General features: G+C 37.8%; 3 protein-coding genes and 2 non-coding genes across 5 annotated transcripts; 3 read left to right on the top strand and 2 right to left on the bottom strand.

Moving 5' to 3' along the window:
* Positions 1-3,507: 3,507 nt before the first annotated feature.
* On the bottom strand, positions 3,508-6,404 carry MLS (malate synthase). Its single transcript, XM_079051692.1, has 4 exons — positions 5,869-6,404; positions 4,816-5,141; positions 4,414-4,744; positions 3,508-4,349 (listed from the first exon to the last, which is right to left on the bottom strand). The coding sequence occupies exons 1-4, from the start codon at positions 6,271-6,273 to the stop codon at positions 3,693-3,695; spliced, it is 1,719 nt and encodes a 572-aa protein (XP_078907818.1). The 5' UTR covers positions 6,274-6,404; the 3' UTR covers positions 3,508-3,692.
* A 33,901-nt stretch (positions 6,405-40,305) lies between these two features.
* LOC145117322 (Transducin/WD40 repeat-like superfamily protein) lies at positions 40,306-43,882 on the top strand. Its single transcript, XM_079053622.1, has 13 exons — positions 40,306-40,407; positions 40,502-40,609; positions 40,725-40,840; positions 40,981-41,010; positions 41,099-41,235; positions 41,340-41,519; positions 41,606-41,669; positions 41,770-41,877; positions 41,987-42,140; positions 42,329-42,418; positions 42,633-42,688; positions 43,056-43,113; positions 43,279-43,882. The coding sequence occupies exons 2-13, from the start codon at positions 40,528-40,530 to the stop codon at positions 43,656-43,658; spliced, it is 1,455 nt and encodes a 484-aa protein (XP_078909748.1). The 5' UTR covers positions 40,306-40,407; positions 40,502-40,527; the 3' UTR covers positions 43,659-43,882.
* Positions 43,883-46,407: 2,525 nt separating this feature from the next.
* Positions 46,408-46,523, top strand: LOC145118240 (U5 spliceosomal RNA). The gene has a single exon (XR_013713200.1). It is a non-coding gene; the product is annotated as a U5 spliceosomal RNA (small nuclear RNA).
* Positions 46,524-50,584: 4,061 nt separating this feature from the next.
* Positions 50,585-50,702, top strand: LOC145118242 (U5 spliceosomal RNA). Its single transcript, XR_013713202.1, has one exon. It is a non-coding gene; the product is annotated as a U5 spliceosomal RNA (small nuclear RNA).
* A 189-nt stretch (positions 50,703-50,891) lies between these two features.
* On the bottom strand, positions 50,892-53,032 carry LOC145117732 (adenylate kinase 4-like). Its single transcript, XM_079054037.1, has 6 exons — positions 52,793-53,032; positions 51,914-52,059; positions 51,722-51,841; positions 51,486-51,653; positions 51,290-51,379; positions 50,892-51,202 (listed from the first exon to the last, which is right to left on the bottom strand). Exons 1-6 carry the CDS (start codon positions 52,905-52,907, stop codon positions 51,101-51,103), a joined length of 741 nt encoding a protein of 246 aa, XP_078910163.1. The 5' UTR covers positions 52,908-53,032; the 3' UTR covers positions 50,892-51,100.
* Between the last annotated feature and the right edge of the window lie 19,057 nt (positions 53,033-72,089).

The following is a 72,089-nucleotide window of genomic DNA, read 5'->3' as shown; positions in this document are numbered from 1 at the left end:
CAATCATAGTCTAAGGCTCGTGATTCATTTGCAAACTTGCAATTCATAACAGGTGATTAGTATCAAATAGATGTTTGAAAAGTAACTTATCAAATAAAAATCAATAACTGTAAAACTTGTCATGATTTATAATTGCAAACTTGCGATTCACAATGGGTAATCAGTGCGAGATATATGTTTGTAATTTGATGAAAATAAATAATCACAAAAAACTATTTTGACAAAGAAGAAGCAAGGGCCAAGGATGGGTAGGTTGGGTAATTTATCCTCATATAGATGAAAGGAATGAGAAAAACAAGGGTACCGCCAAGAATCCAAAACAAGAGTTTTTGAAGGAATCGCATTTCATGTCTCTACTCGATTAGGAAAGAAATAAATGATTGAAACCAAAAGATTGTAACATCCCGAAATTTTCAACAATTTTAAACTTTTCAAAATGATCCTTTTATTAATAAAATGTTTACAAAATAGTGTTCTCAAAACATTATTTGATAATCAGTGCCTCCCAAGATCAATGACATAAATTCAGGTCACGCCTTCGCCTTGCCACGAATCTCTGAAACACATGAAACCATAAACCAAAAACTGTAAGCACAAAGCTTAGTGAGTTTCTCCCAAAGTACCAACACACAACAGATAACATATACAACAAACATCATGCATACAGGACCTTTAGCATAACTGGAACGCCCCACCGGCCTACAGTCCATATGGTACGCCCACAAAGCCTTCAGTCTAATTGGAACACCCCACCGGTCTACAGTCTATCTGGTACGCTCACAGAACCTTCAGCATGACTGGTACGCCTCACCGGGCCTTCAGCCTATCTGGAACGTTCTTCGGGCCTTCAGCCTGACTGGTACACCCTACTGGCCTTCAGTCTATTCGGGACGCCTTGGGTCTGTTGGCCTTCAGCACTAAGCAGGACCGCCTCAACCCAACCATACACACAAGCCATGTCGACATATACATAACAGATAAGCATATAACATACTGATATAAATATTATCGGGTTTGTTGACTGGAAGCACAAAGCAGTACAGTCTCAACCCAAGCACACTACATCTAACAGATCACTAAGCATAGCATCATCCTATCTACCAGGATACAGATCTAACAGATCACCACAATACTCAATCATACGATAAACCAGGATAACAATCCAAAGGGTCGGCATTGGTGCCTTCGACCCGAGAGTATAGTGAGGACAACTCACCTCGCACTGCCGAATCCTACTGACGATCCTTGGTTGTTGGCTGACAGCTCCCCCGAACCGTCAACATCAAGACAACACCCCATCAACAGTTGATTCCACGAATAATCTCTGACTGCAGATCCGCTATAATCCACGCGCTATCAAATACCAAAATGACAACCCATCAACATCTAGCCATTGACTCACACTATGAGTCCAAATTAGGGTAAAAGACCTTTTTACTCTTCCTCGAGCTTGGCCCAAAGCCAAGGCCCAACTAGATGACCAAATGCCCAAAATCCAAGAATAACATCTAAGGCCCAAATATGGCCCAATTTTTAAAATTGGGCCTAATTCCTTTCATGGACCTTTGCCCAAGAAGGCCCAACAAAATACAACAGCCCAACAATAAAAATCCAAGTGGCCCAACAAGGCCCAACACAGCCCAGCCCAAACTGAAGCCCAAAATGCATCAAGGCCCAAGTTTGTTGAGTACACGGGGCATACTCAGCCTGTACGCTTAGCGTACTACGTAGGAGGCTTGTACACGCAGCGTACTCACCAGGCCAAAGCCAACTTTCCAATTAAGCACTTAATCCAATAAGACTTGGATTCAAACTCAAATTTGACTTCTCCAATGTGGTTAATCACATAAAGTTGCCAACTTTATGTGCATGCATGGCTAAATGGGACTCTAGAGCTTAATACTTGACTTAATGCATGCATGGAGCCAAAACCACCATAAAGATCACATTTTTATGCCTTTGGGACACCTAAAACGTCCAGATCTAGTGTCCAACTCTTGGGGCAAGCTCAAACTCATAAATACAAACCAAAGGGATCAAAATGTGCCATAAACCACCCCAAACAAGATCTAACCAAAGAAATGCCAATATGAGGGCTTTTTACCTTCAATAGGTTGCAAAAGATGAGAAACTTATGGATCCATAAGCCCCACTCCAAAAGATGATTCTTCAACAAGCTCCAATCTTTTCAAGATGCTCAAAACACTCCAAGATTCCTCAAAAAGGCTTAAGAACTCCAAGATGGTGGCAAAGGGTCGAATATTAGGATTTAAGAGGCTTGGAGGCTGATAAGGGTCAGGGCTCAAGAAGAAAATTTGCTTAAATAGGGGTAAAACCCTAAAAATGAGGGTTTGAGGCTGAAGGGAGTACGCCCCGCGTACCCCTTAGTACGCTCGGCGTACTCAAGGGCCACCTGCGACCCACTTAATCAGTACGCCCCGCGTACTCGTCGAACCCTTTAAAACCCAAAACTTCATTTGGCCCTAACTCCTTCGATCTAAGTCCGTTTCCGACGAACTTTATATCCACGGAAATGTGACGAGAAGCCCTACACTTCTAATGACTCACCTTAGCCTTACGACTTCCCGAACAAAACCCAAAATTCATAAAGGTCCGAACTAACAAATTACGATTATGCCATTGGGCTCCGAAACACCATCGAACACTCGGATCACTTTAGACTTTAACACCCTCATCCAAAAATGGTCAAATCCTTTCTTCCCCGAGGCCCTAAGCTTTATGATAACTGATGATCGGACCGCAGCCCCGAAAAACGAAACGACTCGAAACCGGGTGTTACAAAGATAATATAATTTTCCTATTTAGTATTTTACCGATCTATGCCTCTTCTTGATTTATGATGAAATTTGAAGCTAGTGTTAAGTTGAAAATACCTATTCATCCTTTAACCCTACAATGGTCCGTGAACCTAAAGAAAATTCTTGTTACGAAGAATCCAACAGGGATGTTGACCAAGATGGTGCTTCAAATGAGTTAAAGTCGTGTATGGCTTCAACCGGTCCCACATACTTAAGAAGAAGGCACGTACTAGAGAGAGATGGAGATTATAAAGTTTCAATATGGACAACAACATAATCAACCTCCAAACGAGAAATTGTTAAAATTATGGAGACTAGTTCACAGTTTAATGGTATAGCCATTAGGCAAAGTTCACTTATTAGTATTTACATCCTTTGAGTTCGTGTAACGTGTATCACTGAAACCATTTAACAGAAATAATAAAACATCTTTCATATTCGTCGGTGAGTATAGCCGATTATATAAACCACATATTTCTCTCTCTCTGTTTCATTCTTTTCTTCCCTATAATGTTTTTGTTCTTCCTACCCTTTAGCTTCTTGCTATCTGGTACTCTGGGTGAGTTATAAGCAGTTTCCAAAAAGATATAAACCACATAAATTGTTTCTGTTATAATTTTAATTTTACAATATTACTCTCTATATGAAATTGTTTTATCGTTTGTTTGAAATGATTGAACCCAAAAGCTATATAAATTGTACTTTTGAAAAAGAAGGGCAAACAATACAAGAAAGTAGGAGATACGACATTACATTCATAAAGCATTATTAAACATCAAAACAACATATCTCATTATTTAGCTAGAATAGTCTGTTGCCATCGCAACTAAAACCCCTTGAAATTGATAATAACCAAGGAATTCCTGTTCTGGTTTAAAGCTTGGATGATCCTCTGGGATGATGAACGACTATATGATTATAGGCATTCAGGGTGAGAAAATCATCAAGTACAGGAGCAGTACATTGGCGTGTGAATAACTTGCAAGCCTCCTTATACATGCCCTTCTTAAACCTCTCCATCCCTACTTCACGTTCAATCCTCGCCATTTCTTCTTCAACCACCTTCCCAAAAAGCTCATGGGTCACCTTAACACCAACCCCATCGCCATCCAATTCCACTCCATATTTCAACCACTGCCAATTCTGAACACGACTAATTTCAGCAGTTGCAGCATCTTCCATCAGATTATAAAGCGGGACAGACCCTGTCCCTGTGAGCCAGGCCGCTACATACTGGATCCCAACCCGTGTGTTGAGCCTAAGACCTTCAATGGTTCGAACCCCTCTTGGAATCTGCAACAAATCTTCTTCCGTCAAACTTGCAGCATCTTCACGCTTCATGGTTTGGATTAGGTTTGGAGAGTTGTTCATGTTGTTGGTGAAGACCTCCATGATGGCTGGAATCAGGCCCGGATGGGCTGCCCATGTTCCATCGTGCCCTGCGCGTACCTCTCTTAGCTTATCTTTCTTCACTAGCTCAAGTGCTGCTGCATTCGCTTCTGGATCATCCCTAATCGGAATCTGTGCAGCCTGTTTATAAAGCATAAAGTCAAAATAAAATCAATTTGGGAATTTTATTGAAAAAACAACATACCATTCCTCCCATGGCGTGGACGCCACGCCTGTGGCATGTACGGATGAGAAGATCAGAGTAGCTTCTCATGAAATGTTGGCCCATACCGACTAGGACCCGGTCGGGTAACAAGCGGTCTGGGTGAGCCTGGAATGTTTTGACATAGCTGAATATGTAGTCCCATCTTCCACAGTTCAAACCAACCGAATGATCCCTTAACTCGTATAAAATCTCATCCATTTGGAAAACCGCCGGCAGCGTCTCGATTAGGACGGTTGCTCGGATGCTACCTTTCTCAATTCCCCCCATTTTCTCAGCACGTTCAAACACATTGTTCCATATCCTCGCTTCCCTGCCCACACAACTCCATTAGGAAACATCGCAAAACTAATGTTTCCGGTGACCAATCGGTGGTAAAGTTACCTGGAATTTTCCATTTTAGGGAGATAGAAGAAAGGCCCGTATCCTTCACCTTGTGTTTTACGGAATGCTGCGTGGTTGTGGTGGAAATAGAGGCCGAAATCAACGAGGCAACCGATTGCTGGTTCACCATCGATGAAGATGTGGGACTCAGGTAGGTGCCAGCCTCTGGGACGAACAAAGAGCTTGGCGATTTGATCATTGAGTTTGTATACCCTGTTTCTAGCTTTGTCCTGAAAGCTGATTGTGCCATTAACAGCATCCTTTAAGTTCACTTGTCCTTTCATTAGGTTCTCCCATGTTGGCGATAGTGCATCTTCAAAATCAGCCTGTTTTGTTTTCATTCATAAGGCTTGTTTAGTCATTAGTGTACGTTAGTTTATTAATTTCAGGGTTTGTTATTCTTAAGAATATGATAACATTTACTAATTCAAACAAGCTAGACTATACGTCTTCTACAAAACCCAACTTACAAACCCTACGTATTGATTTATATGTTAATTATTGAACGGATTATTTGTTATAACTCTCATGTTTAACTGAATCGGACAAGTTTAGTTTGTTTTTTTTTTTACGTATTGATTTATATGTTAATTATTGAACGGATTATTTGTTATAACTCACATGTTTAACTGAATCGGACAAGTTTAGTTTTTTTTTTTTTTTTCAAACGACAACTAACTAATCTACTCCTAAATAACCACCTATGTCTCCACCGAACCTATGTCTCCACCGAGACTTGAACCTCTGACTTCTACATAATGGCCCTTTTCGGACAAGTTTAGTTGGAAAATAAAATATTTATAATCTTTTGAGCCTCTTAAAAACCCACTGGTCCAATACTACTAACCCAATAGCCCAATACTAGTATTTAACTATAAACTATTAATTTAGACAAACTTTGTCATTTGTTTTTATTTAATCAAAGCAAAATTGCAAAATACTAGCAATAACAACTAATAACTATTTCGTTATGATCCCTGTTGGATGATCATGCAAAGTTGCAAACAAGCAAACTATCAAAAAAACAAAATGCATGAAATAGAAATCACTCACCATAACAACCTTAGCTCCAGAATTAAGTGCATTAATGATCATCTTCCTCTCCACCGGACCCGTTATCTCTACTCTCCGATCAGCCACCGCCGGCGGCACCTCCGCGCACATCCAATCCCCATCTCTTACGCTCTTCGTTGCTGGATCAAAACCTGGCAACCCACCGGAATTATACCGCATCTTAGCCTCTTTCCTACACTCCATTGCATACTTAACATGGTTCCTGAACTCTCTCTGTAAAGCAGCCACAAATATCAAAGCATCTTTCGTAAGAATCTTGGCAAACTCTTCGTCATATCTCCCTCTGATGTCTACTCCCTCCGGAACATCGTATCTGCCACCTACGCCGCCACCGGGGGTCTTTTTCATGGCGGTATCACCGTAATACCCCATACTCATTGCCATTTTTGGTGATACACAATTGGACTGTGTGTCGATAAAGTGTGTTTTTATATATAGTTGTTATGGGCTAGCGAAGTTTATAAAGAAAGTGTAGGTGTGAAGGGGATAAAGATGGAAATGGGTTGGGGGTGGATTTACGTGCGTAAGATAATAGAATGTGACGATAGTTGTTGTATTGTTGATAAGATTGGGGAATGGGAATGGGGATGATCGATCTTCTTGGGCTTTGGGCTCGATAAAATATTGCTTATAAGTTACAATTGCTAAAAAAAACTAGAGATCTCAAAACGGATCAGGTAATTTGGATGGAATAATTGTTTAATATGTTTTCTTAGAATGATAGAGGTATTAATGACTGTTAATAGATAATTTAGATTGAATAATTGTTTAATATGTTTTCTTAGAATGATAGATGTATTAATAACTGTTAATATATATTTTGGTCTAATATATAAATTTTGATTCAATGTCTTTGTATTAGTGTATTAGAGGGTAGACATCTTGTCCAATCTATATCAACTATAATAAATAAAGATAATTTTACCACATGTCAATCTCTAATGCTTGTCATTTTGTGATAATTTTTAAATAAATAATATTCACATGTCAATTTATGGTTTTTTCTAACTTTTAAAATTAAAAAGTCACATAATACTTAGAGTTATATATGTAAAGTATCAAATGTAATAAATATTATACTAAATTACAATTAATAAGTTTCTTTATTCCTTATTTTAAAATTTTATTATAAAAAATATTTATTATTTACATATTAATATATTATTTTTTTAATCAACTCGTGCAATAAACGAGTTTTACACCTAGTTAATTTTATAAATATTATAAAGATTATATGATTAAAACAATAATACTATTATCTTTTAATATGGTAATTTAAAAGGTATATATATTAAAAATATGTTTTGGAATCATTTTGGATAGTTTAATTTAGTTTTAATAAATAATTTTGTTTTATTAAATAGTTAGAAATATAGCGTAATTCAGTTTAATTCATACAAAAATAATATGAATATTAGACTGTGTGTAAAAGTCAAAAAAACCGATGACCACACTCGACTATTGTTTCCAATTTGCCTAGGGAAATGAACCTTGGATAAGCTAATAATTTACATTTGTCATTGGAACAAAGGGGAGCGGTGTCATGTCATCAATGTCGTCTCTATATTTTTATTTTTAAATTTTTTTTGTGGGTCGTTGCCATTCAATACTATCTTACATGGTCTTTTAGGAATACCAAAATCTGATAATACTCGAAAGAATTTGGATAAGAAACCTATCTATTCTGTCGTCTAGGAATTTCACCTTTTTTTTTGTAAACATGATATAGATTATTTATTGATTCGACATTAACATTATTACTAAAAGACTCTTTGCGTAAGTTCTTATAAATTATTATCTTTCATGAAACGGATACTTGTGTTTTTTATGTAATAAATAACATCATTTAACAAAGTCTATAATAAATAACATCATTTAACAAAGTCTATAATAAAAAATCATAAATATTGTAATTTTAAGATTATCTCTTTCGATGCACTACTCGACTCATCTACTTTGATACATCTAAAGGACTCATATACTTTTTATAGATAAAAAAAAAGTTAATAAAATGTGAATCGGAAGGTCATAGACTTCAATTCAAATGACCAACTATTGATAAATCGCTACAATTCGCTAAACAACTTTCATAACAATGTAATAGTGTAGTTTACAAAAATTATCAATTATAGCAATGTTTTAGATTTTTAATCATAGTTACAATTTAGTTTTAAAATGAAAGCTTAGTATAACAATATACAATTATGCACTATGTTATGTTCACAATAGCAACCTATAGTACAATAGATAATAATAACCATGTAAGAAATAATATTCCGGTAATGTACGAAAACAAACAAGAAAATAGAAAAACTGAGGCATGTGTTTAACACATTGTCCTTAAAACAAATTCGTCCGCTACCAGGTGTTTGTTTCCCAGGATACAACAGTTTGAAGTGGTTCTTCTAGACCACCCGAACCCTCATTAGGCATGGTTTATATCCTTAATATATCTAGAAAAAGAAGAAGATGAAGTGGGGAAGAAGAGAGTTTTCTTGCATTCTTTTGGTGTACTCAAATGGTTGTAGAGCAGTAGTATTTATACTACACATTCTATAACCTCTCATTTAAACACCTCTATTAATCACAAAGATTAATGTGTGTTAATGTGTAATTAAATTGTAATATTAATTACAATTTCAGTTACGAAAGAAAAAAATATTTGCAAGAAAGGTCCCTGGACTTTTCTTTTCTTTCTCCCACCCATTAAACTCTTTTATTTATGTCTTCCAACACTCTTACTTTAAGGATTAATTTATCATTCATATGAAATCTATTTTGGACGTGTTAAAAATGGGGAAAACCCATTTTTATAAATTAGTTAGCACCAATTTTCCAACAATCCCCCACATGAATGAAAATTGATCAAGCATTTTCAATCTACTTAGATAAAATCCAACAGTTGAATCATGCATAGGATAGGTAGGTGTTACCCTTTGAACTGTAACAACCTGTTTCAGATTGTCTGTGATTAGGGTTCGTGGGCTGCAAACCGGGCATGAGGAGGTCTCGGGGTTGCGACGAGTTGCTAGAAGCTTAGGGCATCTCGTCACCTTTCTGTGGGTTTGAGGTTCATGGGAATCGGGGTTATATCAAGGAAGCGATGGAAGTTTGACGTTATGGCAGGATAAGTCCCTTATTGGAGAAAGGTGGCAGCTGAGTACGCTGGGCGTACATATGAGTACGCTTAGTGTACTCATGTGCGTGATTTTCAAGCGGAGCCACCTAATACGCTGGGCGTACTAGGCCCAGAGTAAAAACCCTAATTTAGGGTGAGTCCCCTATATAAAGGATATGATGGCCTCATTTCTGGCCACCATTCTCGGACATCAAACCCTAAGTGTGCCCTAACCCTTGTTTTAGAGCTTGTGAGTGCATTTATGAGCCTTTGAGAGTGTTTGTATGTTCTTGAAGAGAAGAGAAATCTTTGGAGAAGAAGGAGTGGGAGCCCAAGCTCTTGGATCTAAGCAAATCTGAGTTGGGAGCTTCATATAGAGGTATAAAGCTTCAAACTTTACCACTCTTTTGTTATGTGCATCATAGATGAGACTTTTAGGGTTTTGTCCCAAAAAGGTGGAGACTTTATGAGATCTTGAGGTACAGAGGCGAGGACCAACCCCTTTTGAGTATATTAGTTGTTTAATGTCATAAAAATCCAATCTTGGTCGTTGGAATCAAGCCATGCATGTGTTATGAGCTTTTTGAGATAAGGGAGTGAGTGTTTTGGGTGTTTGTGACCTTTCCAGCCATGCAAAGGCTTAAAGTCACTGACTTTATGGAGTAAGAGCCATTAGGGAGTCCAGATCTGGGATTTGAGTTAATGTCTTAACTGATTAAGAGCAAAGGAGTAGAAAGTGTGAATCTGGGGAGTACGCTGAGCGTAATTCCTGTACGCCCCGCGTACTGCCCCAGTGTCCCCGTTGGCCAAATCTGGATTGTGAGTACGCTGAGCGTACCAAGGGAGGTACGCCCCGCATAACCTCACTGTGGACTTTTGGGCTAAGTCGCATTTTGGGCCTTGAGTGTTGGGCCTGGATTTTAGGCTTGTTGCAATAGAGTATTGGACCAGAGGAATATTTATATGTGTGCTTGGGCCCTTGAGTTGGGCTTGCCATTTATTTTTTAGAGTGGGCCTCGGGTGAGCCCATTTATTATTGGGCCTTGGTGGCCCCACTGGGTTTTAGGCTATTGATGGGCGGGTTAGTGGACTACCCTTAGACCTAATGAGTGAGAGTTTGGACTTAGTTCCTTATTGGGATAATTGTGGGTTTGGTACAGAGTTAGTGGCCGGTGCATAGCAGCAGCGTTTATAGGGGTTGTTCATCATCCGAGGTGAGTCTTCTCACAATACTTTACCTAGAGTGGTAATTTATGTGTGACCAGAGGGTCTTATGCGCTTGCTTGAGTTATGCATTTTCTGTGTGATATATGTGTTGTATGTTATATTATGTGATACATAGACTGGACCGGAGGGTCCAACGTACTATGAGACCGGAGGGTTCTCAACCAGACCGGACCAGAGGGTCCAACGAGCCATGGGACTGGAGGGTCCCAACCAGACCGGACCGGAGGGTCCAACGAGTCGTGGGACTGGAGGGTTCCACTGAGACACATTGACCGGAGGGTCTTACAGAGTTATAGCCTCGAGTGGCTAATATGTTGTATGTGGTATTTTGGGGAACTCACTAAGCTTCGTGCTTATAGTGTTATGTGATATGTGTTTCAGGTTCTTTTCAGGATCGCGGGAAGGCGCCGGCTTGATTGTACACACCAGAGAAAGAGTTATGTTTTGAGGATCCTGGATTCTTAATTAAATAATTATGGAGTTGTGTTTGTAAATTAACTAAATGAGATTTTGTGAACTGGGCTATGAGAATATTATGATTTTAAATAGAAAAATTTGTTTGAAAATTTACGGTGTTACATGAACCTTCCCTTAAGATACATATTTATTTTACTAGCAGACCAGTAGACTCGATGTCCTTGAACTGTTCTGCCGTTTGTGTAAATAATCAATATGTGTCTCACATGATTCTCCTTGACCTAGTTAGGTTCTCATTGATGTGTCCGTTATGGTCATGGACACTTGCCTGGTTCTGTAAGAGCTCTTAGGAATGTGCCCATACAATTCCATTTGAAGCGACCCCACTTCTCTCTCACATAGGTGATTCTATAATAATCATTAAAAGCTAATTCGTGATGATTTCCAATTTATCATCCATGACTATAAGCTTAACATGCATCACTGTTTGTTTTAGGAATGGGTTGGAGTTAACCCCCACAGTGATTCACAAATGTTATATGCAAGTATGTTGTCCCATTGAACCTAGATCTTGGGATCTCCAATCAACTAGGTTGGGTTTTCCTTTGCAATAACTTATTAATCTATGGGTTTTAGTCCCATTCCTCATAACAACCTCTCATTCTAAACATTTCGTTAGCGGATTCGCAATGTAGTCATTAAAGACAATTCATCTTGAGAGTCGTTGTTGAATGGTGTTATGTGTTTGAAAAATATGTCTAGACTCACCATTATTTACATCATCATGTACACATATAGGAGTTATTGGCTCGTCATGGGACGTCTCCCAAGAACTTACAAAGCCCTTTAGTTCATTGTCTAACCTTGGATAAACTTGCAAATTTTTTCTCCTATATTTTCTAACAAATGTTTACCATTATCAATATGGTTATTACTACACCATAGTTACCACTATTGAATATGCATAATTGTGTCAACATAATACGATAAGTATATGCACTACATGTATTTGTGAATTCAAAATAACATTGGCTATATGTAATTATAAATATACCATACATGATTCTCCTTGAAAATATCGTATTTTTCAACGCAATTTCTTGCTTTAACCATCTACATGTAAAATTCTTAAGGCATCCTTGTTGGATAAGGTGTCTAAGTCCATAACTATTTATGGTATGTACTTGATCCGACCCGACATGGTCCATTTGGGTTGCATGGCATCATGCATTTGGATAGACTAAAAGAGAGAAATAACACTTGTGGTTTATTAATATATTATAAGTTCTAATATATTAATAGTATTATTTGATTAGTATTGATCAAGAATTAATTAAGTGATCAAAATATGACTAATTAAATATATGGGTTGATTATGTAAATCATCCATAACTTGTATAGTGGGCTAAAAGGCTCCATGGATTATCAATTTGGGTTAAACCCATTGGATGCTCCATGGAGGCTCCATGGGAGTTACAAACCCATGGGTCATGGAAATGAAGAGTCATGTCACATTAGGGTTTACATGGTGTAACCCTAGATGTGACACAATATATAAGGAACATGATACTCACCAAAATCGGCTACACTAAGAACAAGTGAGGGCAAGTCCATTTTTACAAGTGTTATACATTCTCTAAAGTTATTCCAAAGCATTTGGTGTTGTGTGAAACATTTGAGGCATCACACTTGGGGTGCTAGGCTCTCAAGGTTTTCAAGGAATCATAACAACTACAAGGTATGTAATTCTAGCCATCTTTTATGATTAAAGTTCCCCATGTATGCTAGATAGGATTATGAACCTTGGAAAAAGTATTTTGCATGTATTTTAGACAAACATAGATCCAAGGTTTTCTAGGGTTGCATGTACACTTAGGAGTGTTAGAATGCTCAAAACCTATCAGTGGTATCAGAGTCTAGGCTTGTTTGTTTGATACTTGATGCAAAATAGTGAAAAAAAGTCGATTTTCTTGCTGTCTGCATGATGAACTCGCCGAGTCCATGGGGGGACTCGCCGAGTCCATGACTAAACTCATCCTACTCGTCGAGTAGGTTCGTGCACTCGACGAGTAGGAGCCTCAGAATGCAGATTTTCGACTTTTGCTGCTAGAAATGGACTAGAAACATTACCCTAAACTGTTTTGGTGTTATTAAACTTGTTTTAGATGGTGTAATGATTGTTCTAATCCATTTACAATGGCTAATATCAAAATTACATGATTATATGTGTTCATATGTTCTTGAAATTTTGATATGATTATTCATGTTCTTATGAGTTCTTGAGAGATCATAGGAATTACTTGATTATTGCTGAATTCATGATCTTTATGTGTTTTAATGGAGTCCATAACTTGTCCTCAAGTTATGGATAACCAAAAGCCTCTTTGTATTAAAGCCATTAAAAGAACACATAAGTTACAAAAATGAAGAGTCTTCATTTTAATAACTCATAAGTTATGAATTGAAAGGTTTTGTAAAGTTACAAAACTTGCCCTCAAGTTTTGGAACATGTAAAGCCATCTAATAAACTTTAGTTCCAACCCCTAGAATTTTAAAAGTTAAAATTCAACCCTTATACTTTATAATATTATAAGTTTAATAATATATATATGTATAAGATCAAGTTGTTTTACCGTTAGTAGGCCTCATTCACGAAGTCGGTCTATAAGGGGGGTATAAGGTTGTTGCCTATAAAATGGCAGCTTAATGGGTGTCCACTCTCACCCACCGCTTCCTTGACTGGTGGAGGGTCGTTAGCCGAACGGGTAGGACAATGACTTAAAATTCTCATTAAAAAGTATAATGATTATTATAAAGTAACTAAATGTTTTATAAATTCCCAATCTTAGTTACTTTAGGAAAATGTGAATAAGGTGCTAACCCATGAAATTACACTTTGCACTTTGATTAAGTCGTTAGTGGAGCGTGTGTGGTTAACCGGCACACTAACTTGGACTTAACAAAGTAGGCAAAGGGTGACTTAAGGTTTTTCATAGGTCGGTGGAGCGCATGTGGTTTACCGGCACATCGATTAAGTGAAAAACATTAATGGTACCAAGTAATTTGCATGGTTACTTTACACCTTGTTTTGTGATCCTCGGTATCCCAGTCACTAAACATGAAGGGCACACTCGAGATTGAAACATGCCATTGAAAAAAGTTCAATGAATCTCAAAAGAATCTAGGAGTTTCTAAAACCAAATAAAACCTAATAATTTATATATTTCGTTTTCATGGTGGAAATTAGTGAATCGTCATTCACCTACCTTTCAAATATGTTTTAGCTTAGATTACGGCATCCCTCTTCTAAGTTATAATATATTGTGATTGGATCCTAGCCTTAATATTACATTTGGGTGTTTTATTAAGGACTATCTTTACATCTAAACTAAACTTGTCTTTTCTTCTTTTCAGATGTCTTCCAACAATGCTGCTCCTGGCTCAAACCCTACTGGCTCCTTCTCTCTCATGAACCTTTGTGGAAGAGTCATCTTTGATGGATCCAACTTTACTGATTGGATCAGAAACATCAGGATGGTCACTCGATACGAGAACAAAGAATATGTTCTCGACAAGGAGCTTAAGGTACCCGAGCCGACTGCTACTCCTGAGGAGTTTGCTGAATATGAGGCACATGAAAGAGATGCTACCAAAGTGGCATGCATCATGATGGCCACTATGACAGCCGAGCTCCAAAAGTCCTATGAGGACTACTATCCTTTTGAGATGCACCAGGATTTGATGGACCGCTACCATCAGAGTGCTCGTCAAGAGCGATATGAAATCATCTCCTCCATGATAACAACCCGAATGAAAGATGGTGAACCCATCACGAGCCACATGCAGAAAATGCAGAGGTATGTGGACCGTTTGATGAAGCTGAATGTGAACTTCCCAGAGGAGTTAGCAATAGACATCATTTTGCACTCCTTACCATCGTGTTATGATCAATTCCGCATGGCATACCACATTAACAAGGAAGAAGTCATACTCAGCAAACTTCAAGGACTCCTAAAGACCGCAGAATCAGGTCTTAAAGGTAAGTCGGTTGTTACCACTCCTACTCCTACTCCAAACTCTGCACCTGTCCTGGCAATCGGGAAAGGTAGAGGGAAGAAGAGGAAGAACCCTTCGAAGGGTACCAAGGGTAAGACCCTTGATGGCTCCTCTTCAAGCGGAACCAAGAAAGGTTTCGTCACTCCTTCTTCTGACCCAAAAGAGGCTGAATGCTTCTATTGCCATGAAAAGGCACACTGGAAGCGGAACTGCCCAAAGTACCAGCAACATTTGAAGGATGGGAAAGTGAAACCCAACCATGCAGGTATTTACACTATATTATCTAATAACTCACCTTATTCTAACTCTTGGGTCCTTGATACCGGTTGTGGTATTCATATTTGTTCTGATTTTCAGGGACTAAGAAGAAGTGAGAATGTGGAGCATGGAAAGATAAACTTGATCATGGGGAATAGGAAAGTTTCACCTGTCACCAAGATTGGAGTTTATACTTTGTTGCTAAGTAGTGGGTTTACTTTAGATTTGAATAAATGTTGTTATTTGCCTGAAATGGCAAGAAATGTTATTTCCTTTCATGCTTTGTACAAATAAGGTTTTACCTTTTCTTTTGATAATGAAGTTGGTGGAATAAATGCTTTCTTTAATAATGTGTTTTATTTTAAAGCATTAGCTTGTGATGGTGTGTATGAAGCTGTGTCTGTTGTAGATAATTTAGGAAATAATGTGTTGTGTATTGATTCTACTAATGATAATAACTTGGATAAAGCATAATTATGGCATTATCGTCTTGGACATGTAAGCAATAAACGCATAGGCTAACTCCAAAAGGATGGAGTCTTGGAGTCATTTGACCTAAAGTCAGATGATAGTTGTGAATCATGTTTACTTGGAAAAATGACAAAGTGACCCTTCACAGGTTCGTGTGCTAGGGGTGAAGGTTTGTTGGATCTAGTGCACACGGATGTGTGTGGACCCTTCAAAACTGCCAAAAGGGATGCTAATAGTTATTATGTGACTTTTACAGATGATTATAGTAGATATGGATATGTCTACTTAATCAAGCATAAGTCAGAGACTTTCGAAAGGTTTAAAGAGTTTAAACAGGAAGTCGAGAATCAATTGGGCAGGAACATTAAGTCGAGAATCAATTGAGTATCTTAGTACAGAGTTCCTCGACTATCTTAGGGAATGTGGGGTTGTCTCACAATTGACACCTCCCAGGACACCACAGTTGAATGGTGTAGCTGAGAGGCGTAATCGAACCTTGTTGGACATGGTTCATTCCATGATGAGTCGAGCTTCGCTACAAATCTCATTCTGGGGGTATGCCTTAGAGACTATCGCCCATATCCTTAATCTGGTCCCTACAAAGAAGGTTGCCAAAACACCTCACGAGATGTGGACTGGAAAAGTTCCTAGTCTAGCCCACATCAAGATTTGGGGTTGCGAAGCTTTCGTGAGACGCGAGACTCACGACAAGCTCGAACCTCGAAGTGAGAGGTGTATTTTCATCGGCTACCCACAGAAATCCTTTGGTTACCTCTTCTACAGACCTAGTGAGAATGTGGTCTTTGTAGAAAGGAGGGGTGTCTTTCGAGAGAGAGAGAGTTCATAAGCCAAGGAAACAGTGGGAGGCAAATTGACCTTGAAGAAATTCAAGAGTCAAGTGGTGAAGGAACCTCAAACCCTAGCAGTCAACTTGAGGAGGAAACTCCTGTTGATCCAATTGACAAGTCTGTACCTTTGAGGCATTCCACAAGGGTTAGGAATGCACCTGAGCACTACTATGGTTTCCATATTACTGCGGAAGGTGAGACACTTATCAGTGATGAGACACTGGTAAGTCTGGATGAACCTAACAGTTATGCGAAAGCCATGGCAGGCCCCGAGTCTGCCAAATGGAAAGAGGCAATGGACAGCGAGATACAGTCCATGTATGACAATCAAGTCTGGAACTTGGTTGACAATGTACCAGGTCGTAAGACAGTAGGGTGCAAATGGATCTTCAAGAAGAAGACCGACATGGATGGTAATGTACACACTTATAAGGCACGACTGGTGGCAAAGGGCTTTTCTCAAACTCCAGGAGTTGATTATGATGAGACCTTTTCACCAGTAGCCAAGATTAAGTCTATTAGGGTATTGTTAGCCATTGTTGCATTTCATGACTATAAAATATGGCAAATGGATGTCAAAACCGCTTTCCTCAATGGAAAGTTGGCTGAGGATGTTCACATGAATCAGCCAGAGGGTTTTGTCAGCACAGAGTACCCTAATAAAGTGTGTAAGCTTGAGAAATCCATTTATGGATTAAAGCAAGCACCTCGGAGATGGAATCTTTGCTTTGATGAGAAAGTCAAAGAGTTTGGCTTTTCAAGGAGTGAAGATGAATTTTGTGTATATGTCAGGGCTAGTGGGAGTATAGTTAGCTTTTTGGTATTGTATGTGGATGACATACTACTCATAGGAAATGACATCCCAACCTTGCAGGAAGTGAAGTCCTGGCTTGGGAAGTGTTTCGCTATGAAGGACCTAGGAGAAGCTGCCTATATTCTAGGGATAAGGATTCTGAGAGACCGGAGTAAAAGACTAATTGGACTTAGTCAAAGTACATACTTGGATAAAGTGTTGAAGAGATTCAGCATGCAAGATTCCAAGAAAGGAGAGTTAGCCATCCAGAGTAATGCTAGATTGAGTAAGACTCAGAGCCCGAGTACCGAGGTTGAGATAGCAGAAATGAGTCGAGTACCTTATGCTTCTGCAGTAGGCTCGATCATGTATGCTATGACCTGCACTCGTCCTGATGTAGCTTTTTCTTTGAGCATGGTTAGCAGGTATCAGGGGAACCCTGGTAAGGCTCACTGGACTACGGTAAAGAACATTCTCAAGTACCTGCGGAGGACTAAGGATTGGGTCCTTACCCTTGGTGGGAGTGATGACTTGATAGTTGTAGGGTATAGTGATGCTAGTTTCCAGACTGATAGGGATAATTTCTTGGAAAAGTTCCAAGCAGGAGACAGTGGCTGATTCAACTTGCGAATCAAAGTATATAGCGGCAAGCGAGGCAGCAAAGGAGGCGATATGGCTAAAGAACTTCATTGGAGACCTTGGAGTTGTACCAGCTATAAAGGAACCCGTAGAAATTTTCTGTGATAGTGAAAGTGTTGTTGCCTTAGCAAAGGAACCAAGGGATCACGGGAGATCCAGACACATTGACAGAAAATATCATTTCATCAGACATCGAATAGAAGAAGGACTCCTCGTGGCAAAGAGGGTATCATCGGATGAGAACCCGACAGATCCCCTCACGAAGGGACTGGGTAAGGTTAAGCATCTCCAGCATGCAAGGAGCATAGGGCTGAAGGATGATATTAGTTTTAGTAGTTAGATAGTTTTGAAATTTGTAAAGTGTAATTGACATTTGATGATGAATAAAAGTTGTGTTTATTTATGAGTAAAGTGTTGTTATCTTTTGTCAATCGTTTACTATTTCTTTTGCATGTTTTGACTTCCAGAATATTTATGTTGTGCTTTACATATTATTCAAATTATCCACAGTCGGTCATATGTTGGAACTAGATATGAATTAAGACTGTCATGAGTTGGTTGTAGAGGTCTAAGATGTTGGACATGGCCTCAACACTCATGAGTGCTCATAAGTTCTGAGTATTGGATTCAACCCACACTCGCTGGTATCACCTCATGGAATTTATCTCGAGTGATCGTGAGACGGTAATATCATATAAGTCTTCAAACCTAGAGATATGTCTTGTTGTCTATGAGTTGGTTATACATTGATCATGCGAAAACGCATTGGTAACTCGATGTTATAAAACGTGTGTTTGTGTATGATTTAACAAGTAGTAGAACAAGCATATAAGTCGAAGTTTATCTGTTCCTTCTTGGATTAGAAGCGATATCTGGGCCCCTTGATGATTTTGTTTTGACCTATGTACCGGGCCCGGTCAGAACTAAGTTGATGTGTTCAATTAAGTTCTATGTCAAACAAATCGGAAATCGGGAAACAAACAGCTAGAAAAAAGTAAGACATTGTTCCATGTATTTGTCCGGTTGATATCAAGAACAGAGGATTATATGATCACTTATCTTAAATGGCATATCATCATCTTCTCAGTTCCGAGAAACCTTGAAAAGAGCTACGATTGCTGATCTGTTCCTGAAGTCATACTTGCAGTTATAGTTATTAGACTTATCCAAGTGGGAGACTGTTGGATAATGTGTCTAAGTCCATAACTATACTGGTATGTACTTGACCCGACCCGACATGGTCCATTTGGGTTGCATGGCATCATGCATTTGGATAGACTAAAAGAGAGAAATAACACTTGTGGTTTATTAATATATTATAAGTTCTAATATATTAATAGTATTATTTGATTAGTATTGATCAAGAATTAATTAAGTGATCAAAATATGACTAATTAAATATATGGGTTGATTATGTAAATCATTCATAACTTGTATAGTTGGCTAAAAGGCTCCATGGATTATCAAGTTGGGTTAAACCCATTGGATGCTCCATGGAGGCTCCATGGGAGTTACAAACCCATGGGTCATGGAAATGAAGAGTCATGTCACATTAGGGTTTACATGGTGTAACCCTAGATGTGACACAATATATAAGGAACATGATACTCACCAAAATCGGCTACACTAAGAACAAGTGAGGGCAAGTCGATTTTTACAAGTGTTATACATTCTCTAAAGTTATTCCAAAGCATTTGGTGTTGTGTGAAACATTTGAGGCATCACACTTGGGGTGCTAGGCTCTCAAGGTTTTCAAGGAATCATAACAACTACAAGGTATGTAATTCTAGCCATCTTTTATGATTAAAGTTCCCCATGTATGCTAGATAGGATTATGAACCTTGGAAAAAGTATTTTGCATGTATTTTAGACAAACATAGATCCAAGGTTTTCTAGGGTTGCATGTACACTTAGGAGTGTTAGAATGCTCAAAACCTATCAGTGGTATCAGAATGATATACTTCCCTCGGGTAAGATAACTGCTTGGAAGTTCCATGTAGATTTATACTTCTAAAACTATGTTTAGAAGTTTTAGTTTCATATCAGAATGATATACTTCCAAATTTCGAGAAGTTACAACCACATATAATTATAAGAGCATACAAATGAAATTAATCAGAACATTCTTATGTTTGTAATCCAAACATATATGTCATGAGCTCTTATTTCCCATTTGGAAACCCACTAAACCAAAGCGATTCCTCAAACTCAATAGTTCAAACGGTAGAACCATTATTAGTTTTTACAACTTAATCCAATATGATCTTCTAAGAAACGATCATATGATTCCAAATTCAGAATACTCGTATTTCCATTCATAGTCCTTTCAACTTCATGTTGAATATCTTAATATCCATCAAAACCTTTATCTTGTTTTGATGAATTCCAACCAATATTAGTCGATTTAATGGAAATATTTTCTTGGAGTATAGAAATATCACGTGATTCTAAATTTTCAAACAAGAAATCAGTGCTTATTTTTATCGAAATCATAGACCATTATGTTCTAACTGATTCTCATATTCTTTGGATCTATCTGCTTTCATTTTCCTCTTGAAAGTCCATTTATAGCCTAGTGGTTTACATAGTAGAGGTATATTCACTAGCTCTCATGTGTGATTTGGCAAGATAAAATCCATTCCACTTTTAATTGCCTCTTTTGATTGAGGTCTTTCAGAGGAAGTGAATTCCTTCTTGAAAGTTTGAGGCTCTCTTTCAACCATATACATGCATAAATCATCTCCAAATGATTTCTCACTTGTACCCTTCTACTTCATCATGATCTATTTATTCTTCATGAGAGGATTCTTTGTGCCCAAGTGTTTTGGAGCACTTTTCTTTTATCTATCAAGACATGGAAACACATTTTCAAAGTATGATGCATTTGTTGATTCCATTAGTGTATAAGAAAAAATAAACACTATTGTTTTATGCATAACCAATAAAGATGCAACCAACAATCTACTGTCCAATCCTTACAACCATTGGGTGAGGTATAACACCCTTTGCGAGACACCCCCACATTCGAATGTATTTGTAAGATGATTTTATACCTGACCATAACTTAGATGGTATTTTTTTCTCGTTTTCTTTTGGGGTACCTTATTTAAAAGGTAATTAGTTGAAAAAAACAACTTCCCCCCACATTGAGTGTGGCAACCCAAAACATAAGCAAAAACATGGCATTCATCATTTCATTTAAGATATGATGTTTCCTTTCGGTGATGCCATTTGTTATGGTGAATAAGGTGCATTGTAACGACCCAGTTTTTTTTTTTCAAAGAAATTTTTCATTTTTAATTAACCAAACACATTCCCATAAATCAAGAAATTCCAATACAATTGTTTCAAATCCATATTCATTACAACTTTATTTTTCAAATATCAGAGTGTCCCATAAGGTCGCCTGAGAGAGAGTGCACGCCGCGCCATCAAGCTTTGCCCTTGACCTTGGACTCAGATGAACCTGAAACAAATCCACAAACTGTAAGCGAATGCTTAGTGAGTCCCCCAGAGCATACCACACACATACACATATCCTGTTAACTAATCAAAGCTACACATGTAACACATAAGCCATTCCTACATAAAACCTGTAAGAATGCCATGCGCTACCCCACATGGTCTTTACCTAGGACTGTCATGGCTACCCCACATGGTCTTACATCCAATGTCATGGGCTCCCCCACATGGTCTTTACCTAGGAATGCCATGGGCTACCCCACATGGTCTTATATCCAATGCCACGGGCTCCCCCCGGGGTCTTCCATGCAAAACACACAATCACATATCATATCAAATCACATAATGGGTCGGCCTTGGTGCCTTAAACCCATGGGTATGGTGAGAAGACTCACCTCACAAAGCTGAATCGGTAACTGAATTCAGGTATGTCCTATGCTGCTCTTCCCAAACTGTTTATAATCAATGAGTAAATAACTCAACATAATCCCATAAATACCCCCAGGGTCAACCCTGGTCAAAGTCAAAGTCAATAGTCAAGGTCGGCAGTCCATATTGACCTTGACTCGTCGAGTACAATCGTTCACTCGTCGGGTTCCCTGCTTAACTCATCGACTCGCCGAGTCACTCGAGGGACTCGTCGAGTTCCTTGGTGTTTACGGCCGTAAACCTCCAACCGTACACCCCTGACCGTACACCCCTGACCATACACCCCTGCCGTGAACCCTTGGCCGTGAACCATTTCGACTCGCCGAGTCTTTTGCACGACTCGTCGAGTCCCTATTAGTCCATTATGTTTACGGCCTCTTCCAGTGGGACTCAAGGTCCCAAACTTCAGATCTATACTCTACTAGTGTGGAATACACATAAAGTTGCAAACTTTACGTGCATGCAAGGCCTCACATGGCCATAATCACCAAAACTAACCTTCAACAAGGTTTCCATGCATGGGAAGGGAATGAGCTCACTAAAAGGTGCAACTTTATGATAATTGGGACCTATAAAGGTCCAGATCTGGAACTATATCCTTGTGATAGGTCCATATCTAGGCTTGCTTCCATTTCCTCAAAGTTGGTCACAACTCTCAAATATAATTTATTCTTAAGGTAATAGATTCATACCTCAAATCAATGCCCAAGACGAACTAGATGCTAGATCTAGTGTTTTCCCCTTGATACTTCTTCTTCAAGCTTGGAATCCTCCCCAAACTCTCAAGGATAAGCTCCCAATTGATCTTACTTCACTCACAAGAGGGTGTGCGGCCGTAAACGTTCTTCTAAGGTGTTAAGGGAGGCTACTGGGCGGATAATGATGTTTATATAGGAAGCAAACCCCAAAATTAGGGTTTTCTTTAAACAGCTTGGACTCGCCGAATCGAGCCTTCCGACTTGCCGAGTCACCTCCATCCCGCGTTCCAGATACCCGACTCTACTCGACGAGTTGGTCCTCCAACTCGCCGAGTCCATGCATGAACCTCTCCAAATTGTCAACTTCCAGCCAATACCTGAATCGGGTGTTACAAGTCTCCCGCACTTGAGCTAGACTTCATCCTCGAAGTCTACTGACCCAAATAAATCGGGGTAATGCTCACGCATCTCCTCTTCCGGTTCCCAAGTCCACTCAGAACCCTTCCGATGCAGCCATTGCACTTTCACCAGTCTTACTTCCTTATTTCGAAGAAGCTTCGTCTTCCTATCCAATATGGCAACGGGCTTCTCGATGTAGTTCAAGCTCTCATCCACCTGGATATCACCCAACGAGACAACCGCAGCCTCGGCGGTGACACACTTCCAAAGTTGCGACACATGGAACGTGTTGTGAATCTGGCTAAGCTCCTATGGCAGATCCAAGCGATATGCCACTTTGCCCACTCGGGCCGTGATCCTGAACGGGCCTATACACCGAGGCCCCAGCTTGCCTCTCTTTCGAAACCTGATGATCCATTTCCAGGGCGACACTTTCAGCAACACGAAATCTCCCTCCTGAAACTCAAGATCTGATCGTCGTCGGTCGGCGCAGCTTTTCTGACGGCTCTGCGCGACCCGCAACCGGTCGCGCACCTGCTGAATCAACCCAGTAGTCTTGAGCACTACTTCAGTACTTCCCATGACCCGGTGCCCAACCTCATCCCAACAAACCGGGGTCCGACACTTCCGACCATATAACATCTCGAATGGAGCCTGGTCGATACTGGCATGGTAACTGTTATTGTACGAAAACTCTGCCAGTGGGAGATACGTATCCCAACTCCCTCCAAAATCCAACACGCATGCCCGTAGCATATCCTCCGGTGTCTGGATCGTTCTCTCACTCTGACCGTCGGTCTGGGGGTGGTACGCCGTGCTAAAATGTAGTTGAGTGCCCAACTCCTCGTGGAATTTCTTCCAGAACCTGGATGTGAACCGAACATCACGATCAAAGACTACCGACGCCGGAACCCCATGTCTAGCCACTACCTCACGCACGTAAATATCCGTCAACTTCTCTGTGGATATACTTTCTGATATCGGAATGAAATGGGCACTCTTCGTCAGTCTATCCACCATCACCCATATGGCATCCACACACCCTCGCCGTCCTTGGCAACTTCGTAATAAAGTCCATCGTGATCTCATCCCACTTCCACATGGGAATGGGTAGCGGCTGGACCTTACCATGAGGCCACTGATGCTCGGCTTTGACCTTCCTGCAGGTCAAGCACCGCTCTACAAACCAAGCAATTTCCCGCTTCATGCATGGCCACCAATAAATCAGCCTCAAGTCCCTATACATTTTTGTAGCTCCTGGATGTATAGAGAACCTGGACTTATGCGCTTCCTCTAATATCCTTTATCTCACTCCCCCAGTCGTCGGTACCCACACCCGACCACACTGCGTCAATAGGCCTCAACTATCCTTAACAAATAAAGGATACTGCCCTCGGATCCTTTCTTCCTTCCAATTCTCTTTCTTTACTCCCTCAACCTGAGCCTCTTTGATCATCTCCATCAATGGAGAGATTACCGTCATCCTCAAACATACATTCCTAATCGGGGAACCTGGCGTCTTACGGCTCAAAGCGTCGGCCACTACGTTGGCCTTCCTTTGGTGGTATAGAATCTCGCAATCATAGTCCTTTAGCACGTCCAACAACCTTCTATGTCGCATGTTGAGGTTTTGTTGGTCCATCAAATACTTCAGACTCTTGTGGTCGGTGTAAATGGTGCACCGCACTCCATACAAGTAATGCCTCCAAATCTTGAGGGCAAACACCACTGCCCCCAGTTCCAGATCGTGAGTAGGGTAATTTGCCTCATGAGGCTTCAATTGTCACGAGGAATATGCTATCACATGCCCTCTTTGCATCAGTACCGCACCAAACCCTGAAATCGATGCGTCACAATACACCACCAGATCATCTAATCCCTCTGGTAAAACAAGGATCGGAGCCTCGCACAGTCTTCGCCTCAAGGTCTCGAAGGCTAACTGCTGATCCGTACCCCACCGGAACGTCACATTCTTCTTGGTTAGCCGGGTCAATGGCACAACAATCTTGGAGAAGTCCTAAATAAATCTCCGATAATAACCCGCTAAACCCAAGAAGCTACGAATCTCTGATGCATTCTTCGGTACTTCCCACCGCATCATAGCTTCACCCTTGGCTGGATCAACCGAAATACCCTCCTGTTTGATGATATGCCCCAAGAATTGTACCTCTCGCAGCCAGATATCACACTTGGAGAACTTGTCATACAACTTCTCCGCCCTTAGGGTCTCCAGCACCTCCCTTAAGTGTTGTTCATGCTGCTCCCTGGTCTTAGAATAGACCAAGATATCATCAATGAAAATAATCACCGACCGATCTAGCATCGGTCTACACACCCTATTCATAAGGTCCATGAACGTTGCTGGGGCATTGGTGAGCCCAAACGGCATCACTACAAACTCATAATGCCCATACCGAGTCCTGAAAGCCGTCTTCGGTATATCCTCATCCCGAATCCTCATCTGATGGTATCTCGACCGAAGATCAATCTTGGAAAACCAAGACGCACCCTGCAGCTGATCGAACAAATCATCGATCCTTGGCAACGGATAACGGTTCTTCACCGTTAGCTTGTTTAGCTCTCTATAATCGATACACATCCTGTGGGATCCATCCTTCTTTTTCACGAAAAGGATTGGTGCTCCCCACGGAGAACTACTCGGACGAATGAACCCTCGGTCTAACAGCTCCTGAAGCTGTGTAGATAACTCTTACATCTCAGGTGGTGCCAACCGATATGGTGCTTATGCTATCGGAGCGGCACCCGACACCAAATCTATGTGAAATTCCACTTGCCTCTCCGGAGGCACCCTTGGTAACTCTTCGGGGAAAACATCCTGAAAATCCTGAACTGTTGGATTAGTGTCTAAGCCCATAACTATTTTGGTATGTACTTGACCCCATTGCGATCATGGTCCTTTTGGGTTACCTTCACCTAAGCAACTTGATAGGATGATTTGTGGAGAAAGAGATTAATTATGATTTATTAATATATTATATGAATAATATATTAAGAGAGAAATCATATTATTTAATTAATAATAGTCAAGAATTAATCATAATTAATTTTGTGGCTAAAAGACATTAATTAAATAAAGGGGACTAGAACTGTCAATTGTGTGATAGTTGGATATTGGGCTAATGGACTCCATAGAGGATGGAGTGGACGAAATCTATGGGGAAACCCATTAGAATTCTTCCAAGGCCTCTAAAGGAGGAGTCAATGGGTTGCTTAGGGCCTAAGCAGTCAAATTAGGGTTTCCTTGTTAGATAACCCTAATAGACTCACTATTTAAGGACCCCTTGGGCACCAAAAACATGGCTAACTGATTCCTTAGGGTTTCTAGACGTTTTTGGGTGCCTCTCCTCTTCTCCTTCTTCATCCTCTTGCTCTTGGTGTTTGTGAGCCATTAGAGGAGTGACACTTGTGACTCTAAGCTTTCAAAAGTCAATTACAATAAGGAATTGAGATTGTTATTGCTACATAACAATCAAGGTAAGATCTAAACCCTAATTCATATGTTATTTGATTATCACATACTAGATCTAGGGTTTATGGCTTTGGATGATTATTGCATATTCATTAGACAAACTAGATCCAAAGCTTTAGGGTTTGCATGTACACCATAGGAATGTTGTAGTGCTCATAACTCATCAGTGGTATCAGAGCCTTAGGTTGTTTGTTGATGAATTGATGCTTAATTGATCATTGCTTGCTTGAAAATCGAAAATTTTTGGGTTCTGACTGGCAGACTCGCCGAGTCCATGAATGGACTCGGCGAGTAGGTCCTACTCGATGAGTCCAGGGCTTTGGTGCCGGGAATTTCAAATTTTCTGCCAGATTTTGTTGAGGATAATTGCCAAAACTCGTTTTTCTTGCCAAAATCCGAATTTTTAAGTTTGGAATGATTATCCTCATCAAAATTGATGGATTTGGTTAAATATGGATAATATAGGATTATTATTAGTCAAATATTTGACCTAGTAAGTTTGAAAAGTTTCAATTTACACCCTTTAGGTTTTATAGTTTAAATTTGAACTTTAAAAGTTTTAGTTTTGAAATTTATATAGTTAAACCCTAATATTTTGAAAGGTTTCAAAATTTGTCCTCAAGTTTTGGAATTTAAATTTTTGATTAAAAGGTTAATTTGGAAATATTTAAATTCTAAACCCTAATGTTTTGAAATGTTTCAAAACTTGCCCTCAAGTTTTGGAATATAAATTTTTGATTGGAATATAAATTTTTGATTAAAAGTTTAATTTTTGAAATTTTAAATTCTAAAACCCTAGTTTTGAAAAGTTCAAATTATACCCTTATGGTTTTATTAATTTAATTAAAAGTATAATTAAAAGAGAGTTAATAAATCCATAATGACATGGTTTATGTTTAATTAAATTAAAAGGTATAATTTATTAAATTAACCCACATAGTATTTTAAAAGTATAAAATACACCCTTATACTATATATAACATTAAAAGTCTAATATTATATATGTATAACTTAAATTGCTAGTCTTACCGTTAGTAGGCCTCATTCACGAAGCCGATCTATAAGGGGGGTATAAGGTTATGGCCTATAAAATGGTCGTTTAATGGGTGTCCACTCTCACCCACCGCTTCCTTGATTGGTGGAGCGTCGTTAGCCGAACGGGTAGGATTGGGCAAACCTTCTCCTCATTAAAAGTATAATGAATAAATTAACTAAATGGTTTTTACAAAATTCCCAATCTTAGTTACTTTAGGAAAAAGTGAAATCGATGCAATTCCATGGAATTACACTTTGTACCCTTGTCGAGACAATTAGTGGAGCGTGTGTGGTTAACTGGCACACTAAGTTGGGTTTGGCATTGGTAGCGAAGGATGACTCGATGTTTGTCATAGATCGATGGAGCGTGTGTGGTTAACCGGCACGTCGATTAGGTGACTGTAACATTGAGGGCACCATGTACATTCGCATGGTTATTCACACCTTATTTGTGATCCTCGGCATCCCAGTCACAAATGAAGGGCATAATCGAGATTAAACATGACATTGAAAAGTTCAATGAATCTCAAAAGATCTAGGAGTTTCAATTCATTTAAAACTTAACCTTCTTTACGTTTTTCATGGTGGAAATTGGTAAATCGTCATTTACCTACCTTCAAATGTTCTGCGAGTTGGATTACGACATCCCTCTTCCAATTTGTAGGACATTGTGTTGGGTCCTAGCCTTAATATCTCATTTGGGTGTTTTATTAAGGTCTCAATCAACTGAACTTGAATTTTCTCTCGTTTCATAGATGTCAAAGTCTGACAACTATGGTCTTCCTAAATCCGTTGGGAAAAATTTTCCACGTGAAGATGATGTTCCACGATTGTATTGTGGAAATGGAAATCATGCTTCATTTCCTCCACCTCCTCCAATAATTCTCCCTGACCCACGTGTTCGAAGACTTGAAAAGTTCAAGGTCACTCAAGCCCTATTGGCAAAAGACATGAAAATGGAAAGTCTATATGTGCTCATGTCTTGGATAAAAGGTTACATATTGATAGATTGGGATTGTTATGTGTCGATGTTTAAAGGAAGTTGGTTGTTGACTTGGTTCTTCAGTCACTTCCCGAATCATATGGTAAGTTCGTTAGAGAGTACTATATGATGGACCACGACATGAACCTTATTGATTTGACTTATTTGCTTATTGCTGCTAAATCATAAATGATTTGGCGCACTGGTCAGCAAATTTGTCTGGTAAATCAATATCCCAACCCTCTATGGGCAATGGTAACATTGGATGTCCAGAAAAGTTTTCTCTACGCAAGAGAAAGGCTGAGTCTGAGATAGTCCCGTGTACCATTCCATAAGAATCCATGTGTTTCTACTGCCAAAAGAAGGGGCATTGGTTACGAAGTTGCCCTGACTACCTGAGAGATCTAAGAGATGGGAGAGTCAAGATGTATGACTCTGCTTCAGGTAAAATCCACTATCTAACTCCATTAAGTTCCTATTTGGAGATTCTTAATACATGATGTGATAAGATTACATTTCGATGTTTTGAAGGATCAAAGAAAGGAAATGAAGCTTAAAGGAAGGAGCAAGCTGAGTCTGATCGCGAAGAAATGGATTTCGATCGCATGATATAAGGATCAGATATTTAAGCTACTACTTTAGAGTTAGGATGGATTGCTAAGTAATATTTACATAGTTTTCATTTGTAATCACATTGTAAGGACAATATTTTTCCGCAATAAAATAAATTTTGATTTATCTTATTTATGATTCCTTGCGATGGATTTTATGAAAATTGGTGTTTGGATGGTTCTATTGTTAGCAATATTATGAATGGATTTGATTCTTAGTTATGTTATTTGTGGTAATGTCAGAAATTTACCAAATGAGGAAAGATTCTCATCGCCTAAGTTCCAATTGGACAGAAACTTGGAATCATGCAACTGGTATTGTGTGATGAATGAGAACCTTCGTATTTGGAAAATTGAGACTAATTCCTTGTTCACATAAGTATGTGAGTCAAGTGAAGGATAATGAGATCTGGTACATAATGTTGTGCACTAGTCAAGTCCACCACAAAGAACGATAAAATGTTCGTCATGATTTGCTAAAAGATTAGTAAATATGATTATACTTAATAGATTAAGTATGATTCTGAATCATTGAAAGGTTTCAATGAATGGCAGAACGAATAAGAAGAATCAATCAGGCAAGAAAGATAAAAGTTTCTCCAATCTAAGAAGAAGGGAGAGTACTTTTGTATCATGTTTTATGATCCTCTTAAAGATTATAAGAACCATATTACAATTCATCCTCTAAGGACATCTTAGTGCACTAGTATGGCTAAGAAGAGGAGTCGAGAATTGTCAAAATGGTTAAGTCAATAAGATGAATCGTACTTCGTACCAAAATCAATTCTTAGAGTCATACTCCAAGATTGTGAATTGAGTGACATAAACTTAAGTAGGAATGTTCTTACACTAGCACATTTTGGTAAGTTGTGATAAGACAAAGACCAACTAGTACCAAATTGTGTGTAGGTTTGTCTTGATAAAGACACACACTGACTCTTGAATATTTGTTTTGTCAATAAATGTTTTTGATAAAAGAATCTTATATGTCGAGAGGTCAGTGGGAGTCTAAAGATCTTGAAAAGTTTCAAGAACAAATCAAGAAGTAAACTTATTAAACACTAGCACACGACTTCAGGATTGTAATCTATCGTGTTGACAAAATTTTATTTCTGTGCCAATCCAGTTGAGTGATTATGCATATGAGTTCTACGAGTTCTCAATTGAATGCATAAGGGCAAACACCTTGATCAATGAAAGTACATTGACTGGCATAGGTGAGCTGCTAAATAACTTGGAAGCAATGGTGGGACCCTTGATGGAAAGAAATTAAGAATGAACAAGTTCTGTCCATAAGAGTTTGAATTTGTCACAAACATTATCTTACGATTATGCTTATGACAAATTTGCATGGATAGGAACACATGCACCATAAAATCTAAGTGTCATAAGGTTTCTCTCCTTCATGAAAATGATTGTGACGAAACGCTTTCACTAAGAGAGATTTTAAGGAGATAGCGATTATGTAAATTGCATTCTCAAATTCGATTATGATTACGGCATCCCTCTTCATAGTTCGAATTGTGAGATTTGGCAATTAGTCTGAACATTTAGGACTTAGTAATATAAATTCTGAATTAGTTTAGACACACATGTGAGCTATCTAAGGAAAGGTGTGTGAATTTGAGAAGCTTAGATAAAGGCTTATCGAAGCACATCGTATTGGAAATATGAACTTTGGAAAGTCAATAAGTATTGACTTTTAGAAGTCCAACTGTTTTCTTAATACGTGTCAAAGCTAGTGGGAGCATAAATGTTATGCTGGTATGGATATAATCATCATGTTAGTGGGAGCATGATTATTGTTGCAAGTTAACAATATTAATTATAGAAAACAAAAGTTTCACTTTGCAAAGTTGCATAGGTTGAAAAGTTGTTTTGCTATAATTAAGGGAGATAATATTATACTTCGTTTCAAATCTAAAGGTTTAGATCGAGAAATTTTAATAAAATTTAGTCAAAAAGATATATGAATGTTATGTTGAAAGGATTCAACGTAAGAGAATTCTATATATGGAAATATTTGTTGCGTTCTCACACTCGAATATGATTACGGCATCCCTCTTCATAGTTCGAATTGTGAGAACATGGCAAATAGAAATAAAAAATATTATAGCAAAAGACTGGTAAGTATCATGTCGTTGTAATATTCAGACGTTCTAAATTTTCCAAATGCCTAGGGCATTAAGAGGGAAAAAGGACTAGAACCGGATTTGACTGAATTAGTTAAACAACTGTCAAGAACAATCTAAGGTTCGCGAAGGATTGGTCGCTTGTGCGCGGTTGGAAGTAAAGTATTGAATAGAACATATTGACATTATTATGAATAGATATGATTCTATTTAGAATGATTTGTCACATGGAAAATATGGAAGTGTTTCCATATTGGGAGTTGGACGTTAAGAATTTATGTCTAGATTAGAAACTTTTATGCAAGAAGGATGTTCAAAGGAATGTACTTTGAATGTGAGACTTCACATCTATGGAATTGTCTTGTAACAATCTCAAATAGAGCATTTTCTAATTTCATTGGCCGAGTCTTGGTGACTTTTGTGGCGTGACATTACGAAAGGACCGTTGCATAAAGTGTTAGAATCTAACATATTCTATAAGTGGCAAGAATTTGGTATTCTTACACTTGTGGTAAGGATTGGGAATTTTGAAATGAGTGTGATTGAAAATGTTATTAAATTATAATATTTCACAAAGTAAAGACCATAGGAAACATAGTGTGCATGCTAAGAGCATGGGACAATTGTTGTTATAATTCAAGCAATAAGTTGATTACTCGAAACATTATACAATGAATAATGTGTAATCAATATGGTGATTGAATAAAAGGAGTTTTATTTATACTCTAAAGGTTGGGACCATATTGGATTCGATTATTATTGTGTTTCACTTTGCATGTTTTGACTTCCTGAATAATAAGATTATTCGAACGTTCCACAGTCGCTCATACTTTGGGAGTAGGTATGAAAGAAGATTGTCATGAATTGGTTGTAGATTGTCTAAAGTGTATTAGACATAGCAAAGGTTTGTTGCAACGTTCATGAGTGCTTACGAATATGATTTGAGCATTGGATTAAACCCACACTCACTTGGATCGCTTCATGGATTTTATCACGAGTGATTGGTGAGATGATAATATCTTATGTTCTTGAAACCGAGATGTGTGAGTTGTATCTTGCGAGTCGGTTATACATTGATAATATGTAAACGCACCAGTAACTTGGTGTTATAAAACGTATTGTTGTGTGTGATTCGGTGAGTGAGTACAAGCGAGCATTGAGTCGAAGTTTATCCATTCCTTTTGCCCAAAGTGGGATAAAAGCGATATTTGTGGGCCCCTCGATGATTTAGTGATGACAAATGAAAGTGATCGGCAGGGCCAGGACTGATTTGATTTGTTCAATTAGTCAATCGTCGTAAATCGGAAATCGGGAAACAACACATAGACTGAGAGAATGATTTCAATCCATGTCTCACGTCTATACGATATCTAGAATGGAGGAATATATGATCCCTTATCTAAAGGACGCGTATCTGATAAGATCAGAGTTGACAGCGGCTTTTGAAAGCTACGATTGCTGATCAGGATCTGAAGTCATACGCGGAATAGTTATTAGACTTATCCAAGTGGGAGACTGTTGAATTAGTGTCTAAGCCCATAACTATTTTGGTATGTACTTGACCCGATTGCGATCATGGTCCTTTTGGGTTACCTTCACCTAAGCAACTTGATAGGATGATTTGTGGAGAAAGAGATTAATTATGATTTATTAATATATTATATGAATAATATATTAAGAGATAAATCATATTATTTAATTAATAATAGTCAAGAATTAATCATAATTAATTTTGTGGCTAAAAGACATTAATTAAATAAAGGGGACTAGAACTGTCAATTGTGTGATAGTTGGATATTGGGCTAATGGACTCCATAGAGGATGGAGTGGAAGAAATCTATGGGGAAACCCATTAGAATTCGTCCAAGGCCTCTAAAGGAGGAGTTCATGGGTTGCTTAGGGCCTAAGCAGTCAAATTAGGGTTTCCTTGTTAGATAACCCTAATAGACTCACTATTTAAGGACCCCTTGGGCACCAAAAACGTGGCTAACTGATTCCTTAGGGTTTCTAGACGTTTTTGGGTGCCTCTCCTCTTCTCCTTCTTCATCCTCTTGCTCTTGGTGTTTGTGAGCCATTAGAGGAGTGACACTTGTGACTCTAAGCTTTCAGAAGTCAATTACAAGAAGGAATTGAGATTGTTATTGCTACATAACAATCAAGGTAAGATCTAAACCCTAATTCATATGTTATTTGATTATCACATGCTAGATCTAGGGTTTATGGCTTTGGATGATTATTGCATATTCATTAGACAAACTAGATCCAAAGCTTTAGGGTTTGCATGTACACCATAGGAATGTTGTAGTGCTCATAACCCATCATGAACAACGGGCACACTACCTACATCCTTCGCGGTCTCTACCTTTGTATCCGAGATATAAGCCAGAAATCCCGTACAACCCTGCTGCAGGAACCTCCTAGCCCTTGCAGCCGAACAAAGGGTCGGTCCCTGTGATGCCCTATCACCATGTATCACTAGTTCTCCCCCACTTGGGGTTCGAACCCTCACCAACTGATGCTCGCAGTCAATCATGGCCGCTTTGGGCCCCAACCAATCCATTCCGATAATCACCTTCAGCCCTCGCAACGGTATCGGGACTAGGTCAACTCGAAATCTCTCACCAAGTACATTCAGGACGCAGTCCCGATACACCCTCGTAGCACTAACGGTGCGGTCATCCGCAATCTCCACCTCGAGCGGGGAATCCAAAGTTCCCGGCGCTTCCCGGAACTTCTTGCTAAGTGCAAGAGATATGAACGATCGGGTTGCACCCGAATCAAACAAGACATGAGCAGACATACCATTGACCAAAAAGGTCCCTATGCAAGCATATAGTACACATAAGCGAGACAACTACATAAAGTAGGGAAGAATGAATACGTACCAGCCACTACGTCTGGCGCTTCCCGTGCCTCCTCGGTAGTCAGCTGAAATGCACGGCTCCTCACTGCTGGAGCTTCCGCCTTAGCAGGGCGACCGTCGGTAATCCTCATTGTGGCGGGCGCGGGCGCCGCCACTGCTCCCCTCCCCCTCCCTGCAATCTCGGACAATCGGCCTTTTTATGGCCAGTCTGATTGCAGTGGAAACATATCAAGCCATTCTTAGGGCAATCCCTGCTCACGTGGCCCTGCTGACGACAAGAGTAACATCCCGATATCCCAGCTGTCCGACACTCCCCAATATGAAACCTCTCGCACTTGGCACATCGGCCCCGGCCCTGCTGGCCTCTACCCGAAGAATCAGAGGTCTTATGCTTCTTAGCCTGAGCCCCTGCTGCCTGCACCTGCTCAGTCTTCCGCTTAGTGCGAGAATCCAACTCCATCTCCCTCTCACGGGCCTTCTTCACCATCTCGTTCAGGGTTTTGCACCCCGTAAAACTCACGAATTCCCGGATATCATCCCTCAGCATGGAATGATATCGGGTCTGTATCATCTCCTCATCGGTAGCATACTGTGGGATCAACAAAGCTCGTTCCTGAAACTTGGCGGTGATCTCCACCACAGTCTCGGTGGTCTGCTGCAAAGCATGAAACTCTCGCACTAGTCGTTGCACCTCAATTGGTGGTGCAAACTCCAAATCAAACCGCCAGACAAACTCAGCCATGTTATCTCAGCCACCCCGGCTGGTCCCACCTGTCTAGTAACCTTACCCCACCAATCCCGAGCTCTGTCTCTCAGCATGCAAGAAGCAAACCCAACCTTTGCCACATCCGGGCAAGAACTCGTGCACTGGGCGTTTTCGATATCCGCCACCCAACGTCGGCTGACAATGGGATCCCTGACCCCGAAAAACTCCGGCGCCCCACACGCCTTGAATTCCCGGAACGAGGGAGTTCGGGCCCCCAACTGACCCGCAACAATCTCAGTCCTGAATGATATGAGTCTCTCCTCCATGATCTCCATTATGCCCTCCTTGACCGTCCCAAAAATGACTGGGGTAGCGTCAAGGATGCCCTTGGTAACCTCGGCTGCAATAAGCTTGCGCAGCCTCTCATCTATGCCGTCTGTAGTGTCACCCGATCCATTCCCGGATCCAGATCCCGATCCTGATCCTCCCGTCCCGAAACGTGTCACTACCATGCTGAACTGGAATGTCATAAATCATGACGATCAGGATTTTCATAAAACGGATCTCTCCATACCGGTCCTCCTTGAAGTCGTCAGATCTAACATTGGCTTGGGTACAGGTCATGTGCTTCCAGTAGTACGGGCCCAATACTACCTTCCACACCTACCTGTACCTTTCCCCAAGGCTCTACCTGATAACTCCAATTCGTCCCAAATGAATCATATACTACAAACTACCGCATAACCCAAATCCTAGGTTATCCTAAGATTTGCTCTACCCTTCTCAATCAAACCACTCATAACCGGTTGCCTTTATGCATGCAAATTATACACAAAAAAGGATCAAATAGTCTTTTGAATAAAAGATTCTACCCTAGGACCACAACCAAACAAGGAACAGGAAATAAGGCCAAATCAATCATTCTGAGACTATAAGCTCCTAACCGTATACAATTTTAAAAGCATACACATAGCAAGTCTCATACGATTATCAAGTTCAAATATCAGTATAACATGGCTAACATATTGGGAAATACTTAGTTGGCTCGGTCGATCGCGCGCGTTGCACTCTCTTCTTTTTATTCCTTCGAAGTTTTTAACTTTTATTTTGAAAACCAATTATCATTTCCTTAGTTTGAGTCCTGACACACCCGAGAGTGTGCCCGAATCCCTCAAACCAAGGCTCTGATACCAACTTGTAACGACCCAGTTTTTTTTCAAAGAAATTTTCATTTTTAATTAACCAAACACATTCCCATAAATCAAGAAATTCCACAACAATTGTTTCAAATCCATATTCATTACAACTTTATTTTTCAAATATCATAGTGTCCCATAAGGTCGTCTGAGAGAGAGTGCACGCCGCGCCATCAAGCTTTGCCCTTGCCCTTGGACTCAGATGAACCTGAAACAAATCCAAAAACTGTAAGCGAATTCTTAGTGAGTCCCCCAGAGCATACCACACACATACACATATCCTGTTAGCTAATCAAAGTTACACATGTAACACATAAAACCTGTAAGAATGCCATGGGCTACCCCACATGGTCTTTACCTAGGACTGCCATGGGCTACCCCACATGGTCTTACATCCAAAGCCATGGGCTCCCCCACATGGTCTTTACCTAGGAATGCCATGGGCTACCCCACATGGTCTTATATCCAATGCCACGGGTTCCCCCCTGGGGTCTTCCATGCAAAACACACAATCACATATCATAACGAATCACATATCATATCAAATCACATAATGGGCCGGCCTTGGTGCCTTAGACCCATGGGTATGGTGAGAAGACTCACCTCACAAAGCTGAATCGGTAACTGAATTCAGGTATGTCCTATGCTGCTCTTCCCAAACTGTTTATAATCAATGAGTAAATAACTCAGCATAATCCCATAAATACCCCCAGGGTCAACCCTGGTCAAAGTCAAAGTCTATAGTCAAGGTCGACAATCCATATTGACCTTGACTCGTCGAGTATAATCGTTCACTCGTCGGGTTCCCTGCTTAACTCATCGACTCACCGAGTCACCCGAGGGACTCGTCGAGTTCCTTGGTGTTTACGGCCGTAAACCGCCAACCTTACACCCCTGACCATTAACCCTTGGCCGTGAACCCTTTCGACTCGCCGAGTCTTTTGCACGACTCGTCGAGTCCCTATTAGTACATTATGTTTACGGCCTCTTCCAGTGGGACTCAAGGTCCCAAACTTCATATCTATACTCTACTAGTGTGGAATACACATAAAGTTGCAAACTTTACGTGTATACAAGGCCTCACATGGCCATAATCACAAAAACTAACCTTCAACAAGGTTTTCATGCATGGGAAGGGAATGAGCTCACTAAAAGGTGCAACTTTATGATAATTGGGACCTATAAAGGTCTAAATCTGGAACTATATCCTTGTGATAGGTCCAGATCTAGGCTTGCTTCCATTTCCTTAAAGTTGGTCACAACTCTCAAATAGAATTTATGCTTAAGGTAACAGATTCATACCTCAAATCAATGCCCAAGACAGACTAAATGCTATATCTAGTGTTTTCCCCTTGATACTTCTTCTTCAAGCTTGGAATACTCCCCAAAATCTCAAGGATAAGCTCCCAATTGATCTTACTTCACTCACAAGAGGGTGTGCGGCCGTAAACGTTCTTCTAAGGTGCTAAGGGAGGCTACTGGGGCGGATAATGATGTTTATATAGGGGGCAAACCCCAAAATTAGGGTTTTCTTTAAACAGCTCGGACTCGCCGAGTCACCTCCGTCCCGCGTTCCAGATACCCGAATCTACTCGACGAGTTGGTCCTCCAACTCGCCGAGTCCATGCATGAACCTCTCCAAATTGTCAACTTCCAGCCAATACCTAAATCGGGTGTTACATGCATTAAGCTCATGTTTAATACCATGACTTGCAAAAATTCCTCAAATGGTTATGCATATTCACATCCACATTCACTCTTTTTGTTGAGATGATTCTCAACCTCACTTTTGTACAGTTTAAACTTGTACATATTTACTTTTAAGTAAATTAACATATCAAAGTTTAATGCAATCGTCAATAAAAGTGATAAAGTACTTATATCACCGTTATATGTATTCGACTTCATATCACACACATTTATGTGAATTAATCCAAGGGGTTTAGTTGTCCTTTCAACTAACTTGAATGATTGGTGTATTAATTTCGACTCAACACAAGTGTTGCATCCATATTTTGACTTATATGAAAGTGAGGTATGTGTTCAAGTTTGATTATCCGTCTTAATGTGTCAAAATTAACATTTCCAAGTCTAACATGCCACACGTTAGATGATTTAAGCAAGTAAACGAAAGAGTTATCCAACTCATTGATATTAGGCTCATTAGCCAATATATGGAATTTAAACATTTCACCATCCTCATAGACCTTGCCTACAAACATACTTTTTTTAGGTTAGTACAAACTTATTAGACTCAAACACCAAACAAAATCCATGTTTGTTCAAAAACCATCCAAACACTAAGTTCTTCTATGGAACATACAACACATCATTAAGTGTTAGCTCTTTTCTATGTTATACCATTTCTAGAATGTTTTAAACACCAAATTTTAGTGTTTAGAATCACAATTTCAAGAATAAATTTTTTCCTCAACTTGGACAACCTTATAATTCTTGAGTCATTCCCTATTTGAGCACACATGGCGTGTAGCACCCATATCAATCCATCACTCAATGGAGTTAGCATCCATAGAGTTTACTTCGGAAATCATTCCACTTTGGATGGTGACATTTCTAAAATCATTTATACACTAAATATAAATGTTTAGAATTCTAATCTACAAAAAATATGTTTGCCTCTTGCTTGGACAAAACTCAACATAATTAAAATCTATATTTGAACAATTATGAAACTATATTTCTGATGCAGGAATTCTAAATTCGTTTTTTACTAAACACAACCTTTTTGTTTTTCACAAAACAATGCGGTCTGTTCAAGACTACTTTAGCCCCACTTAAACCTGTCAAAAATGAAATATAAGTTCATAATCCAGTAGCCCTGTCTCTTAGCTTTCCACAGACTACTTTCACAAGTGCATACGATTTTTCTACAATTTATTATGAATTTTACAAAACTGTGTATCATAGCTGTTAAAATCTACCCATTCAGTGAAAATCGTATTTTTCACCCTAGTTAGAGTTGTTTTCATCTTTCGGCCAAAACTAATGAAACAAAGTAGACTCATATACCAAACTTCGAGAATTGGTTTCAACCAAAAATGAGCATCCATGATTGAGTTATGATTTTTCAAATATTTGGACAGATTAAAGCATTTCACAACAACACGTAAATTATGTTTTTGAGTTAAACTAACTTCTTAACTCATTAGGTACTTAATAGAGTCAGTACCAAAGCTGGAAAGAATAGGTTTATTCGTTTTTTTGTCGTATATCATCTTATTAGACTTCCTAATTAATGTCATGTCACTTGTCAACCTATTGATTCTTTATTTCAAATTTTAATTTTCGAATTTCAAAATTTTCACTCTAATCACATTAAATGAATAATATTATAATAAAAATTAAAATAAAATTAATACAAATATAAGGTCACATATTTATTTAGATCAAATATTATAATTTTATATAACTAAAAAATATCTCTTAGTTAATAATTTATTTAAAATAATTTATTTAAAATAATTGATTAATAATTTTGAGTTTTTATTAGAAAATTTTAATTAATTTTATAACTATATTTACCTTACCGTTTATAAACTAATAAACAAATATATGAGTTTTGATAATATATTAATATATATTGAATAACCTTCCAAATTATGTAAGAATGTGCGTGGAGACTAAACACATGAAAAGGAAAATGCAAGGCCTTTAGGCTGTAGCTGTAGGCAGTTGCGTCGGCTTCCAGTCCAGCCCAAAATATCGAAGCCCATTTAGCTGCGTCGATTTGATCCGACCGCCGTTCTAGGTTGTCGGAACTTCGTGATTCATATTAAGACACCAATTGGGTGTTCCTTTTTGCCTCTTTCGTCATAAAATCCTCTTACTGCATCAAATCTAGTGTTTGTTCTCATGCTCTTTCCTGTCTTTAAAAAAATTCTACTCCAATTTCATTAGAAATCCTATTGCTTGCGTTATTTCAGGTTCTCTGTTACGAATCAAAGCAATTGTAGTGTTCGTTATGTTGTCCAGTGTTTTCAGCTATTGCTGCGTTTTTCTTTCTATCTCTTCAATTAGGGTTTCATATATTTCATGTCACAAGAAAAGTGGGAACGTGTTGTTGATTACAGAAGATTAGATAGCGTGCAATATATATAACTAGGTTATAACCCGTGGAAACCACAGTCGGTATATCTAGAATTTTTATATAGATAAAAAAATAATAAATGTCAAAAAAAAAACCAAGATCTTGTCGATTGTAAGTAATTATGAATTAATTTGTTAAGTTTAATAATGTTATTAGGATATGATTTTGTATTTTCAAAATTTGAATTGAATTTGATTTGTTACCAAAAAAAAAGAAAAAAATTAAAATCATTGAAAAATGTCACGTGTCAAAGAGACATTCTAAAAAACTGAAATGTGTCATTTTTAGGTTTCATTTATTAGAAGAGGTAAATTACGATTACACTGGACTTGGGTGTTGTTTTTAGTTGGGCCTAATTGACTGGGTCTGTTACATAGTTGGGCCTAATTGACTTGGGTGTTGTTTTTAGTTGGGCCTAATTGACTGGGTCTGTTACATCGTTTGTGCTAAATGTACCATATAGCCCAAAGGGTTTTTCGTGTAAAGCCTTACAAAAAACGCAGTTAACGGAAAACAAACCTATTCCGCGGCTGCCGTCGTCAGCTCCGCTACCGCCACCACCCTCTCCCTTTGCAGTAACGTAAGTTCTCGTCTTCCCTTCACCTCTCTTTCCTCTCTTTACTTCTGTAATTACTCATCACCTAGTGAAGTATTTTTCTGTACTTCATCATTAGCTAAGCTGTAATTCAGAGGTGGAAAAATGCCACGAACAACCACAGTAGAATCTGCTGGCTGTCCTCCACTTCGCGCCCTAACTTTCGATGTTCTCGGTCTCATCAAAGGTTTACTTCAACTATATTAGCTTATTTACGTTTGAATTTTATCTTCCTGTATTGCTAAAGCATTTGTCAAATCATGAATTGTTCACATAGTTTTTGGTGTATTTTATGATTGTAGTCACTGAAGCACGAAGTAAGCTAGGAGGAGTTCCTAAGGTGGTCGAGAGATGGGGTGAACCGGAATCCTCTCGATGCGTGCTTGCCGCCTCTACTAATGACCGTAAAATCGACCCTGTATGTTCTAATTCCACCATATGATATTTCATTTCAAAATTTTAGACACTTGTGTATATTAGACATCGACTGTAATGATTTTTCATTTGAGGACTGCTATTTACAGTTTTTAATCATATTTTTTTTGCAACATTTTGCAGCTGTTAGCTGTTGCAAGGAAAAGTGGTGTGGTAAGTTCTATCTATCAGCTCATCCATTCTTGTTTAAGCACTTGCATTGTTTGTTCCCTCACTATATATACTTTTCCCTGCCAAATAGATTGAATTGATTAGCTCCATCAATGGTGATCTTCGAGTTTCACTTCCTAGTGGCAACCAAGCTGATGTCCAGTCTCAAGAAGATAATATTGTTGGGTTGCATTTGTTCAAAAAACAAACATCTGAATCATCATCCAGGTATATGTCAAGATCATTACTTCTTTTCCCATTTAGTTATGATATCAAATTCATATGCAAGTAACAATCTGATCATTTACATAATCTCTTGTGTTTTAATTTAGGTCATGCACCTTGCTTACATGCACAACAAAAGGGCTTTCAACCCTGAGATCTTTAACACTACCAAAATCACCAGGGGACTCCACTAGTGACGATGATCAAGTCACATGGAATGTGTGTGCAGCTGGTAATGTCTTATGTTGTAAAGTGGATGATAATGAAAACTACGCCTTATTTGGAGGGTTAGTTTTTTTTTTCTTTTTATATATTTTATTCTTCATATAGTGGCTTTCAAATACTGTGATATAACAAATGTTTTGTACATCAGGAAAGGAGTAGAAGTTAATATATGGGATCTTGCAACACATACGAAAATCTGGACAGCAAAATCAGTAAGCCCATCTGTTCTTTTTTGCATGTTTACAGTTGTATAGGCAAATGCCTTCTCTATCAATTTCTCCACCATGTAATTTTCCTTATTTGCCCCTGCAGCCTCCTAAAAACAGCCTTGGGATATTTACACCAACCTGGTTTACTTCAGCCACATTTTTATGCAAAGATGATCACCGCAAGTTTGTGGGAGGCACCAACAGCCATCAGGTCCTTTCCTTTGAAGAAAGCATATAATATTCAGTTGTTCATTATTATTTATATGTTGAAATAACATGAATATATTGAATAGATGTCTAAATAAAAGTAGTATTTGTAGGTACGATTGTATGATATGGCTGCTCAAAGAAGACCTGTGATGTCATTTGATTTTCGTGAGACACCAATTAAGGCAATCACTGAAGATCAAGATGGCAATACAATTTACATTGGGAATGGATCTGGTGATCTTGCATCTGTTGACATTCGCACAGGTATGCAATTCTCAAAACTTTTCTTATATTGGTTGCTAAAATATTTCTCTTAGACAAGGGTAATTTCGTCATTTTACTTCCCGGTCCAGAAAAATGTATCTTATTTTTTTTCTTGACATGACCAAGAAACGAATGTTGACATTTGTTTTAATGCAATTTAATTTCAAGTTGGTAATTTTTTGCTGAAGGGAAACTATTGGGCTGCTTTTTGGGGAAATGTTCTGGAAGCATCAGATCAATAGCCAGGCATCCTGATCTCCCAGTGATAGCTTCTTGTGGTGAGTTTTTATTTTTATTTTTTTCAAGCCCTTCATATTTATTGCAGTCTTGGTATTTTCTTTTGGAAACTTCTTTTTGATTTAATTGGGACATGGTTTAATCCGGAAATTAAATTAATACAAAAAGGACCTAATAGAAAAAGTCAGTGAAAAGAGGTTTTCTCCATTTAGACATTTAGTCCTAACCTTCTTACAAATTTTGATGGTATTGTAGGACTTGACAGCTATTTGCGCATATGGGATATAAAATCAAGGCAGCTACTCTCTGCGGTATGTTGTTACACTAACCATTAAGGGCATACAAATAATTCAAACCAGTTGAATAGTACTTATTTATGCACTCATTTACCAATTTATGTAACAATATTCCACTTCTTTAATAATTTATTTTTCCGATTTATACAACTGATATGAATTATGATATGCAAACCATGTTTCAACTGGTTAAACAGATTGCATATTTTGGTCCTAAAATGAAACAAGGTTTTACATAAAGTTCCACATTAAACATTTTGAGTTGTGGATTTAATTATAGTTTGAAGATGGATGGATTGTAAAGATTTTGTTTGGAAAAAGGAAATTCTAGCTACTACTTTTGATTGTAATTGTATTCTAAGTTGTTGGAGAATGAATGCAGGTTTTCTTAAAGCAGCATCTCACAAATGTCGTCTTCGATTCTCATTTTAACGATGAAGGTTAGTCACTCTCATATTACTTAGGACAAGACAAAACATTAGGGAAAATATGCAATTTACCCAAAAGGGTGGGGTCTGGTCATGAGCAAAAGACGTGAATGCCCTTCTCGTCCCCATTAGGGAAAATAGCTCACACATTTTTTGATTCTCAATCTGCATGAACAGAAGTTGCAGCAGCTTCTGGTCCTCCAAGTGAACCAAAAGAAGATGATGAGCTAATAGAAAGAGATGAGGAGTCGCCACCAATTGTTAAACGCAAAAAGAAGAAATCCAAATCACGCGATGTTGACAGAGATGATGATGATGATGATGATGAATCGCATTCTGTTAAACGAAAAAAGTCCAAAAAATCACAGAATGTAGATGAAGATGAAGATGATGATGCTGATGAAGGGCCACATTCAAAAGAAAATAAAAAGTCCAAAAAACCAAAGAATGTAGACAAATACGAGGAAGGATTGCTTTCTGTTGAACATGAAAAGCTGAAAAACGTAAAGGATCGAAAATCAAAGAAATCAAAAGGCCAGAGGGTTGATTTGGAATGATGTATGATTTAAGAAGAGAATGATGATAGTTTAAGACAACAGTTTTGAAGTTTCTGATTGAACATGGTTCTTGGGGGATTATTGTTTTTGTGATATTGACTTGACTAGAAGGCATTGTTTGTGAGAATTAGTAAATTTTAACAAATTGTAAGGGGTTGATTGCAAAAGAATGCTAAGTATTTTTATCATTAATACATAATTTAAATTTTCTACTTTTTCAACCATTGAATGCGGCAAGCTGTATTTTTTATGGAGTTAATCATTTCAGTGGTCAAAAATAGAAAGTTAATATCATACAATGACCATGTTTAGTACTTATTTTCCAATATGTTCATAAAATATGAAAACGAAATAGTTTTTTTTAAGATAAAACTTCACAAAAACCTAACATATTTTATTTAATTAAAAAAAATATCATTATATGATTTTTCTAGTGGCGTGGCCAGATATCAGAAAAACCCAGTGGGAACGGGCAAGAATGTGGCCAAATATAAGAGGGAAAGGAATACAACTTAAAAAAATTATTGATTGGCTAAATAATCCATATTTAAATACTAAAAAGAACTCTTTTATTTATTTAATAAAACCAATTATTTATTTATTAGTTTTTTCGAATTATTCAGTTTTGGTTTACGTTGGTTCGGTTTTATATTTTAAATTTTGATATTCGATTTAACCGATTAAACCAACTAAGAATATATACGTATCGTAATTTTTTATTTTTAATATTTATTCTATAATAATCTTATAATTTGTTTTCATTATACAATACCTACTTTATCTTAGAAATAAATGGGAAGAATGTCGAGGGTAGGGTTCAAACTTGAGACCTATGGATTGTAGATGATGCGTTCTCCGCCTGTTTTGGAAATAGATGGTGTGGTATATATAAAACTAGGTTACAACCCGTGGAAACCACAGGTAAAAAAATTTATAAAACATTTATAATTATTATTAAGAATTTTTTGTTTTAGGTATTTTCTCCATTAATAGTTGGTGAAGCTACTTAAAATAACATTATGAAGACTTTATGTTTGGACGATATAAAGAAATTAAGTTAATTTACATCATTTGTGTGTATGATTGGTTATCCGTTGAAATACCAATCATACATTCTGTCGGGTACAAATATTGGTGATTCAAATGATATGTTCAAGAAGATTCAACTAATAACTAAGAACCTCGATAATGTGTTTTATATGACATTAACTTATGTTCTCTTGTTAACTTGAACTCCGGAATAGGGTATAAAGCTTGAAAGTAAAATGAGAAAATCTTACCATTACTGTTTATGAATTATAGTTTTTCTTTATTTGATGATACGCATGAATTGTTTCTAAAGTAAAAATATACTTATTAATCGTATTTGCAATGTATAATGGTGTTGATGTTGATGTTTGTTTATTATTATTATTATCATTATTATTATTATTATTATTATTATTATTTGCCGAAATCACATATGATGCATAGGATTGGATGCAAATGATTGCATACACATTCCGTAAATAGAGGATTGTATACCAAATATATTCATTGTGCATTAAATATTTTCGTGGAGTAAATAGGAAACAAATATGGAGTTATATTCTGAAAAATAAGACGAATAGCATTATGGTCAATTCACAATAATCGAAAGATGGATGTAGAGAGATGTCACGAGTACAAAATGTTTCACTTATTAGATAGGTAGATTAAGATGTATACTGTCATCTAAAAGAAGAGAATAATGACAACGGTGATGGTAGAACCATACCGAGTTTTGATAATTATTGTAGTGCTTTAAATTTACAATAAGTATATAAATGTTAAAGTAAATGATTTAAATACATATTTTTAAGTATGTATTCATATAATATACACATCCATACATATAATAAAATACACATACATAATTTTACTTACAAATACACAATTTTATATGTATAAATATGTATATTGATGAAAATATATTTTAGTTTTGTAATAAATATGTATTTTAAATGTATAAATGAATATTTTTATGCAAAATATGTTTTTTTTACATAGAAGTATATATGTTTACATAAAAACATAAACTCATATCATTACATTTGAATGAGTGATTGAATCATTTGAAGCGTGCAAAATGGCTGTTTGGGTTTCTTTTTCCAAAGTCATGATTCTAATTTCACTAAGTATATGACAATTTCGACCCATTCACTTGTATATTTATAAATTTATAAATTTAGTTATGTTTTATCTCTCAAACAATCAAATAATGGAAAATAAAAAGTTTAAGTAATATTAAACTTAAAAGTCACCCATCACCCATGATGGTATATTAACATTCTAAATTGTTTTATCCAATAATATCTTTATGTATCGAGTTAAAATGAACTCAAATTTTTTTATGAATAATTAATATATAAAATATTATTACGAAAACTATACCATTACATTACATTATCGTTGTTACAATGTTTCTCAGCTTACTGATTTCATTATACTTCTATTGAGAAAAAATGAGGATGGTCTTTAGTAAAAAAATCGTATTATTAAAAACATTTACAAACCACTTAAAAAAAGTAAATCCAAACCATCTTAGTTTTCAAAGTATTAAAAGTTGAAGTTAGAATCATTCTTACAAAAAAAAAAAAAAGGTGAGGTTTGGGTGAAAGAAGTTTAAAAAAATGTGGTTTGGAGTGCATCCCACATCGGCATCTTAGAGGAAACAGAGGGGCTGGAAGTCATTATATAACCAAAGCAGCTGGAGAAGAGAAAGGCACGCAGCCATGTAGTGAGCACAAAGCGAACTATTCTTTCGCCTTTTACTAAAGAATACCGTGTGCGCGCTGCCTATAGTGGCATACGCCTATTTTTGGAGTCTTTTCTTCTTGAAAAGCTCCAAACAATCTATAAAGTTTGAACTTTTTAGCTTATCAATTTTTTCATTGATTAAAAAATATAGAGCGATTAAATCATTTAAACTAACGTTCAGGAGTTGGAAATACCGAGTCTTACAAAGATAAAGCCGAAAGCATAAATGACAATTTGCTTTTCTTTTTTAGTGCGGGAAACTGAAATTAAAATTTTGAAGTCTAACTACAAAACCATTTATAGATTGAAAAAGGATTAAATTAACAAATATTCCTTATTTATACGTCCTATTCTTATATACATCGTTAACTTTTTTTAATTATTTAGTTATAATTAACTATTCGATTAGATCACACTAAGAGCTCCAAATTAAAAGAAACTGACACATTAAGAAGAAATAATAGGTTTTAGTTATTTTTTTGAGGTCTAATAAAATCTTAAACGGGACATTTGACTTCTATATACAAATCCAACTATAAAAAAACAAACAAACATTAAACACCCACTTAATGTAACGTGTGACAAGAGGAGGAAGGTAGGGTACATGAGATATCAAGGAGCACTGTAGATTTGTGCTAATTACTCCACAAATGTGGAAACGATAAATACTAAGACGTTTGATAAAAACGAGATTAGTAAGTGTTCGAAACACTAAGTGAGTAAGTCATATCAATATGCATGAATAATTAAAAGCAAAATGAACTATTGACACTTACATAATTGTAACCCTGTATAAATGAATAAGTGATTGAATAATTTAATGTGTTTTCCCCAAGAACAAATATCATAATTTTGATTCATGCACTTGTTAATGTGTCTAGTCTGTTAGGTTATGTTTTATTTTAAACGGCCAAATAGTTAAAATTAAAATAATATTTATATATATATATATATATATATATATATATATATATATATATATATATATATATATATTAAACAAGCCGACTAAGTTTAACGTAACCGTAATTATATCTTAAACAGATACAAATTTCTAATTATTTATTTAAAAATTTATATTATGATCGGAACAATAGTTTCATAACAACCCAACTCGGCTTGAACCAAAATAATCAGTTTTGACATGTCACTTAACTTACCGACTTGTCGAATTATTCATCTCTATTATATAAGCATAATGTAATTTAGTAAAATTAGAGATTATTAAGTAATTACACATTATCTTCAAAACCAATATTTTGGTATCCAAATATAATTATTGGAGTTATTAAAAGTTATAATCTTACATAAACACCCTTAGAGAAAATAATCAATTTGTGAGGGAGTAAAAAAAATTGGAACTAGAAAATCCGAAGGCGAGAATACAATTTTTATTTATTTATTATTATTATTATTATTTTTTGTAGATATTTCATGTCAAACTTTTATCATAGTAAAATAAAATGTTCTTTGTAGATATATAGTGGCATGCACCCATTTCAAAGAGTTCCTTCTTATTATGTTGAAGCCTCCAACCAATTTTTCTAGAAGCTATTTATTTATTTAATGTAGGACTTTGATGTTGTTTCTTTTTTATTTAACCGAGTTAACCAGGGCCGGCAGGGGCGGAGCTACTATGTAGCTCGGGGTATCCCGGACTACCCCTCCAATTTTTCCGTCAAATGTAAATTTTGTGTTTTTTTTTCGAAAATCCGTCACAAATCCGTTGGAAATCCGTCACAAATTCGTCACTAATCCGTCAGCAATCTATCACAAAGTCTGATAATTTTAAAATTAGTGTAAATTCACCGGTTTAGCGACGATTTTGTAATGGAAACTTCCTTTGGAAACAAATTTTTTTTCTAGTAGTTCAACCCCAAAAGAATTTGTGCTAGCCCTAATTTTTCTTTCTGGATCCGCCACTGAGGGCCGGTCTATTGGTTTTTCATGCCCAGGGCAAGATTAATTAAAAATGCCCCTATATATGTACAATATAATTCAAGAAACACATACTATATAATATTATTAAACATAGTGCAATACATTATTTATTTATTATTTTCTTATCAATAACAACTACAACTATGTTTTTTTGAAAACATTAAACAATTTCATTGTTCTGGACAATGTAATTCAAGATTTCTATTTTGCTAATTGCTAACCATTAATTTCATCATATCCAATCTCATTACTCATTAGAATTGGAACTTCCATGGGGTCTAATACATCAACATAACCCGCAAAACAAAGAACATTGTTAATACAAAACTAAGTGCTACCATAAGTAACATATCTCATATGCTAATTACACCATAAAAACTAGTCTAACAATACTCAAATCTCCTAAATCAATATTCATTATCTCTGTTCAATCCAATTTTCCTTTTCTGGTGTATAATTAGCTGTTTATACTTCTTTTTTCCAAAATCATAAAACATTGAACAATATGAAGCAACTACTCTTAAAATCAAGACAAATACTAATATTGAAAGAACAATAATTCAAATGGTGAAATATTACTCAAAAAGGTGATGTACTTGCATCATGGGGTGACCAACTTTTTTATGATGTTTTTAAAATGCATGTTACAACTTGCCATATCACAATTTTCCATCTACAATGATATTTAGCTTTCTCATCAAATGTTGAGGAGTATACTTGAAAAAGAAATAGTTTTTATCAAAAAGTTGAATGATGAACACAACTCAAAAAATAACTAAAAATTAAAATAGAAATTGTATTGAAGCTAGTCTAACACAAAATCAATAATCCAAAAAAAAGGAACATTGCATCACCAACAAATAGAGTACAAAAGAAACAATTGTGAATCAATATTTAACATCGGTATCTACAAATATGTAAATTTCCTCCAAACTTGAACTTTGAAATAACCCAATGCCTCAATGGTCCTCATCCTTGAGTTATCAGAGATATAAATAATTTAATCTCAAATTGGAAACCAAATATGGGGTATTTACAATTTCACGAAGCTAATCACTAAACAAAATCAGAAATCATGAAGCCATATCTGAATCAGAATTTACAAAGACTCAAAAAATTAAGTAAGCACACATCATAAAATTTTAAAACCGGAAATGGGAAACCAAAGTCTGATAAACTGATAAATAAATTGATTTCTTTTACCAGTGTCGGCTTACTGCATCACATTCGAGATTTCAATGTTTCAAAGCGACTGGGAGAATCTAACTGCGTGAGTGTCTGTCTTCTCATTTTCTAAATTGGTCGTGAAGTCTCCTCGTCTTCTGAAAATTTTGTCGCCTTCAAGATGCATGTGCGCACACCCTGTTGCGATGCCATCATCCTTGATGGCTTGATGTGATACATGTTGGTGGACTTGAACCTCTATTTGTATTAAAATTTGGGCCAAATGATTTTTTAGACTTATAAAAGGTGGACTAAAACTGATGCCCCCGTTAAGTTGATGCCCTGGGCAGTGGCCCAGCTCGCCCTGCCCTTGGGCCGGCCCTGGAGTTAACATTCTTACCTCTTTTTTATGGCTATTCATCATATGACCAAATGAAAAAAATGTAAAAAAATTTAAAGTTGTTGGGAAATCCTTATGGTTAGCAAGAAGCAAAGCCATTATTGAGGTGTACAATTACAGAACTCCCAAGCAAAAGATAACATATTTTTTTTGTTGATTGTGTATATGTATATGATAGAATGCTAGTCATAAGTTTTGTTTATTTGATAGAAGTAAAATGTAAAACTCATGAGATGTTTGGATGTGTTTTGGTACTAATGATTTTGATTTATAAAGCGTTTTAGAAACTTTGAATTAAAACACTCTAATTCAAGTTATTTATATTCAAAAAAAAAGTTTCACATTACTACGATAGAAAATAAAATAAAATTACAAATTTATCCGTGTGCGTTAATGTAATATTAAAAAGAATTTCACTCTTCCATTTTTTTTAATCAAAACAACACTTTGGTAATTTTATCCATTAGTTTCTAAAAAATCAAAATTTATGTCCAGATGGAATATTTTATTGGAATTATTTAGTATCTTGCAACCAACCACTTTGAATTAGTTTGGGAGTTCATCCCACATCGCTAGCTCAGAGTAAATAGAAGGCTTTGGAGTCGTTATATAAACCAAGCAGCTGGAGAAGTGAAAGGCACGCAGCCATGCAGTGAGCACAAAGCGAACTATTCTTTCGCCTTTTACTAAAGAATACCGTGTGCGCGCTGCCTATAGTGGCATACGCCTATTTTTGGAGAGTCTCTTCTTGCTGAAGAGCTCCAACCAATCTTTAAAGTTCAAGTTTTCAAAGTTGTTTCGACTGCTATTTTGCTGAAGTTAGAGCTCCAACATTCGAACTCTTCTAAATCAACCCATTTAGACTTTCTTGGCAAATCAAATGAAAGAAACTTTGCAATTATCCTATCTAACTAATTTGCAATACAAAATAAATAAGAGGTTTTCGACTATTCTATGAAGTCTAGATGGGTATTTGTATTTAATTTGTAACTGGATCAAAACCTCAAAAAGAGTAGTGTTCCTACATACAACTGTTCTCATAATACAACATAGATTAGTCCGAAATAAAGAAAGTGAGACAAAAAAGAAAGGACTCAATTCCAAAACCACATTCGTACAAATACTAAGCAAAAAAAAAAAAATATGGGAATTGTGCATATCATCTCATGAGAGCACTCTGGACCTCAGCTGTAACATCTTGTGGCTGTTTTTCTGCGTGAAGGTTTGCAACAATGTTTTTCTTCTTGTAATAATCAATAACCTTCAAATCAAACACCAAACACAAAAATTATAAGTTATTTACAAGTATAATTGACACTATATATTAATTGAAGACAATGAGACATACTGGCTCAGTCTGTTTATGGAATGCTTCCAGTCTTGACTTTAGGACAGCTGCTGTGTCATCTTTCCGTTGAATCAAAGGCTCTCCAGTCACCTTCAACACACACAAAGTAACAAAAGTCATTCAAAAACCATAAATAAATAAAAAAAATTCAATGAAGCTGATTACTAAATTATATAAATAAATAAATCTGACATACATCGTCTATGCCAGGAACTTTAGGGGGTGCAAAATTTGAGTGATAACTCCGACCACTTGAAGGATGGATCCAACGGCCAGTAATCCTCTCCTCTAAGATTGCATCATCTATTGCAAAGTTTAGCACTTTGTCAACTTTCACCCCTCTCCTTCCAAGCATCTCATCAAGCTATAACATAACACACAATTAAATATCACATTCAAGAATCTTGATTGATGTTAAAAAAAAAAAAAAACCTTTTCTGCCTGGACCACTGTTCTTGGGAATCCATCAAGAATGAAACCTTTTTGACATGAAGGTTCGTTGATAGCTTCATCAATTATCCCCACTACTAAGTCATCAGAAACCAGTTGTCCCTATTAAACACATAGGAATATAGGATGTGATGTGAGTACAAACAAGTATATATAGTAAAGTAAAACACATACATTCTCCATAGCCTCTTTTGCTTTGATTCCAAGAGGGGTTTTTGCAGCAACAGCAGCTCTTAGCATATCACCTGTTGCCAGGTGGCATAGACAGTATTCATCCTTGATTATTGGTGACTGGGTGCCTTTACCAGATCCAGGGGGTCCTACACAAGATGAAAAAACATATCTTAATTTTCATGGAAAACGCATAATGAATCAAAGATCTCCAACTGAGACACTATTTACCTAGAATAATAAGAATGTGTCGCATAATTCACATTAATCTTGAGGCAAAATACAACATGCAAAAGTTGTAATAAATGTTGATCTGTTATACACTTGCCTATGATTTCACTAAGCTCTAAAATTTGACACTAACTCTACCTCGCTAGTCGCTATTATGATTACCCCTCCTGTAAACAATATAGGAAGCAAATAGAATCCTAAAAGAATGTTTATGCAATCTCCTATAATAACCAAAATTTCTAACTAAACCAAATCCAAAATCAAGTACTTATTATAACCTCACGTTTAGGGAAAAAAGAATCATATTTGCTGCATTTCTACGCAGCAATACGATAAAGTCAATAAGAAAACACAAAAACTCATAGCAAACAGAATCCCAAATGAACGTTTCTGCAATTCTCTAACCGAATCAAATCCCTGATAACGTCATGTTTAGGAAATTGGCATATGTTAAATAGCGCAGCATGTTCGACATAGCAATCCGATGAATTTAAAAAAAAAATTAAAAAAAAAAATCCTAAAAGAGAACCTTCTGTTGACTAAATCGCATCGGATCTGAGCAAATTAACAAGACCAACACTTTGTGAAACAAAACTCAGGCAGAAACGCTTATATATGGAGAAAAAAATGGACATGCAAACAAGAGGTTACCGACGAGAATGAGGCGTTTGTCAGGTTTGGTAGAGCATTTCATACGACGAAGCAGCTCCATCATTAGGTCTACCGACTGAAAATCCTCCAAATTCACCGCCGTTGAACTTGTCATTGCCTCCTGTAGGGGTCTTTGCTCTCAAAATCTTCAAAACAAATTGATCAAATGATCAGTAATAGTTCTTGAGAGCTTCTTCGTCTGCTTTGTGAGCCTGTGACGACTTTGAGTTTGAGATATGCTTCGATTTAAGTCCCACAAAAGTGTACCAACACATTTCCTTTTTTACCCTCCATTGAATAAACTGATTATCTAGAGGGTGTTTGGCTTAGCTTTTGTGGGGCAAAAGTCTTTTTTGTAAAAAGACTTTTTGTAAAATTTGTTTTTTAAAATGTGTTTGGATTAGCTTTTGAAGAGAAAAAATCAAAAATTAAAGTGTTTTGTTTAATTTTTACATGCAAAATGACTAAAAATGACATGTTTACATATTTATTGGGGGTAGATGGAGATATAAAAGTAATTTTAATGTTTAACACTGTTGAAAAGTTGGAAAAGTCGTGATTTCGTGACTTTTCAAAAAGACCAAATTTACTCTATTGGAAAAGTCATTTTCAAAAGTCATTCTCGTCTTCCCAAGCATCTTTTTGACTTTTTCTAAAAGAAAAAGTCAAAAGTCATTTTAGAAGCTAAAACAAACACCCTCCTAATGGTCACAAAATCAAATAAATCAAATGGTAATTCATCTTTAAAAAATATTAATAAGTTGATGAAAAATAAGTTGTCATCTTTTTAAGGGATAATGACTTAAAAGGGTAACATATTTTTTGATATGTACACATTTAGTCACCGAGATTTTTTTTTGTCCATATTTTCCCATTGAACTTGTTGAACTGTTCAAAAAACATCCTTATGACCTGCAATCATAGGTTTAACCGGTTTCTGGCGAGTCTCCGGTCTTTTTCTCCGGCGAGGCTCCGATGTTCATGATTTTTCCGGCGAAACATAATCTTTTCATAAAACAAAGATTAACACATCAAATATATTCCAGATTCAAGAACACATACAAAAATAAATATATAAACACACATACATACACATCAGATCACTATTCATCGTCTTTAACCTCCAAGCCACCATTAAAATCGAGTTCTTGGGTTTATGATTTTCAGATGATGGTGTTCGAAGGGAGTGAAAGATAGTATGTGTTGTTCCAAATTCTACTTCAGAAAGGAAAGAATAGAGAAGTGTATGAGTGTTGTTCCAAAATCATGAACACACTAACTGATCTGGAAATCGTTCCAAAAACCAAAATCTCATATCTGGGAAGAAGATGAACACGATGAAGATCTACAAACAAAGAAGATGAACACACACACACATACTTCGATTTATGGAGGCTGAAACACATATATCAGATATGTGATGAACACAGATAAATATACATCAGATTATTGTTCATCGTCTTCAACCTCCGTTCATGGTGTTCTTAAGCAAATCTGAAACGATTTCTTGAGCAAACCTTTGGTTTTTTGAAGAATAAAACACCAGAAATGATTTCTTGAGCAAAACGATTGCGTCCAAGGCAGATCTAGCAAAAAACGAAATCATACACACATGTAGATATAGGTTCGTGTTTTGATCTAATACATACACAGACACATTCAAATCTGAAGAAGTTCTCAAGAACACGATGAACAACCCTGATGAACCTAATAAAGATCTCAAGAACACGATGAACAAACCCGTTAGAAGATCTCGATAGATCTGGAATTTTTGATCGAAGAAGATGAAGATGAAGAATTATTTTCTGGGTTTGAGTTCTTGAGTTTGAACAAAAAAAGATGACGATGAAAAATTGATTTCTAGGTTTGATTTCTTGAGTTTGAAAATCCAACACCCATATGGGTTTATGTTTGAAATTTGTTCAGATCTAACACAAACACACACGTAAATCTGAAATTTATGATGAACTCGTTTTTTGATCGTTGTTCTTGAAGATGTTTAACCTTGGTTGAAGGGGTTGAAGACTTTCCAGAAGAAAAACACCTAAATCTAAGTTTTTTGGTGTTTTTGGTCGGATACTCGCCGGAGTCTCGCCAGAAACCGGCTAAACCACCGATAGCAGGTAATAAGGATGTTTTTTGAACAGTTCAACAAGTTCAATGGGAAAACATGAACAAAAAAAAAACTCAGTGACTAAACATGTACAAATCCATAAATATGTTACCCTTTTAAGTCATTATCCCTTTTTTTAAATGAAAATTAACAACATATAATGATGTTGCCATTTCATCTATTAATATCTCATCTTATTATTACAATTTCAAAAAGCATACCAACATATTATAAAACGCATTATGTATTCCTTTTAAATTTACATATTATCCTGGGAGGACGCAAGATTTCATCTTAGGGGTGACACAATAATAGAAAAAAAAATCGAAAATTACATTGCATACAGGCAAGTAAGGCATTGTCGGTGCCATCATAGGACCCTATACAAAACCGCCCTTGATTCAAGCAAAAATAAGTGATATTGCTTATTTTTTTTATGTCAACCTAAAATCAAACAAGATAAATGTGTTGACACAAAACAACTGCTAACTTCTTAAAAAAATGAATATTTTGGTAAATCTGAGAGGTAAATGAAAATATAAGAGTTTTTTATACATATAAACAAAATGTGAGGATTTGTTCTAAATGCAAGTAAATAAATTGTTGGGTTTTTTGTATTATTATTATTATTATTATTAGAAAAAAAATTCAATGGTTTTTTGTGTTGTACAAAAATTGTTCAGAATTATACAAACATTCCAATAATTGATGGACGTCTAAAATTATTATTAATATCAATTATTTTTTCTAATAATAATGAAAATTACGGAATAATTAACAGAAGTTCAAAACTTCATGGACATTTATACCAATGATATTGAAAAGGAATCAAATTTCACGGGTTTACAAAACACTCAAAAGGAATCAAATTTCAACTTATAAAATAAAATGAATCGACTGGCAATATGAATCATTCAGTAAATTTATCATTTATTAAACTGCAATAAAAAAAACTCATCAAACCGATGCACCATTCTAGTAAAGTCCCCTATAATAACAATGGATAGTTTTTACACTGACCATGTATTATTTTTTGTGAATAGCTTTAATATATTTTTTGGATGTTATATGTTGGTAACACTTACCAAATATTATATTTTGATTTTTTCATTTGTTAGGTGTTTAGCAATCATGAAAATTGAATAGAGTATGTACATGAATGTGACATGGTGTCTTTGGTATTATCAACAAATGAAGGCAAACTATACACGATGTTGTGATTATTAATTTGCCATTTTTCTAACTCAATTTCTAACATTTTCATTGGCTAAAAGTTGTATTCTATTCTTTCATTTATTCACCTTAATTATAATATTTTACAACTTTTAACAGTCATCACTTCCGATTCGTAATAAAAACTGATTGATCGATTAACTGTATAACCAAATTTTAAACTAACTTACTAACTTATCAGTACACTCTGTTTATTTCATCATCATTTGCACTCATGTATCAACATTTTCATTTTCTTTTACCTTTTATATTTTTTTTAAAGCAGAAGATACAACGATTTTAAAAGTTGGGCTAATGATATAAGTCAAATCGAGAACGATGATATTCTAAAAATAAATATTTTTTTTGTGCAAACTAAAAAACATATGACATTTTTGGCAATCTATTCCAGCATCCACATTTATGGCTCATTTAACTGGTCCTACATTTTGCCCAAACACGTATTTTCAGTTAAGCATCCACTGAAACTTACACAACACAGGACATGACATAACAGATTGTATTGCATCTGACACATGCATTGGATATGTAGGTATCTTATGTGCAAAAGACATAAATTCTCTCCTCGTCCTTATCATTTTAGTTAGCCCTACAAAGCTTCTTCGGTCCCATACTAAACAAGAAAATGAAACCTCACACAACATAATTATATAAGCTTATTAAGGCTATTTTTTATGATGAGGGTATTTGCGTCTTTTTCATAAACAAAAGACCTCCAATCCATGTCTTACCTTGTTTAACCTTAACATGTGGGACAAAAAATTACAATTTTATAGCCAATCAGTTTCTGTCCCAATCCAATGCATGTCAAGTGAAGTACAACATGTTCTGCCATGTCGTCTCATATCATTATACAAGGCCTTAGTGGGCTTCATGTCAGTCATATATGAGAGAGAGATAGGTAGAGGATAACATGGCTTTAACCAGTGCATCTGAAGTCCATATAGTTAAATTGTCCCTTAACATTTGCATAATCAAAGTTCTATCCTTGTAGGATTCTTCACCCAAGGTGTCCAGCTCAGCAATGGATTCCTCGAATGCCTACTCATAAGAAAAACAATCAAATATATAATCACAATACATTAATTTTGATGATGCTTGTTTTATGGTATTTAAATAATTAAAGTTACCTGTTTAGCCATGTTGCAAGCCCTGTTAGATGAATTGAAAATCTCATAGTAAAACACTGAGAAATTTAGTGCCAATCCCAATCTTATCGGATGTGTTGGAGCCATATATGTTGCTGCAATATCCTTGAAACAATAACCAATTGCAAAAAGATTACATATAATTCAAATCTCACATGGTTATCATTCAAGTCCTAGTATACAACAAATAAACAAGATTTTACATTTAGATTAGCATCTATCATCAAAATCTGAATGTACTTCCATAATTTTGCTTAATTTTCAATATGACTCATATGATGCTTGTATATAGTCTATGCTCTAGTATAGTAGTACATACATTAATGATTGATGGTGTCCTTATATGAGAAATCACATGTATAGTCGAATTAGGGTTCTTCAGAGTTCAAACTAGCATATAATGATCTACACTGAACTACTGACTTGATAGTGTGGCATAACTGAATAAGAAAGGCTAAACGGATAATCTCATATCTCCTATAGGAATGCCATGACTAAGGGGAAATTTCATAGTCAAATTGTATAAACATGCATACTTCACAAATTTTAACCTAAATATCAAAATTCTTCAAGATATAAGTATAATATAAATAGTTGAACTACCTGAGCAGCTTTGTATGAATTCATAGCATCCTCGGTTGCTTCCTTTCGCTCATCTCCTACTTCAAACTTAACCAAATACCTATGGTAATCCTATTTCATCTTCAACTAAAATACCTTCGACTCACCGGTAGAACCCGATGGTACAAGATTCGACTCCAAAAGCTTCAAAATTCCCGAGCAAAGATCCGTAAGTTCTTTATTGACCTTAGGTTTGTAATCCTTGACTAGTACAACGTGATCGTCGTTCTTCCGTGATTCCTCCTTTTGTTCAATCGATGAAACGATGCGCCAAGCCGCTCAGAGAGAGTCTATGAAGTTCTTGTACGCAACGGAGATAAGGTTACGTTCCTCGACTGTGAGCTCAAATGTCACACCCCCAAACCAGAACGGCGGAAACGTTCGGGGATGGAGGACGTCATGTACAGTATCATAACAATGCACAATAGTAAAACAAGCAACAACATCCATTGCATTAATAGATAAGTTAATACATGTGTGTTCTGTGAATAGTTGTATGATACCAAAAATATATATTTAACAAAATAAAGACGAGTCTTGAACATGCTCCGTCTTCTCAAAAACCTGGTCCAGTGTACCTGTCTACTGGTGACCTGAGAATACAAGTTATTTTGAAAAATAGTATCAACATAAAAGTTGAGTGAGTGCATAAGTATTTTTTGTGTCAAGTGTTTGCATTTGTTTCATGAAAATGTTTGTATATGTAAAGTAAAAATGTTTGTATCTTTCCAGAAAATCCTATATTTTCTATTTAAATGAAAAGTAGTCTTCTACCAAGACTCAACTGTTTGTATGCTCTGTTCTCTTGAATAAAGTGTAAAATGTATGTTTTGTACTTGAAATAGTATAATTGTATGTTTTTTCCATATAGGTAACTATCTTTACTCGAAAAATAGTATGTGTTTCTCGTGTGAGAATATCACTGTATGAATGTAAATGGAAAATGAAGATTTACAGTAGTGTTGTATAAAATACACTACAAATGCATTAACTACCTTGTAACCATACAGGTTAATTTTAAGGTTAAAAATGTGATAAGGTTATAACCATGCTTGATTGACTAGTATAAAACACGACGTTCTTCAGGCATCGAAAATGATATGACATTTGTCACCCGTAGACTTGCAGGTCCTACTGTAGCTAGCAGCAAGGTGTAGGATTGTCAATCCAGTATAGATCTATACACAAACTCACGCTCTCCCTACAGGAGACTATGGTTATAAAAGTGACATAGCAAGGAAATTGCTATGCCATGAAATAGTATCTCACATTTCAGTTATATTGTTCTCGTTATAGTATGTATGTTCCTTCTGGTTCTTGTTATAGTATGTATATCCCTTCTTGTTCTTGTTATAGTATGTATGTTCCTTCTTTGTATGTTTCTTTGATCTAGAAATAGTATGTAGAAATCCTCTAAACTATACCTATTATAGTTTACTAGTATGTTTGTTTGAACTGTTACTAATTTGTAGAAAAGACTCAATTGTTCAACATAAGCAACTGAGTTAGTATGTTCCTTAAAAATGGGTTTAATATTTATGTAGGTATTCAATGAGTATAAATATGATTTAGCCGACAATCGGACTAGTGATCCTACCCTAAGCCCACAACCAAACAAGGATCAGGAGTTAAGGTATTTAGCAATAGTCCTAAGTCCGTTAAAGCATACTTATACATAAATAGATACACAAATATGATTTTTGATATAAACAGAAATCTAAGAATAGTTTTAAAATGGTTTTAACAAGTGTTTGAGTATAAGAAATCCTTTTGTTTGACGTTTTCACATGTAAGTGGTTAACAGAATTATATTGTTTTCTACTTGTATTCCCCCCCTTAAAAGCATTTAAAAGCATATAACACTATAATTTGTAGGGGTATGAACTCACTTTATGTGAGTGATACGATTGAATGTTCGATACAGGATGATTGATTCACAAGCTAGTTCCCGGGACAAAACAAGTCCTAAATAGCAATTTATGCAACATATTGGCATGAAGTTAGTGAATATAACCTCAAAGGCATTAGGAAAACAACCTAGGATGTAAGGAACACTTACAGAATAAGTGTTAGAACCGAAATCAAGAAACTGCTTGATGTTCACGGCCGTAAATGGTTCACGACCCTTGAAGATTTGAAGGGTTCACGGTCGAAAACTCGGAAATGAAGAACACTTGATTGCTGAAAGGATGAACTTTTGATGATTCTCTACAGATCCGAAGGTGGATTAAGGATCCTCGCATGATAGATGAGAGAAAAGAGGGTTTACGGTTGATGATCTTTGGGAGAGAATGGGAGTGTTTGCGGTCAGAAGTGTAAGTGAGACAAAAATCAGTCAACCTTTATATATATAGGGGATGAGTTCACGACGACAAACCGAGGTTCACGGCCCGAAGGCTGTTCACGGCCCGAAGGCTCGTTCAACGCCCGAAGTGTAACGACCCAATTTTACCAAGAAAATTTTTCATTTTTAGTTAATCAAAACCAATCTCATAAACCATAAAATCCCAAAACATTTGTTTTCAAATCAACATTCATTACATCATTGTTTTCCTTTTTAAAACATCAGAGGGTCCCAAGAACATCAAAAAGAGAGATAGAGTGCACACTACGTCATCACGCCTTGCCCTTGCCCTTAGGCTCTGAAGTACCTGAAACAATTCAACAACCTGTAAGCGAAATGCTTAGTGAGTTTCCCAGAGCATACCACACACATTCACATACACATATCCTGATAGCTAAAAAAAGCTATAAACATGCCACAAAAACTATGCAATATGATTCAGCAAGAATGTCATGGGCTACCCCACATGGTCTTTACCTAGGACCGCCATGGGCTACCCCACATGGCCTTACATCCAATTCCATGGGCTACCCCACATGGTCTTTACGTATGACTGCCATGGGCTACCCCACATGGTCTTATATCCAATGCCACGGGCTCCCCCCGGGGTCTTCCATACCAACATAATATCACATAACATATCAATTCATAAATGAATAACACACACATAACATGATCACATAATGGGCCGGCCTTGGTGCCGTAGACCCATAGGTATGGTGAGAAGACTCACCTCCGTCCGATGAATACAAATACTGCCCTCCCAATAATCCGCAACCTCCCAAGCTCAATAATAACAATAATATATAATCAATGATAAGACCTTAAATTACCCAAGGAAAGGCCCAACCTTCAAACTCTACCCCCAAGGCCTAATTACCCTTTTCTTGCAAATTGGGCCCCAAAATCCAAGTCCAATATCCTCAATGCGCCCCTTGGCCCAATAAGGCCCAACCAATAAGTCCTCCGCCCAAACAGATGAAAAGGCCTCAATCTTACAGAATCCAATCAAGCTCAACAGCCAAATGAGGCCCAAAGGCCCAAAACAGCTTAGGGCCCAACTGAGCTGCGTACGCCTAACGTACCTCCCTGGTACGCAGAGTGTACTGAAGGTCTAGCAACTACGCGCTGCGTACAGACAGTTATGCCCATCGTACAACCGTATTAAGCACTTTTCCCATTAAGTGTTTAATGCTCGAATCCCTCACGTCCAAAAGCTAGATCTAAGTCTGAAAAGATGTCCTAAGGCATAAAGTTGGCAACTTTATGCCCTTGCATGTCACATACACACCCAACCACTCCATTAAGACCTTTCCAAGGTCTTTTACCCAAGCATGAGGTCAAATCTCCCATCAAGCTTCCATTTTTATACTTCTAAATGACTAGGGGACCTCAGATCTGACTTTCATATCAAAAGGGAAGGCTTAACTCAACAAAAGAGGTCCAAAGTTCGTAAAAGGGACAAACCACCAAAACCCTAGCTAGATCTAAAGATTAGAAAGGAAAGATGCAAGCTTTTTACCTTCAGAAGCCTTGCAAGATGCTTTTGGTCCAGGATCTTGAAGCACCCACTTGATCCAAGCTTGCTTGACCACCCTTCTTCTTGAAATACACACAAAAAGGCCACAAATGAAATCTTTAAGGCTTAAGAATGATCTCACAAGGTTTACAGGAGTATATGGACGTTCTAAGGCTGTGGAGGCTCTCTAGGGTTTAGTCCAAGGGACTTAAAGTTGTTTAAATAGGCCTAAAGTCCGGAAAATTAGGGTTTTGCGTCCCTTGCGCGTACACCCTGTGTAACATAAGGTACGCCCGGCGTACCCTGATTCCTCCGAGACCACTTCCATGCAGTACGCTAAGCGTACACTTAAGTACGCCCAGCGTACTTAAGGGACCAATTATGCAAAAATTATCATTTCTTAGGGTTTCAAGACATACCATAATTTTGGATGTTACAACTCTCCCCCCACTTGAACTAGACTTCGTCCTCAAAGTCTGCAGCTGAAAACAGTTCGGGGTAATGCTCCCGCATCTCCTCCTCTGGCTCCCATGTCCATTCGGAGCCCCTTCGGTGCTGCCATTGCACCTTTACCAACTTCACTTCCTTGTTCCGAAGTCCCTTCGTCTTCCTGTCAAGAATGGCAACCGACTTCTCGACATAATTCATGCCCCATCCACCTGAATATCATCCAAGGATATAACCGCGGACTCGTCGACAACACACTTCCGAAGCTGAGACACGTGGAAGGTGTTGTGGATCTGACTAAGCTCTTCTGGGAGCTCTAAACGATAGGCTACTTTGCCCACTCGGGCTATGATCCTGAACGGGCCTATAAATCGAGGCCCTAGCTTGCCTCTCTTACGAAACTTGATAATCTCATTCCAGGGTGACACTTTCAGTAAAACAAAATCCCCCACCTGAAACTCAAGATCTGATCGCCGTCAATCAGCATAACTCTTTTGACTGCTCTGCGCGACCCGCAACCGGTCGCGCACCTGCTGAATCAACCCGGTGGTCTTGAGTACCACCTCCGTGCTTCCCATCACCCGATGACCAACCTCATCCCAGCACACTGGGGTCCTGCACCTCCGACCATATAACATCTCGAATGGAGCTCGATCGATACTGGCATGATAACTGTTATTGTATGAGAACTCTGCCAGTGGGAGGTATGTATCCCAACTCCCTCCAAAATCCAGCACGCATGCTCGCAGCATGTCCTCCAATGTCTGGATCGTCCTCTCACTCTGACCGTCAGTCTGAGGGTGATATGTTGTACTGAAGTGTAGCTGAGTACCCAGTTCCTCGTGGAACTTTTTCCAAAACCTGGATGTAAACCGAACATCCCTATCCGAAACCACTGACACCAGCACCCCGTGCCTAGCCACCACTTCTCGAACATAGATGTTTGCCAACTTTTCTGCGGATATACTCTCGGAGATCGGAATGAAGTGGGCACTCTTCGTCAGTCTGTCCACAATAACCCATATGGCATCCACTCCCCTCGCCGTCCTCGGTAGTTTCGTAATGAAGTCCATAGTGATCTCTTCCCACTTCCACATGGGAATGGGTAACGGCTGAACCTTGCCATGAGGCCGTTGGTGCTCGGCCTTGACCTTCCTGCAGGTCAAGCACCGCTCCACAAACCAGGCGATCTCCCGCTTCATGCAGGGCCATCAATAACTCAGTCTCAAGTCCCTATACATTTTTGTTGCACCCGGATATATAGAAAACTTGGACTTATGCGCCTCCTCTAACAGTCTCTGCCTCACTCCCCCTGCCAATGGTACCCACACTCGGCCACACTGAGTCAAAAGGCCGCGACTATCCTTGACAAACAAAGGATACTGACCCCGAATTTTCTCTGTTTTCCAGTTCTCCTTCTTCACCCCTCAACCTGAGCCCCCTTTATCATTTCCAACAAGGGCGAAATCACGGTCATCCTCATATAAATGTCCCTAATCGGGGACCCCGTCGCCTTGCGACTCAAAGCATCAGCCACCACGTTGGCCTTCCCTGGATGGTATAGGATCTCGCAATCATAATCCTTTAGCACATCCAACCATCTCCTCTGCCGCATATTGAGGTTCTGCTGATCCATCAAATACTTTAGACTCTTGTGTTCGGTATAAATAATGAACCGCACTCCATACAAATAGTGTCTCCAAATCTTGAGGGCAAACACCACCGCCCCCAGCTCCAAGTCATGTGTGGGGTAATTTGCCTCGTGAGGCTTCAACTGCCTCGAGGCATAAGCAATCACATGCCCCCTCTGCATCAACACTGCACCCAACCCTGATATCGATGCATCACAGTATACCACTAAATCATCCAACCCCTCAGGCAGTACTAGGACTGGGGCCTCGCATAACCTCCGCCTCAGGGTCTCAAAATCCCTCTGCTGATCCTCACCCCACCGGAAAGTCACATTCTTCTTGGTCAAACGGGTCAATGGCACGACAATCTTGGAGAAATCCTGGATAAACCTCTGATAGTAACCCGCTAAACCCAAGAAGCTACGAATCTCTGAGGCATTCCTCGGTACCTCCCATCGCATCACATCCTCCACCTTGGCTTGGTCAACCGAAATACCCTCTTGATTGATGACATGCCCCAAAAACTGCACTTCCCGCAGCCAGAAATCACATTTAGAGAACTTTGCATAAAGCTTCTCCGCCCTCAAAGTCTCCAGCACCTCTCTCAAGTGCTGCTTGTGCTGCTCCCTAGTTTTGGAGTAAACCATGATATCATCAATAAAAACGATCACTGACTGATCCAACATCGGTCTGCACACCCGGTTCATGAGATCCATGAACGATGTCGGGGCATTGGTGAGCCCAAATGGCATCACCACAAACTCGTAATGTGTAACGCCCCATGTCTGGTATGTGATTTAAATAAAGTAATTTTCATTTCTTAAGGGGTACTCGACGAGTCAGTAGCCCGACTCGTCGAGTAGAGACGGGATTTGCACGCGGTTTAAGTTAGCAACTCGACGAGTCCATATTCTCGGACTCGGCGAGTCTGCCAGTCTGAATGAAACCCTAATTTCAAGGGTTTGCACCCTATTTAAACATCATTATGTGCCTCAAACCAGCCTCCATCACCCTCAGAACGTCCCTTACTAAACCCTAGCCTCCCTTTAAGCATTCTTGGAGTATTTCTCATTTTGTGGAGGATTTTGGTGCATTTTGAAGTTAGAAGAAGAAGAGAGAAGAGGGATTCTCAAGAGGAGCAAAGAAGATCTGAGTTTAGTGTGTCTTTCCAGCTTCCATCAAGGTATAAAGCTCGAATATTTGCTTGTCATCATGTAGATCTCCATAAAAGCTTGCTAGTCTTGCTTTTGAACCTTTTCTAGACTTTGAGGTCGATTTATGGGTAGTTAAGACGAATGGGTTTCAAATCTAAGCACTTCAGGACTCCTTAAGCTCAAGGTTGCTACCTTTATTGAGCTAAGCACCCATTCCAAACCTAGATCTCCTCTTTTAGCTCCTTATTGGGCATTTTAGCTTATCATGAGCATGCATGAACGTAAAGTTAGAAACTTTACGTGTGAAATCATTCCTAGGACCCCAGATCTATGAATTGGATGCATTGGAATTGAGAAAAATCGACTGTATAGTTTGGCATGCTTGGGACTCGACGAGTTGTTCTTCAGACTCGGCGAGTCGAGTCGCGAGTCCTCGGTTTTTCCCCGATTTGAGAGTTTAGGGTGAATCAGTGAGTAGAGTAAGGACTCAGTGAGTTAAGACTTGGATCTGGAAGCAGTCGGACTCGACGAGTTGTTCATACGACTCGGCGAGTCAAAGAGTGGGTGTGTTCTTTTGTTCAAGGGAACTCGACGAGTTGTTCATACAACTCAGCGAGTCGGATGAAGATTAGACTCGATGTTAGTATCGAAGAAGAACCCGTCGAGTCTTTGCCAAACTCGACGAGTAGAGGATTAGAATGGTTGATGGGGACTCGGCGAGTTGGCGGTCCAACTCGGCGAGTCTGGTCAACTGAAAGTTGACTTTGTCTTGGAAGTTGACTTGTCCAGGGGTAAATAGTCATTTTACCCTGTGATTTGTTATCAGTATTTGATTTAGTGTTTATGGGATTTGTAGCCGGGGAGTTCCGGAGCAGCAGTCAGGCAGTTTCAGATCTAGCATCTCGGCAGCCAGCGTTGCGAGGTGAGTTTTCCTTCCAGTAGGAACGGGTCTATGGCCATAATGTCGGCCCGTTTAGTTAGCAGTAATTCCGGACCTCGGTCCGATGCAGTAGTTAGAGCGCTTGATGTCTTTGTGATTCAAGCATGTTTTGTGTTATGTGTTCCAGACTCTGGTCCGATGCAGTATGCAGTATATGTATTTCATGTTAGTTGGTATGTTTATGCTATGCTATGTTCAGTCAGTTTCCGGACTTCGGTCCGATGCAGAGGGCAAGGCCCTGGTTAGTTCCGGACTTCGGTCCGATGCAGTTTCCGGACTTCGGTCCGATGCAGAGGGCAAGGCCCTGGCTAGTTTCCGGACTTCGGTCCGATGCAGTTTCCGGACTTTGGTACGATGCAGTGGGAAAGGCCCAGTATGTGTTCTATATGTTATTGTATGGTATGTGGTAGTTTTGGGGGAGCTCACTAAGCTTTGTGCTTACAGTTTCAGGTACTTCCGCTAGCAAAGGGAAGAGCTCAGGTTGATGGCATCGCACACACCACAACTTTAGTTTTATCCTGGGAGTTTTATTCAGATATTTTGATATGATTGATACAGTTTTGTTTTGACACAGTTACTGTGACTTTTGAGTTACTCATTCCATGGTTCTTATTATATATGACACTCGATGTTGTGATTTTTAGTAATATTAAAACAAAAATTTTTGGGTCGTATTTTTGGGATGTTTCATAATGCCCATAACGAGTTCTGAAAGCTGTATTCGGTATATCCTCATCCCTAATCCTCATATGATGATACCCGGACCGAAGATCAATCTTGGAGAACCAAGATGCACCCTGAAGCTGATCAAATAAATCGTCGACCCTTGGCAAAGGATAGTGGTTCTTCACCGTCAGCTTGTTCAGTTTCCTATAATCAATGCACATCCTGTGCGATTCGTCCTTCTTTTTCACGAAAAGGATCGGTGCTCCCCACGGAGAACTGCTCGGACGGATGAACCCTCGGTCTAGCAGCTCTTGAAGCTGCGTAGATAACTCCTGCATCTCAGGTGGTGCCAACCGATACGGTGCCTTGGCTATCGGAGCGACACCCGGCACCAAATCGATGCGAAACTCCACCTGCCTCTCCGGAGGCACCCCAGGCAACTCTTCGGGAAAAACGTCCTGAAAGTCCTGCACTATCAGCACACTTTCAATATCCGCTACCGCCTCTATTCGCGTATCTGAAACATAAGCCAAAAATCTCGTGCAGCCCTGCTGCAAAAACCTCCTGGCCCTCGCGGCTGAACAGAGGGTCGGACCCTACGGGGCCCTCTCGCCCTGAATGACCAGCTCTCCCTCCCCCTTGGGGTTCGAACCCGGACCTACTGTCGCTCACAATCGATCATGGCCCCATTGGTCCCCAGCCAGTCCATCCCAATGATTACCTTCAATCCTCGCAACGATATGGGAACTAAATCGACGTGAAAACTCTCGCCATGCACATTCAGGACGCAGTCCTGATATACCCTCGCAACACTCACAGTGCGATCATCTGCAATCTCCACCTCGAGTGGGGTATCTAGAGTCCCCGGCTCGTCTCGGAACTTCTTGCTAAGCGCAAGAGACACGAACGATCGGGTAGCACCCGAATAAATTAAACATGAGCTAACATACCATTGACCAAAAAGGTCCCTATACAAAACATAATACATACATATAAGCATTTAACAACACAATGTAGAGAAGAATAGACACATACCAGCCACAACGCCTGGCGCTGCTAGAGCCTCCTCGGTAGTCAGCTGAAAAAGCGCGGCTTTTCACCGCTAGAGCTTCCGCCTTGACAGGGCGACCGTCGGTAATCCTCATAGTGGCGGGCGCGGGTGCCGCCACTGATCCTCCTCCTCCTCCCTGCAACCTCGGACAATCGGCCTTTTTATGGCCTGTTTGGTTGCAGTGAAAACATATCAAGCCCTTTTTGGGGCAATTCTTACTCATGTGGCCCTGTTGGCCACAGGAGTAACATCCTGATATCCCAACTGTCCGACAAGCCCCACTATGAAACCTCCCGCACTTGGCACATCGACCCCGGCCCTGATGGCCCCTACCCGAAGAATCAGAGGTCTTAGGCTTCTTAGCCTGAGCCCCTGCTGCCTGTACCTGCTCAGTCTTCCACTTCGCGCGGGACTCCAACTCCATCTCCCTCTCACGGGCCTTCTCCACCATCTCGTTCAGGGTTTTGCACCATGTAAAGCTCACAAACTCCCGAATATCATCCCTCAACATAGCATGATATCGGGTTCGCCTCATATCTGTTGGATTAATGTCTAAGTCCATAACTATAATTGGTAAGACTTGACCCGACCCGGCATGGTCCATTTGGGTTGCATGGCATCATGCATTTGGATAGACTAAAATGAGAGAAATAACACTTAAGGTTTACTAATATATTATAAGTTCTAATATATTAATAAGATTATTTAATTAGTATTGATGAATAATTAATCTAGAATTAATTAAGTGATCAAAAGAAGACTAATTAAATATATGGGTTGATTGTGTAAATCATCCATACTTTTACAGTGGGCTAAGACTCCATGGATTATCAAGTTGGGCTGAAACCCATAGGATGCTCCATGGATGCTCCATGGTATATTTGAACTCATGGATCCAAGGAAATGGAAAGCCATGACAATGAGGGTTTACCCTAATTGTCACTAACTATATAAGCATCTTATTGTTGACAAAAATCGGCCACTAGAGTGAAAGAAAAGGGCTAGCCGATTTTCATGAAGTGTGTATGTTCTCTCAAGTTATTCCAAATGCATTTGGTGTTGTGTGAACCATTTGAGGTGTCACACTTGGGGCACTAGGCACTCAAGCTTCATGAAGTCATTCTACATCAAAGAGGTATGTAATTCTAACTTGATATATTCATATGAATCAATGTTATTATGCTAGTTAGGATGAATACCTTGGAAAGTTCATATTTGCATGTATAATAGAGAAAACATATATCCAAGGTATTTAGGGTTGCATGTACACTTAGGAGTGTTAGAATGATCAAAACCCAACAGTGGTATCAGAGCCTAGGCTTGTTTTCTTGTTATACTTGCAAAATCTGCTTAAAAATCGAAGTTTTTTGCTGTCTGAACAGCAGACTTGCCGAGTCTATAAAGGGACTCGACGAGTCCATGCCTTAAAAGTGTTCAAAACGATCCAACTCGTCGATTTGGTTCATGCACTCGACGAGTTGGACCCCCTGACAGCATATCTTCGAGTTTTTTGGCTAGAAATGGACTAGGAACATTACCATAAGCTATTTTTTAACCTATAAACCTGTTTTGATGTGGTAATGTTCATGCTAATCCAAGTTCAAAGATAATTGTCAATAGATTCATGTTTTGTATTAGTTTAAAAGTTATGCTAATTACATGAACAAGTTTGATTCCAATTATCTTGTTCATATGAGTTGCTTAGATTAATAGAAGAGGTTGATTGATTATGTGTCTTTGATCCATTTTAATCTAAGAGTGGATTCTAAAATGTGTTTGTGTAACTTGTCCTCAAGTTACATGAAAAGTCACATTAAAGTTTCTTAAAACTCATAAAAGTTGGCAAAGGTTACAAAATGAAGAGTCTTGTCCTCATTAAATGGTTTTATGACTCCATAACTTGTCCTCAAGTTATGGAGGTTCAAGAGTCACTTCATTAAATAATAAAAATGTGTAACCTTAATTAGTTACAAAAGTAGAAGAGTTACATTCTTTAATAGTTTAAAGTCTTCCATAACTTGTCCTCAAGTTATGGAACTTGAAGAGTTTTCTTATTTAGAACTACTTTAACTCATAAGTTATGGAATTAATTAGTTTTGAATAGTTTCAAAACTTGCCCTCAAGTTTTGGAATTTGTAAAGTTTCCCTCAAGAATACTTTAATACCAAGTTAAGCCCTTAGAGTTTTAAAAGTTAAAATTCAACTTTTATACTTTATAATATTATAAGTTAATATATATATATATATATATATATATATATATATATATATATATATATATATATATATATATATATGTATAAGAGCAAGTCAGTCTTACCATTAGTAGGCCTCATTCACGAAGTCGGTCTATAAGGGGGGTATAAGGTTGTTGCCTATAAAATGACAGCTTAATGGGTGTCCACTCTCACCCACCGCTTCCTTGACTGGTGGAGGGTCGTTAGCCAAACAGGTAGGACAAGGACTATAATTCTTCCTTCATTAAAAGTATTAATGATAAATACTAAGTAACTAAACACTTAAAATTCCCAATCTTAGTTAATTAGGAAAATGTGAATAAGGTGCTAATCTATGAAATTACACTTTGCACTTTGTATAAACCGTTAGTGGAGCGTGTGTGGTTAACCGGCACACTAACCTGGATTTAACAAGGTAGGCAAAGGGTAACTTAATATTTATCATAGTATCGGTGGAGCTCGTGTGGTTAACCGGCACATCGATTGAGGGGTAAATATTAAGGGTACCAAGTATATTTGCATGGTTACTTCACACCTTGTTTTGTGATCCTCGGCATCCTAGTCACAAAACCTGAAGGGAACACTCGAGATTGAAACATGTCATTGAAAAGTTCAATGAATCTCAAAAGATCTAGGAGTTTCAAATCCAATTAAAACTTAATTATATTTCGTTTTTCATGGTGGAAATTGGTAAATCGTCATTTACCTACCTTCAACTATTTTATAACTCGGATTACGACATCCCTCTTCTAGTTATAAATAGGTTGTTGGATCCTAGCCTTAATATTTCATATTAGGTGTTATATTAAGGACTTTAAATCAACTATCTTGAATATATCCCAAAAGATGTCTAGCTCAGACATCTATGATCTTCCCAAATCTCTTGAAACAAGTTTTCCTAATGAAGATGGCGTGGAAATCATGCTTATCTTCCTCCACCTCCTCCAATTATTCTCCCTAACCCACAAGTTCAAGGTTACTCAAGCCCTATTGGCAAGCAAGGTCTATGTGTGATCACATCTTGGAGATGAAGTCACATATTGACAAGCCAGGAGAGTTGGGTGTCAAAGTCTTAAGAAAGTTGGATGCTCAATCACTTTCTAAGTCACATAGTAAGTTCCTTATGGACTACCATGTAAAGGACTATGACATGACCCATAATGATCTTATCTATTTGCTTTGGGGTGCTTAATCAGCAATGATTTGGAGCACTAGCAGAGCAAATCTGATTAGTAGATCAACTTCCCAAAACCTTCAATGGACATTGACAATGGTAACATTGGATACCCAGAAAAAGCATTCTCTTCCCAATGGAAAGGGATTGGCCATAGTCAACCCGGTTGACCAAATGGTAAAGAGAAAGGCTAAGTCTGAGATAGTCCCATTACCAAAGAGTCCATATGTTTATCTTGCCAAAGGAAGGGGCATTGATTGCGAAGCTTCCTATTTACCTGAAAGATCATAAGGTTGATCAAGTCAATAAGTTTGACTCTACTTTAGGTAAAAGTTCATTATCTAACTCTGTTAAGTTTCTATTATGAGATTCTCATTACATGGTGTGACTGGGTCACATGTTGATGCTTTAAGAATCAAAGAAAAGTGAAGAAACTTAAAAGAAGTACATGCTGATTCTGATCACAAAGATGGATTTCGATCGCATGGTTTGGCGATCAGAATTTTTGAAGCTGTTACATAGGAGTTATGATATATTGCTTAGGAATAGATAACAACAAGTTTTTCATATGCATTTGCACTGTAAGGATAAGTTTTTTCCGCAAAGTTTTGAAATAAAATAAAAGGTTTTAATTTTATATTTATTTTAAATATCCTTACAAGTGGCATTTGTGAAAAATGGTTGTTTATATGATTCCATTGATAACAATATTTGGAAAAAAAATGGACTTGATTCTTTTGTTTGTGGTAGTGTCTAAATTTACCAAATAAAGAAAGATTCTCATCACCCAAGTTCTCAATTGGACCGAAACTTGGAATCATGCAAGTTGTATAGTATGATGAATGAGAACTTTCAGCTTTGGAAAACTAAGACTAATTCCTTGTTCACATGTATATGTGAGTCAAGTAAAGGACTAAAGGGATCGAGTGCACATTCTTGTGCACTGGTCAAGTCCACCACAAAGATCGATAAGACTATTCGTCATGATTTACTAAAGTTTAGTAAATATGGTTATATTT

Source organism: Lactuca virosa, chromosome 5, assembly GCF_052849685.1.
Source record: "Lactuca virosa cultivar CGN04683 chromosome 5, Lactuca_virosa_CGN04683_v6, whole genome shotgun sequence".
In the NCBI taxonomy this organism is placed as follows: domain Eukaryota; kingdom Viridiplantae; phylum Streptophyta; class Magnoliopsida; order Asterales; family Asteraceae; genus Lactuca; species Lactuca virosa.
This window is presented reverse-complemented; position numbering and strand designations above follow the sequence as displayed.

Bases quoted from the DNA above. Each gene is read 5' to 3' on its own strand.
- MLS (XM_079051692.1), bottom strand. From the start codon at position 6,273: ATGGCAATGAGTATGGGGTATTACGGTGATACCGCCATGAAAAAGACC. The intron at 5,142-5,868 runs GTGAGTGATTTC...AAAACAAAACAG, and splicing joins CTGGAGCTAAGGTTGTTATG to GCTGATTTTGAAGATGCACT. The intron at 4,745-4,815 runs GTAACTTTACCA...TTGTGTGGGCAG, and splicing joins CCTAAAATGGAAAATTCCAG to GGAAGCGAGGATATGGAACA.
- LOC145117322 (XM_079053622.1), top strand. From the start codon at position 40,528: ATGCCACGAACAACCACAGTAGAATCTGCTGGCTGTCCTCCACTTCGC. The intron at 40,841-40,980 runs GTATGTTCTAAT...AACATTTTGCAG, and splicing joins ATGACCGTAAAATCGACCCT to CTGTTAGCTGTTGCAAGGAA. The intron at 41,236-41,339 runs GTATATGTCAAG...GTTTTAATTTAG, and splicing joins ACATCTGAATCATCATCCAG to GTCATGCACCTTGCTTACAT.
- LOC145117732 (XM_079054037.1), bottom strand. From the start codon at position 52,907: ATGACAAGTTCAACGGCGGTGAATTTGGAGGATTTTCAGTCGGTAGAC. The intron at 51,842-51,913 runs GTATGTGTTTTA...TGTGTTTAATAG, and splicing joins CAAAAGAGGCTATGGAGAAT to GGACAACTGGTTTCTGATGA. The intron at 51,654-51,721 runs GTTTTTTTTTTT...GTTATGTTATAG, and splicing joins CAGTGGTCCAGGCAGAAAAG to CTTGATGAGATGCTTGGAAG.